General features: G+C 37.7%; 4 protein-coding genes and 1 long non-coding RNA gene across 10 annotated transcripts; 2 read left to right on the top strand and 3 right to left on the bottom strand.

Annotated features, from left to right (window-relative positions):
• Positions 1 to 10146: 10146 nt before the first annotated feature.
• LOC113295824 (F-box/kelch-repeat protein At3g06240-like) lies at positions 10147 to 14361 on the bottom strand. 2 transcript variants are annotated; one of them, XM_026544156.1, is made up of 3 exons: positions 12977 to 14361; positions 11573 to 11605; positions 10147 to 10631 (listed from the first exon to the last, which is right to left on the bottom strand). In XM_026544156.1, the coding sequence occupies exon 1, from the start codon at positions 14188 to 14190 to the stop codon at positions 13030 to 13032; it is 1161 nt and encodes a 386-aa protein (XP_026399941.1). In that variant the 5' UTR covers positions 14191 to 14361; the 3' UTR covers positions 10147 to 10631; positions 11573 to 11605; positions 12977 to 13029. The 2 variants fall into 2 exon arrangements, with proteins under 2 accessions (XP_026399941.1, XP_026399940.1); XM_026544155.1 differs by lacking the exon at positions 11573 to 11605.
• Positions 14362 to 17337: 2976 nt separating this feature from the next.
• LOC113295828 lies at positions 17338 to 20292 on the bottom strand. Of its 3 annotated transcripts, none has more exons than XM_026544160.1 (2): positions 19093 to 20292; positions 17338 to 17739 (listed from the first exon to the last, which is right to left on the bottom strand). In XM_026544160.1, exons 1-2 carry the CDS (start codon positions 19527 to 19529, stop codon positions 17688 to 17690), a joined length of 489 nt encoding a protein of 162 aa, XP_026399945.1. In that variant the 5' UTR covers positions 19530 to 20292; the 3' UTR covers positions 17338 to 17687. The 3 variants fall into 3 exon arrangements, with proteins under 3 accessions (XP_026399945.1, XP_026399947.1, XP_026399946.1); XM_026544162.1 differs by lacking the exon at positions 17338 to 17739 and adding an exon at positions 17759 to 17902; XM_026544161.1 differs by lacking the exon at positions 17338 to 17739 and adding an exon at positions 17760 to 17907.
• Positions 20293 to 20487: 195 nt separating this feature from the next.
• LOC113295829 lies at positions 20488 to 27138 on the bottom strand. Of its 3 annotated transcripts, XR_003332936.1 has the most exons (6): positions 26593 to 27138; positions 23856 to 25068; positions 23709 to 23752; positions 21979 to 22251; positions 21321 to 21453; positions 20488 to 20885 (listed from the first exon to the last, which is right to left on the bottom strand). It is a non-coding gene; the product is annotated as an uncharacterized LOC113295829 (long non-coding RNA). The 3 variants fall into 3 exon arrangements; XR_003332935.1 differs by having other exon boundaries at positions 21321 to 22251; XR_003332937.1 differs by lacking the exon at positions 23709 to 23752 and having other exon boundaries at positions 21321 to 22251.
• A 1194-nt stretch (positions 27139 to 28332) lies between these two features.
• On the top strand, positions 28333 to 28784 carry LOC113295830 (protein transport protein Sec61 subunit beta-like). Its single transcript, XM_026544163.1, has one exon. The coding sequence runs from the start codon at positions 28338 to 28340 to the stop codon at positions 28584 to 28586; it is 249 nt and encodes an 82-aa protein (XP_026399948.1). The 5' UTR covers positions 28333 to 28337; the 3' UTR covers positions 28587 to 28784.
• A 12562-nt stretch (positions 28785 to 41346) lies between these two features.
• Positions 41347 to 42024, top strand: LOC113294158 (F-box/kelch-repeat protein At3g06240-like). The gene has a single exon (XM_026542576.1). It carries the CDS (start codon positions 41347 to 41349, stop codon positions 42022 to 42024), a length of 678 nt encoding a protein of 225 aa, XP_026398361.1.
• The last annotated feature ends 30065 nt before the right edge of the window (positions 42025 to 72089 follow it).

Below are 72089 nucleotides of genomic sequence, written 5' to 3' on the forward strand. Positions count from 1 at the left end.
CAAGGGCATTAGTTAAATATTTCTATCAATATCTCTGCATTGTTTGATTTTTAAAAGGCTCTGTTTTTAAAATTGGATCTCAAGGAAAATGTTATTTATTAATACCCCGACAATTCCAATTTTTAAAAGGCTCTGGTTTTAAAATTGGATCTAAGGAAAATTAATTATTAATACCCGACCACATGCTAACCTTATAAGCTGTGTTGATAAGCCCGCTATACAAAGAGCTTCCATACCAAAGACAAAGCAAGGAAAAAAGAACATCTCTTGATAGCTTAGAAAAGCGCGGATCTAAGGAAAGAATTACCCAGTAGTACGACCGTATTATTATTATTTTATTTTTATTTTTTGTTTAGTTTAAGAAGCGGAAATGCTATTTTAATTCCCTCTTTTTCACCTACCTATTCATCTCACTCCAATTTCAACCACACATCCAAATTTAGATTCACATTCAGATATTAGTAAGGTTCATCATTTCCCATATATGGGGTTTAGATAGTAGGGAGGTGAAGATGGAGATAGAAAAGAGGGAACCAAATAGCATTTCCTTCTTATACATATTCAGGTATTATGCATATGGCGTGGTTAGTTTCTTTTCCTTAGAAATATATTTTTGGTAATTGTGTATATGTTTTTTGTTAGACGTTTCTCCTTGATTTGATGGGGTAGCAGCTACAACAAATCCACCTATATATCGTAGAAGAGAGTGTATTAATATGATCACTAGTTCATCTATTTTCCTGACGGGGTCGATCATTGACGTGACCTAATACTGCATTTGATTTGACGATCATACCTAATAGCATAACATAAAACCCCAGAACCCCAATAGAATGATCATACCACATACTGTCCTGTGGCAAAGGAGGTTGTGAAACTGTTCACAAAACTTTTCCTCGGTCAAATCAAAAATAAAAAACCTTCCTCCTCTTTCCTCCACCCAATGCAGCGCTCCATTCAGAAAGACACTATGTTCAGTGAAGTCTTCTTTGTAAAATTTCAACCCAACATATCTCCAACCTTTGCAACTGCCAAGAGTGTACACTATAACCTCTATAAATCAAGTTGCATCTTAAACGTATGCAATACAACAAGTTTCCTTCTCTTTTTTATCCCTCCAAAAATACAGAACTCCATTCACAAAGACACCATGTATATCATGATCTTCAGCAAGTCAACATCCAACCTCCTAACACTTCTCCGCCCACTGCCACTGCCAAGAGTATCACTGCAACCGAAAAAACATTGATGTCTTTACATAATCCTTTTTGTTAACTTATATTGCAGTATATACGTTAGGGAATAGTAAACAATTAATTTTTCACATTGATTTCATTACTTTATATCGGGTCCACTGTAGTCAATCTAAAATATATCAAGATTGTCTATTTCCAATTTTACCCTTTAGGCTTTATATAACTAATGATTTTGTAATTTATTATAGTGGGATCAAGAGTTTTTGGTCAACCACATTTATACCTAATCGTTAATAAATCACCCATGCATATTTCTTCCCACAACCATATTTAATCATATCTAGTTAGAGTCTAATTTTACGGTCTTAATTTCTTTACTAAATTTTGGACCGATTTTTTTTCTTTTAACATTCTTTTCTAGTTATACGTTAGGTTGCTTAAAAAAAATTATATATTAGGCTTTGTAATTTTTGTTTTCGTAAGCAAAGCTCGAAGACATTGATAAATTATTTTTTTTTGGTTCTTCAACCGACATGCTTGCTGCTCCTTGGAACTTAATTGGAAAACATTATCTGGTGAGAAATTCGTTTTGAAACTGAATTAATTGTTAAGAATTATCCTATCATAAGGGAAACAGGTAATTGTCTAGAAAATGATAAAAACGGAAAGAATAAAAATAAAATAAGTAGTACTATTTTTTCGGAAAGAATAAAAATTATTCTATGATGTTACTTAGTCGTCCTCCTCTGTTAGCCTTCCATATCTCAAATAGTGAACACGATTAGATATGTGGTAATTAATCACCGCCGGAAAATGGTATTGGTGGACTCCACCAATAAGAAAACTATAATTACCGAGAATTTTTGTTTTATCGATAACATAAAACTCTAATTACCGAGAATTTAACAATTCCAACAAGATATTCTCAAACTAAGTTAAAAAGTAGGGCATTAATTGCTCCTTATCTTGTATACAGTAATATAAGATTATAAGACCCACTATTAATTTGTATACCAGGACACGTGTTAAGGTAGGATAAAGTAATATTGGTTATTAAATTTCTTATTGGATAACTAAAAAATCTTGGAAATCAAAGTTTAGTGTTTCTAGAAAGGGTAACTTACACTTATACCCCTCAAAATTTAATCATCATTAAAAGATAAACAAGGTGGAAAGTTGGAAACTGCTTCGACTGTTTATCCATTTATCGTTTTATCTTCTACTCGGGTCTTGCCGTTCTTTCTCACTACTAGTCCTAATTCTGTGTATGTACAAAATTAAACAATTGTGTTGTGCATCTTGTCCACGTTACTAAATAATTGTCGTTGAATAAAACGTAGATACTCAAAAGAGAAACTAGCTAGCTTGTATGCAATAGCCATTTATCAAATTCCGTAGATATAGATAATCGACTGCAAAAATGTAGAGCACAGGCTATACATTGAGAAGAATGCTTCCAGTCAGATCATTAAATTAAGTGGTGAAGAATCACGGGGCACCCAAATGTTTTCACAATAATTCAAAATGATCTCTTTCTTCAGTTAATTCATTATGAGAATCGTTCTTGTTCTAGACCACCGTTGGAACATTAAGTGTCTTTATTAAATGGAGAATGAGACAAATGTGTATCAATATTGAGTTTTATATAAAATAATAGTACAATTTTGAGGGCTGCACAGAACCGAACCGGAACCGAAAATCGAAATCGAAGATTTTAAACCGAACCGAACCGAACCGAAACCATATTGCTATGGTTTATTAATGGTTGTCAGTTTCAGATAACCAAAAGTATTGGTTTCGGTTTAGGTTTTATCTCAAAACCGAACCAAAAACCAATTGGTTAACCGATTGATAGTGACCATAGCAGAATGAATCTTTTCACAATGATGAATTATAGTTAATGAATGGTTAGAACTCTTAGGAGGATTATTCGAGTTAAAGCTTTTTGCTGTCATTTTAGTTGCTCGTCATTTATGCCTCTGATATGTTTCCAGTAAACTTTTCTGCCGCTTGTAGTATTGGGTGTACTGTTTGTGTAAACTATAAAGCACTGGCACATTATTGTTTATAAATCATTCGGTTAACCAAAAACCGTATGGTTTTTAACAAAACCGAAACCAATGAAACCGAATATGCTATATGGTTTCATTGGTTTTCATTATTGGAAAACCGAGTACCTTGGTTTCGGTTTAGGTTTTGCCAAAAACCGATAAAAACCGAACCATGTGCAGCCCTATCCGTATACATATTACGGTTTACAAATTTTGTTCCCAATGTAAAGAATTACCGTTTTCAATGCAATAAAACAACCAAATATTGTTTCCAATACAAGAAATTGTTGTTTTAGTGAACCTTAACATGTATACGGGTATACAAGTTAACATGTGCCCTGGTGTACAAATTAATAGGACCCAAAAAAAAAAGAGTTAATTTAGGGATCCACGAAAATGCAGAGTTGTTTTAGTCAAATGATTTGTTTTAGGAGCTTTTTTAGGAGATATAATTAACATTTTTCCACAACCGTTTTTTTTCCAAATTAAATTGATATTGTTTGTGTAAAACGTTAATTTTGTAATTCAAGTCCCATTATAAATAATTATGGTCTCCTTATATATAGAATCTTAGTAATGGATTTTTGATATACAAAAAAAAAAAAAACTTAAATTTTTGAGTAACCCAGCTTTAGTTACTCTCTTTTCTATAAACCGATCATTAAGATAGTTTATATATGTAGCCCAAAAAATATAATTTATTGTCAGGATTAATAGTTTTAGTTTAGATTATAATCACATTTCAGGATGGACTAATTTAACCTTAACTAATTACGTATCATTAATAAATATGTTTTAATAAGATTCCGTTCATTATGGTCCATTAGTGATGGGCGCTTTTTGTGGGGGAATTTACCACTTTTACGGTCAATTAACCTCATGCCATTATTTCGGGTATTTTCCGGCTATTATGGTTAGTTTTTTCTTCTTCTCTATCTTCTCATTTGTTGGCAATAATAATGCGAATTTACTGATATCGAAGCCATTAATCCGGGTACCATTATTTTCGTCCAGTTAGAATTTATTCTCCTCTTGTTTCCCAATTCCCATCTTTACGGCCGATCATCCTGTTTGTGCTCTTCTTCCTCTCCAAATATGACCAAGGTGAAAAACCCTAATTTGCACGAACAAAAAAATAAAAAACAGTGGCTGTCAATCATTTTCAGGTCATCTGTTTCGAAATTTACTTTTGAATTATGTGGCTTTTGATTGGTAATCATGGATCAGGGTTAGTTTAATTAACCTATTTCATTCTCGTTTGCAATATTAGCTGAAGTACTAGTAGTGAAAATATTAGTTTCCGTCGCAACTAATAAATTCCTTTGTGGATCTTCCGTTTAGATGTATGTACAACCTGCCTCTTATTTGATTGCATATAAATATGCCTGTAATCAAGTTAGCCTAATCCACCGTCAGAGACACACGACTGGAAGTCATCCAGTTGATGTAAATTAAAAGTTAAAATCTTTCTGGCTCAAAAGCCAATGTAAAAGCACCCTTATAGACACTTCATATTCTGTAAAAAACCATATCCAACGGGTGATAAAATAGAATATGGATTAATCAAAAAAAAAATAAGAAAAAAAAAAGAAAGAGAGAATATGGCTCGCCATTAGCAAGCACTGATTGTGCCACTTCTGTTGTGGCCGAATCAGATTTTGAACCGCCTGTGTACCTTCGACCGTCCCCCATTGGATATGCGCTTTTTGTTTTTGTTTTTGGAACATTGGGCATGCATTTACACTTTCCAGAGAAGCTTTAAAGCTAAAATCGGCACAACCGAGTACATTTTTCACAATAAGTCAAACAGGTTGTGACGACTTACAAAGAAATGTTAATTCGGGGACCGAGTTGCAGATTGCAGTTGTATTATTGCCGATTCGAATCCGACCCTGATGCAGAGTGCCTTTTTATCTCATAGAAAGGAAAAAAAAAAGAAAAAGAAAAAAAGAGAGCACTAAATTAGCTATCCGGTTCCGGTAACTTTGGGACATGGAATTCTCGGGACCCTTTATTTTAAATTTTTTCATTTTAAGGACAAAGAAGAACCGACTAGTAGGAACTAGGAACCATATTCGGTAACTTTGGGACTAGGGGTGTCAACGGGTCCGGGTCCTCCCGGGTATCACTAGACCCGAACCCGGACCCTACTTATAATGGTCGGGTCCGGTTCCTAATGGTTCCGGGTCCGGTTCCTAAACTTGTGGACCCAGAACCGGACCCGTTTAAATACCCGGGTACCCGTCGGTTCCGGGTACCCATTGAGTCTTAATAAAACTATTTAAAAAACCTCAAAAACTTAATATATTTCTCTTTTTGGCTTGGGTTTAAGTAATTTTTATAAAAATTTATTATTATTTCTTATTAATGTACTAAATAAAGGTTAAATGTAAGAGAAAAAAATTAAATGAGTAAAATATCAAAGCTAAAACTAGCAAAAATACTTGTAATTTTGCTAAAAACATGAATAAAAGAATGAATAAACGGGTACCCGATACCCGCGGGTACCCAACGGGTATTACCCGTTTGGACCCGTTTAAATTCGGGTCCAATCGGGTAATTACCCGCCGGGTCCTAAGTAGCTAATGGGTCCAACTTTAGGAACCGGAACCGGACCCAAATATACCGGGTCCGGTTCCGGGTCCGGGTAATGGGTACCTATTGACAGCCCTATTTGGGACCCATGGCCCCATTCAATGGTAGAAATCATCGCGTTTGGACAACAAAAATTAAACAAGTTTGCCATTTTTGTACCCATTATGAAGATGGAAAATTGATCTGGCTAAGTGATAAATTTGTCACTTAACCAGGCCAGGTCAAGTTTCTACCGAGCAGTCGAGTATAAACCGCTCGATCAAGACTACACTGTTCGGTGTTCTGTACACCGTTGGCGGCTTTTATAAGACCGGTCGGTCTAGTCTACACTGCTACGTAAAATCTGATCCAACGGCCATAAATATTCCCTCCCTATAAATACCTTTTATTTTTAACTCACACCTTCTTCTTATTTTCTTAGATTTTTCAATGGCTCAAAACATGTCTATGGATCAATTCGTAGAAGAGCAACATGCGCCCGAAAATCAAAGAATTGAACTTCGAGCTAGTGTGCAAAATGAAATGAGAAGAGCAAATAATTTGAGAGTTGCAAAGCAGCGCAAATTTAGCACGTTAGAAGGTGAACGCATCTGCAGGAATTATGTTCTCTTCACTAATCATACAATCGTTGATGGCGCATTACAGGCGATTACGTTTTGGGGACGCGTTTTACTGAAATTTGAAGAAGAAACAACAAACCTCAACAATCGTGATTCGATGGTGTTGAGTGTTCGGTTCTCCATAATTTCTAAAAATGTTTACAAGTATATTGGTATGATAAGGGAAAGAGGCTCGAAACATTAGAAGTGGTGAAACCCTGCTGGAGATTGATCAAAGATGTCGTGAAAAGTGGCTCGTGAGTCCGTGACAACGGAAAGCAGTTCCAATATGCAAGTTGTTATGAAATCTTAAAAGTGTTGCCCAAATTTAATCTAATGTATCAATATTAAGTTCTCAATTTTAACTTAAATAGAAAACTTTAAATGAAGATTATTATTTATCAAACAAAAGTGTAATTACATTAACGGTTTAAACAAACCACGATTGATATTAACGATTAACATTATGTATCAAACTAACATTTATCTATCAAACTAACGATTGCCTAAATGCATCCATATTTACGTAACCACCACCAGGAGTAAGTACATGACCTTGGGGCATGAAACCAACAGAAGACTGGAAATCCTCCACGTTTGTTGTTGATGTTGTTCGTGCTGCTGTTGGTAGCTGAGTCTCTTCCACCATAGTTGGGGTATCATGATGACTTGTACGACCTCCACGACTTCCACGACTTCTTGCACTGCTATCACCGGTCATTGAGAACTTGACCGAAATGGAGTCTCAGGCAATTCATAACTCATATTCTCCCTCTGTATCTGCATCTGCCTCAAGTGAAAATTCTGGAATTGATTGATAAAAAGCGAAAAATTGTTCAACTGGTTCTGATACTTTTCTTGTGATGCCACCATACCATAGTATGAATAGATTTGTTGCAGAACTTCACTAGTAAGTGGGACTGTAACAATATCTCCACTTGGTGATAAAGTTTGGACTTCCCAAGATATTGGAGGCGTATTTGACGACCCCATTTGACTGCTAGGATACGTATATGCTTCGCCCGTCGGTAGTGGAGGTTGGGATCACCTGTAAGTGGCAAATTTCTAATTGCTGGAAAGTCAACACTACCTAAGTTTTGTGGATGAACAACAATATTTAGCTTGCATACATTTTGAAACAAGCTGGAGTAATCATAGTCATCTTCTGGAATTTGGATCAAATCTTCAGCTTCTTCCCAAGGTTGTCCATTATTTATCAACTTTATCTAATCAACATGTGAAATCATTGAAGTTGAAAGCGGGTTGATTTCTTTTACATTTTTTCCTTGTAGCTGAAACATATGTCTTTCTCCATAGTACCAAATACCCTGACCACTAATGGGACTGTAAAACACAAGTCGCCTAAGAGTTAACTGTAGCATGGCTTGTGCCGTTGTTTCATGGAACTCATCAATTTCTGTATACGGCATTGGCATAATGTTGATACTAGTTCTGCACAGTTGTTGCATCCTCTGAACGACAGCGATATTTTGACAATAATTAATTTGACCAATCCAATTATCAGCTTTGTACTTGTACACGATTGGAAAAATTAATCGTCTTTCATGAAGATCTGGTTCTCCGACCTTAAAGTAAGTATACCACCAATACTGAAAAATAATATTAACGAAAATTTATGTGTTAGTACATTCACCACCAGTTTGAAAACTCGATAATAAATCTAATAAATATAAAGGGATCGTGGTTCTTACCTCCAGTACGACACAAAATCCATTAAAGCTATCTGTCTTCTTACATGAGGAATCATCGAGACTTATGTATACATCATCTAAAATTGCAAAACCCCAATCATAGTTTGGCGCTTTAGTTAAATCTTCTAAAGACTCCAAAAAACCAATGAATGTCACTGAGTTACCATTGGGGAAAAAAACTTGGCCTATCCATAATACAAAAATACGTTCAAGCTTAGGATAATATTCAGCTCTGTGTATCCCCTTGGCATGGTAACGGCTCAAAAAAGCCTTCAACCCATGCACTCTTAATCCAAATGAGTGTAATTGTCTAGATTCTGGCTTTCCTTCAGTATCATTTGAGTACAAGGCAAGTAGTTGTTTCCATCTTCCTTCTGATATCCACTTTAATTGGTTAAATTGTACTATTTCACTCTCACTTTTTATTCCAGTCAATATATACAAATCTAACGGTGTGAACCCTAAAAATAACATGGTCATAAAACTAAAGTTTGTATGTGGAACTAAAATTTGTATCAAACTAAAAAATTGAATCTCTAAAAATTAAAATTTGTTTCTGAACTAAAAATTAAACTATTGAATGGAAAAATAGAACTTACCACACTCAAAATCCTTGGAAAAGAACGTATTTGTAGTGTTCCACCAACGTTCACAAATAACTCGCACAACTTGAGTCCTGTAGTTTTTTCCTTTCATGAAATATAAACGCTGCCAAGGATATCTTCTCAAGGATTCTTGAACAACTTCGGGGAGTAACCCAAACACTTCAGTTAGCTCAGACCACCCACCTCTTAGTTTAGGTAAGAGAAATCGCTCGGGATTGTTACATAAATGTGTAGATAATACACCAGGTCCAACTAGTTGCCTAACATTAGCGAACTCTTGTTGTTTATCCTGGACCCATACGAAATCACTATCTGTAACAGATTTTCCTTTTTCTTTCCTGTTTCTTTTGGAACTACTCATTTTTAAGTAAAAAATCGCTCTGGAGTCTGGTCTGCTCTCTAGACAAGGGAAGAAAATTCTTTTGTGAATGAAAACTGAAGGGAATGGTGGTATTTATAGACGGTAGAGCACCGACCGAAGACGGTCGAGTTTAAATTGATAACAATGTAGACTAGACCGGCCTATCGAAATGAGATCGTTAGCGGTTTAGTCTCGACCGCTAGGTAAAGACTCGATCACTTATCTTTTTTCCCATAGTGGGGCGGCCAGTTTGCTAGGCCAGCTGGCATGGAAAATGGGTGGGTTAGCCACCCCTATAAGAACCGGCCTAAGAACCACTTCCCCATAATCAAAAGTAAACGCAGAAGTTATAAACAAAATCATTTTAATAGTGCATTTGGATACCTATCTAAAAGTCAAAAGACTAAAAGTTGGTTTGGGCATAATATTTAAGAACGACTTTTTAGAAGCAAAAAAATCCACCTTTTGTAAAGCAAAATATATTTGCTTTTGACTTGTACTTCTAACTTTTGTTTTTGGAAAAGCAAAAATACTTCTGTTTCTGATATCCAAGCACGCTATTTGCTTCACAAAAAAATAAGCTTTTGACTTCTCGAAATCATTCTGAAATTATATACCCTTTTAATTATTATTTTTTCGCTTCCGAAAATCAAAAAATAACTTCTGATGGGATGTTTGGATATACTAAGTCAAAAAGTAAGAAGTCAGCTTGGTTATGCTACTTCAAAACGACTTCTAGATGACAGTGCAAAGATGAGATGTAGGAGTGAAGTTCCAGGAATTATCAAAATCTTGTTTCGTAGGAACTCATGTGTTTCAGCATGCTTTACGACTAAAAACTAGAAAAGAAAAAAGAAAAGAAAATGCAGAAAGTTCTTATGGGCCAGATACTTTAAAATAATTTGATCACAACTTCCAGTCGTATCTATCACATACTTTGAATATGAACAAGCACACAGAGTATTGATTTAGTGACAAGGCACACAGATTATGTGCTTCCAAATACAGTTCAAAGAGAAGCTAGGGGTAATAGAAAAACTTTAAAGGGAAAATTCAAAAGTTTTCAACAACACAGATTGGAATTGGACCTTTTCTTGATATTCTGCAGAACATACTCAATAGAAAGTGGAACAGAAATTGCGATTGAATAAGTTAAGACATAGGACAAACGCTATTAGCGACGACTAATAACTCACGCTACGACATGGTAACCTAAACATCCTTTCAAAATGATACAAATTGAAATCTGACTGACCCAGAGTTAACAGTTCGGAAACTGAACCAACTGAGGATTGGGAAACTCTTTTGAAGTACTGTGTGGTAAGGTGTGTTTATCAGACATGATAACCAGTTAAAATAATCCTGTTCCTTCAATCTCGCAATGACAACTAGCAGATACATTCTAAGAAAGCAGCGATACTGGCGTCCTCAACCTACAGCTCCTGCCTCTTCTTCCACAGCTACTTTGATGAATCAAGTCCTTTACAGAATGAGTCAGTATGACCAGGAATGCTGTTGAGAAGAATTTAGCATTACCCTGTTAGTGTGGAAATCACTGATACCAAATAGAGCAAAAAATTATAATTTGATCATGAAGAAAGATAATGTATTATCAACAATCAGTAGCCTCATCAACTAAAACCGAAACACTAATCCAGAGGTACAGCGCCTAGATACTGCATTGCATTGAGTTATCCAATCAATGGCCGCAGTCTGCAGATGCTCATTCCAGCAATTTCTCAATAGGCAAAAGAGACATGAATCTTGAGAATCAAGTATACGACCTTTTGACTCGAGGCCTTCATGTGGAGTGAAGTAACAAGATCAGGTTCCTTATGGGGAAAGATTGCAATGGCTCTCTCAGTTCACAAAGTAAAGAAACATACATGGTGCTCGGTCATAATTGTAAAATAGGAGTATAACGCGACTCTCCCGGTGTATGTTTTTTATCAGAGTTGAACGAACACATTCTATCGAAATGATGCCAATTGTAATCTAGCTGATCAAGAGCTATTAAGAATGACATAAATTGATATAAGTATATAACTGGGAATGTAGGCATCAAATGAGTGGAAAATTACAACTATAGGAAAACTTTTCCATCCATAAGCAAATGGAAAAATCCTTCTTGCCAACAAAATCATTGTCCTGCATCCTGGTTGTAGCTGTGATAAGGTAGCTTGAAACATAAATCATGATCACTATCACACAGAACTTTGCCTACTTGACTCTATTGTTCCTAAGAAACTTATTGACGAATAATGACAAACTTTAGTGTCATTCCCTATTCAAACTGCCAATTCTATGATTTGAAAGTGAGTGTGCCCTAACATGACATGTGGAGGTTCAAATATAGGATCCCAAATTATTCAACTCCAATGTATTCAAACAGAACAGATTACCAAAGTATGCATCAAATCATGCAATTGCAATATCAAGTAACAACAACTTACACATTCACAAAGCAACTGAGCATGCATCAAATCCTGCAATTGAAACATACATAAATCGATATACTGACATGAATGTTACTTCAAAAGCTCAGATATGGTAAACAGAAAGAATGGACGCTAAGATATGGTAAACAGAAACACCAATTCGAGATGATGTAAATTGGTATCTAACTGACCCAGAGTTAACAAAATATAGGAAATTGATACAACCGAGGATGTAGCCATGAAATGTGTGGATAACTACTATTACAAGAAAATTCACCCATCCGTAGGAAGGTGGAAAAATCTTCGCTGCCAACAGAATCATTGTTCTGAATCCTGGTAGTACTGTATAAGGTAACTAGGCAGTATTGACCTTTCCAATACAGATGGAAAAGTAGCATTATTTGAAGACAAATAATTAGCTTGATTGTAGTTAGCAACAGCGTTGAGACGTAGATCATTATCCGTATCCCACGAAACTCTGCCTCCTTGACTATGTTGTTCTTATGAAATTTACTGATGAATGATGGCAAACTTTAGAGATGTATGCTATTCGGACTTCCAATTCTATAATCATTAAAGTGATTGTACCTTAACATACCATGAGGAGGTGCAATCCCCAATGATCTAGCTATTATGCTAGGAAGTAAGAACAAAATACACTACCTCATACACAGTTTCCACAATTTTGCTACCACACAATTATTACCTCCAATGTACAAGAAAAAAACAAGTTACTAAAGCATGCATCACATTATCCACTTGCAATTAGATCAAGCAGGCAACAAATTGGACATCGACAAAGCAATATAGCTCAACTAAGGAAAACAAACTTGCCATAAAGTTGAGATTGGTAACATGAAAACAAAACTGACAGTAAGTTTTACAAGATAGTGATACTCAAATGTTGTTGCCAACAGAATCATTGTCCTGCATCCTGGTTGTTACTGTGTTAAGGTAGGTTGAAACATAAATCATGATCACTATCACACAGGACTCTGCCTACTTGACTCTATTATTCCTACGAAACTTATTGATGAATAATGATAAACTTTAGTGTCTTTCCCTATTCAAACTACTAATTCTATGATATGAAAGTGATTGTACCTTAACATGACATGTGGAGGTTCAAATTAGGATCCCAAACAGAACAGACAACCAAAGTATGCATCACATCCTCCAATTGCAATTAGATCAAGTAACAACAATTTACACATTCACAAAGCAATACAGCTTAATTAAAAAAACTGAAAACCAAAAAAAAAAATTGCCATGAAGAGTAAGCTTTATATCATACTCATTAAGATATTGTGAAAAGGTTAATGCAATCTAAAGTTGAAACCCACATAAATCACGGGTAAGATTACCAGTTAGCTTTATATCAGACTAAGAATATTACTTCAGAAGCTCAGAGAAGATTACCAGTTAATAAGTGTATCCAGGGATCTCATCTTGTTAGCTTCTTTCTCGACAAATCACGGGTCTCTCTCCTCAATTTCAGCTGACTCCATTGTTCTTATATCTCCTTCTCCTAATTCTTTCAAAGAAACTAAGGTGTTCTTGTGAGAGAATATTTGACTAATTGCTGCACCAAAGTCCACAAGCTTTTTCGAGGTTGAAGCTGCTGCATCATAAATGTTGAGAGAGGTGTAATCGTAACATAAAACACCACAACTCTTGGTAACGGCTAATGGTTCTTTTCCAGGAAGAGTACACGCTTTACTCCAACCCAATGGCTCATGTTCCACCTGCCTTTTCAAATCATGAATATCATTCTTCTCTTTCAGTAGCCATATGTCACAAAGTAGTATGTCTCCGTTGAAGTAATAGATGGAATAATATAAAACCCCACCTAACTCCCCTATAAAATAAGTAACGCCCCTACCATCTGGTGGCACAGAAGGTGGTGAAAGATGTTCACCAAACTTTTCCTCAGTCAAATCGTAAACCAAAACCCTTCCTTTTTCATCATTTTCCTTCCAATGAAGAGCTGCGTTTGCAAAAACACCAGGTTCAGCATAGCATATGGAAAATGCCAATTCCAACTTCCCAACAGTTCTCCACCCTTCCCCACTGCCAAGAGTGTATACCGCAGCCTCTATAAAACTAGGTTCTCTCTTCGATTGGTACAACAAAACAACCTTATACTGATTAGTTAAAGGAAGATAACCAAATCCAGTCCAACAATGAATATACTTATCACCAGATTCACCACATCCCCTCTCAAATTTTGGAAGAACAACATATTTTCTTGTCACAGGATTACAAATTAGAGAAATATGATCAGCTTTATAAAGACAGACTAACCCATTAATCGATCCAATAATGATATATTCAGATGTAAATGGAAGTGTGAAATTGAACCTTCTGAGACTATGATTAAGTGTTTCATCATGACTCTCATTATACTCAAAACACTGATGTTCTTGATGCTTAGATTTGACAAGAAAATGGGTCTTACCAGATTTAGCTGATTGATTAAGATAAGATAAATACATTTGATAGAAGGATGGATGATGAGAGACAAGATCCCTCCATGATCTACAAACTAATTTGGAATCTATGATTGATTCTGTTGGTAGACGAGTGATGATTTCTAGTAGAATTTCTGCTGGGAAATTGTTGAGATTCTTCATCAAAGAAGACGGATTTACACAGAGAAGAAATTCTTAGGGTTTAAAATTTGGGAATTTTGGTTGCTGGGATAGAGTAAAGTAATGGGTTTGCGGATTTTATAAGGATGAAACTCTGTGAATAAACTCTGTGAAAACCCCAATTAGAATTGAGAGAGGCGATGGAGGAGGAGGTGAAGCCTACCCAATCTGCGAGGGCAGCAACATGAATGGTTTTTTATATCGGCACCCAGCGATGTAAAAATGGAAGTGTTCAATGAATTTTACTAGCCAGATAATGGCTAACACATTTCTTCCAGCACTCAACCCATACCAAATTTAATTTTGTCTACAATTTTTTCCACAAAAAATCCTTCTAATTTTTATTCTACTTCTTTAAATTTCTCAATATAAATGTGAACAAAAATAAATCAGAGGTGTTGTTTTACCTGACATTTGTAGGGGCGACTCAAAAAAATTTATGGGCGACTTTCTATACTCATTCCATAGATGTGGCTATGGGATGTCCTAATCCTTAGTATTTTATCTACATGTCCTTTTATAATTTGTGGTACTATTAGTTTTATCAACCGATTATGATTGTATTTTTCATTCCTCAATAACATCGATTTTTATCGGTAGATGTCGTTGATACTTATCTACTGATTATATTTCGTATTTTGAGTTTTTATACTCAAATTTAAACATGATCGGTAGATATCTAATTTTTCAAACTACTGATTGTGAAAGTAGAGAAATTAGATGTTCCATTACTTTTGAAAAAATTAGAATCGGGGATACTATCATAACCGGGAGATAACTTTTTCTTATTTTTTTGCTGCGCAAAGTTGGAGGTTATAATAATCACAACAACAACAAAAAAAAAATGCGCAAATCAGAATAATCGGGAGATAATGAGCATCACGAAACCACCGATTGTAAAAGTAAAGAAATTCGAAGTTTCGTTTGTTTTGAAAAAATTGATTTTGGGGCTACTATCACAATCGGTAGAAAATGAACATTACTAAATGCCGATTGTGAAAATAAAGAAATTCAAAATTTCATTAGTTTTGAAAAATTAGAATTTAGAGCGACTATCACAATCGGTAGAAAATGAACATCAAGAGACTATACCGATTGTACCATCGGTAGATAATGAACATCACTAAATTACCGATTGTGAAAAAAATTAGAAATTGAGACTGCTATCATAATCGGTAGATAATGAACATCAAGAGACTACCGATTGTATAATCGGTAGATAACGAACATTACATGACTACCAATTATGCTAGTAGAGAAATTCAAAATTTTATTAGTTTTGAAAAAAAAAAAGAATTGGGGCGACTATCAAAATCGGTAGATGATGAACAATTGGTAGATAATGAATATCACAAGACTACCGATTGTGCTTCTCTATTTGAACAAAGGGTATAATTGATAGATAAAGTACTTTATTACCTACCAGTTGTGAGTCGTTAATGGCATTGAATGCATTAAATCGCCTCTCTAATCGTTATTAGACTTCCAATATGATATTGTACATAATTTTTCCACTTTTTTCTCCATACTCGTCCATTCTTTTTTATTTTAGGTAAACCTAGTTTTTTTTTTCCCATTTTTCTTTCTTTTTCTTTTTTTTCTTCTTCTTCTCTAAAATCTAAAATCTTAATAACCCAAATAATTTTCCTCAGTATAAAAAATTTCTACCTATTGTAAACTTAATTAACCAATTATTAAGGGTAGATTCGTCATTATGAAAAAGAGAGATAAGGGTGGTTACATTTTAGGTTACGATGACCCTATTTTGTTTTATTGGTCGCCCCTAATTCCTTTCAAGTTGCCATAAAAATGCCAGCTTGCTTTAGATATCATGGGAACAAAAAAAAATAATCAAAAATCGAAAACCATTTAGTAGATAAACCGAATTTACCTCTACCAACGGCACAATCAAGCTCGGATGAGGAAAATATTCTCAATTTACTTTCTGGTCCAGAATTAGCCAGAGCTGCAAAGTCATTTGTCTACAAAAATTGAGTGAGATACCTCTATCAAAAACCAATAGGTGGTGGGGGTGAAGTGAAGAAAGCTCGCTAAAACCTACCTAATGGTGTAAGAATATCATCGAGAAATTTACTTGGTTTACATTATACTATATATTGAAGCGAGGAAACAAAAAAATAAATTGTTATAGGGGGATTGTTGTGTCATACTACACACACGTTTTATTTCGAAAAATTCGAAATAGGTATGTAAATATTTTGATTTATAATTTACATGTAATCTATACGAAAATGTAAATGATATTAAGAATGTTAATGTTTGTACAGCAGTAACACACCTTAGATTTGTTCTAAGGATACCATGTAGTTTAGAAAACGATATTCCATTTGACCAAGAAGGTTGGTTGGTAGAAGATAGATATAAGGATGACTTCCGCCGTGTTTTAATTAAGAGGTGACGAAATTCCCAAAACTGCGAAAAGTCCCAAAGCTCATTTTGTTTTCCAGTGTTATGGAGGATTTGCTCCATTTCGTTATGCAAACATCTACATATTTGGCAACTCCGTATCAAAAAATAAAAAAATCGAATGACATCAACAAAAAAATCGCGTCAAATGGAAATTCGTACGCCTAAAATTTAGGCGCTTGCATCAAAATTGAAGAGTTATTATCAAAGATTCAAAATCTTGTTTTGTTGGGTATACCGTATGACTGAAAGAAAAATATGCAGAACATTGCAAAGATTACTAGGCCTTACGGGACTAAATTACTGATACAACGGAGTATTTGTAAGAACTTCTCATATACTCCCTCTGTCCTAATATTAATTGACCTATTTCAAGTTTGCACAATTTTTAAGACAAATAATGAAAAACAATACTTTTAAGTATTTTTTACAATTATGCCCTTACGGATAATAATTAATGAAATTTTAAAATGATTTATCTCTCAAACTACACTACGGTCACTCGCAAACTTCGTACTATTGAAAATCAACACTTATGTAACGAATATAAACATGTGTATCAAATTATGCATATTTCTTATATTTTTTTATAATCAATTAAAAGAACGATTTTAGAAATATATCTTTGTTTTTCTTATAATCAATCAAAAGAATAATTATAGAAATATATTTTTGTTTTTTCTTATAATTGTTATAGGGCCTACGGCTAACCGATGTGCGGTCCATTAGATGACTAGGGTTTTTCTTTGTTATGTATATAAAGAACATTATGGCTACGTAATATCTCTACCTCTTTTATCAATAAGGTTCATCTTTTCAGAATGTTGCAAATTGGAATCTATCTGACCTAGAGTTCAACAGTGATACAACTGATGAGAATCGGCAAATTCTTTTGAAGTACTGTATTGTGTGGTAAGGTGTACTTATCAGACATGACAACCAGTTAAATAAAATCCTCTTCCTGCAAGCTGGCAATCACAACCAGCAGATACATTCCAGAAAGCAGCAATACAGGCTTCCTCAACCTACAGCTCCTGCCGCTTCTTCCACAGCTACTTCCATGAATCAAGCTCTTTCCAGAAAGAGTGGGTATGACTAGGAATGCTGTTGAAAATAATTTAGCATTACCCTGTTAGTATGGAACTCCCAGATTACAACTACGGCAAGAAATTCTAATTTGATCAGGAAGAAAGAGATTGTATCATCAATAGTCAGTAGCCTCATCAACTGCACCGAACCACAAATCCAGAGGTATAGCGCCTAGATACTGCACTGCAGTGAATTATCAAATTAATGGCTGCAGTCTGCAAATGCTCGTTCCAGCAATTTCTCAACAGGCAAAAGAGACATGAATCTTGCAAAATCAAGTATATGACCTTTTGACTCAAGGCCTTCATGTGCAGTTAAGTAACAAGATCGGGTTATGGGGAAAGATTGCAATGGCTCTCTCTGTTCATCAAGTAAAGAAACATGGTGTTCGGTCATAATTGGAAAATAGGAGTAGAACGACTCTCCCAGTGTTTTTTTTTATTTTATTTTTTTATCAGAGTTACACTGCTAACTAATTGTATGATGATGCAAATAAAATCACTGGATGTAACAACTTAACCTACAAGTTCATAATGAATTTTATTTTATTTTATATCAAATATAAACAAACACATCCTATCATGTAGATGATTTTAAGCTATTAAACAGTACAGAAATTGATACAACCGAGGATGTAGGCATGAAACGTGTGGAAAATTACCACTATAAGAAAATCCATCCATCCGTAAGCAGATGGAAAAATCCTTGTTGGCAACAGAATCATTGTCCTGCATCCTGGTTGTAGTTGTGTTAAGGTATTTTGAAACATAAATCATGATCACTATAACACAGAACTCTGCCCTTGGTTGACTCTATTGTTCCTGCGAAACTTATTGATGAACAGTGACAAACTTTAACAGATTCAACTCCCTATTCAAAACTACCAAATCTATGATATGAAGGTGATTGCACATTAACAGGACATGTGGGGGTTCAAATTTGAATCCCAAATTACTCATTGATTATGCTAAGAAGTAAGATCACACTCAACTTCCTCATATTGCTGGGGAAACCCGAAATCCTCACTTTCCGTGGTCTTGCTTCCATATACTTACTCAACTCCAAAGTATACGAACAGAACAGAATACCAAAGTATGCATCAGTATCACATCCTCCAATTGCAATTAGATCAAGTAGCAACAGAATTACACGTTCACTAAACAATACAGCTTAGCTAAAAACAAAACAAAATAAAAAATAAAATGCCATACCGTTGGGACTGGTTGGTCGCATAAAAACAGACTAAGAGTAAAGCTTTGTACAATACTCACTAAGATAATGTGAAAATGTTTATGCAATCTCAAGTTGAAACCCACACAAATCTATATACTGACATGAATATTTCCTAAGAAGCTCAGAGATGATTACCAGTTAATAAGTGTATCCAGGGATCTCATATTGCTAGCTGCTTTGTCCGTCTCCTCAGTTTCAGCGGACTCCATTAGTCTTATATCGGCTTCTCCTAATTCTTTCACAGAAACTAAGGTGTTCTTGTGAGAGAATATCTGACTAATTGCATCACCAAAACCCATAAGCTTCTTTGAGGTTGAAGTTGTTGCATCATAAATGTTGAGAGAGCTATAAGCGTAACATAAGAGACCACCACTCTTGGTAAAGGCTAATGGTTCTTTTCCAGGAAGAGTTAACGCTTTACTCCAACCCAATGACTCATGTTCCACCTGCTCTTTACCAATATCCTTCTTTACTTTCAGTAGCCACACGTCAGAACGTTTGCCTCCACTGAAGTAAAAGATGGAATAATACAAAACCCCGTCCAACGATAGAATAATTAAGACGTATACCATTTGGTTGCACAGGAGGTCGTGCAAGAAGTTTGCGAAACTTTTCCTCGGTCAAATCCAAAACCAAAACCCTTCGGTTTTCATCATTTTTCTTCCAATAAAGAGCTCCATTTGCATAAATACCAGATTCAGCATAACATAATCGAAACGGAGACTCCAACCTCCCAACATTTCTCCACCCATTGCCACTGCCAAGAGTGTATACCGCAACCTCTATAAAATCAATTTCTCTATCTGATGCATACAGTACAACTACTTTATACTCATTAGTTAAAGGAAGATAACCAAATCCAGTCGAACAATGAACATACTTATCATCAGATTCACCAGACCCTCTCTTAAATTGTGGAAGAAGGACATATTTTCTTGTCAGGGGATTACAAATCAAAGTATGATCAGCTTTATAAAGACAGACTAACCCATTAACGATATACTCAGATGTGAATGGAAAGGTTAAATTGAACCTTCTACTACTGTGAACAAGTGTTGTTTCATCATTATACTCAAAATAACGAAGTTGTTGATGATTGGATTTAACAAGAAAAGGGGTCTTACCAGAATCAGCTGATTAATTAAGATGAGATAAATACATTCGATAGAATGACGGATGATGAGAAACCAGATTCATCCATGATCTGCAAACTAATTTGCAATCTAAAATTGAATCAGCTGGTAAACGAGTGATGATGTCTAGTAGAATTTCTGCTGGGAGATTGTTGAGATTCTCCATTAAAGAAGAAGGATTTACACAGACAAAGTGAAGAAAAGTCAAGAAAAGTGATACAGTCCCCCCAATGTAAAGGATGTGTTTGTTTATAAGGAAAAGGAATATAGAAATCTGAAATCAACTGAGTCACTCAGACTGAATGTGATGGGCCGACTCAACCCAGCAACAGTTATTTGAAATCAACAGTCACTCAGACTGAGGATGGGCACAAACTTATTTTTCTATAAAAGAAAATACAAACAAAACAGATTTTTTTTTGCCAGAAATATTCAGGTTTTGCTGACCAGAAATCCACTTTTAGCTTTTTCCAAATTTAATACATCAAAATAAAAATCCACCAAATTGTTCCAGAACACTGGGTGTGGGTGGTAAGGTGTGTTTATCAGACATGATAACCAGTGAAAGGTCCTGCAACTTTTGTAGTCACACCCAGGCCCCAGCTGGAACATTCTAGAAAGTGGCGATATTGGCATTCTCAATCTCAACCTTCACCTCCTGCCTCTTCTTCGACAACTACGTCAAAGAGTAAACTTTAACAGAACTTCCTGCGGCTCGAACCAGCTTTGCTTGCACCTTTACCTGTTAACGTCTTGCAGTTGATGCCAACTTAAACCCCATCGCTACAATCCTACCTAAAACATCATATACGGACTGTTAATCTCATAATTCCCAAGCTGAGTAAACAGGAGCAAATTAAAAAGATGCTACAGCCTATGATATGCTATCAAATACCGAATGGCGCAGAAGACAATTGTCAGGTTGTACAAAGATAAGCGCAAGAGAATCTAACCTATAAAATCTCCTATTACCAGCCAAATATATGTATTTACAGGTTTTTTACTCTTCTGACATGTGGTTTGGTCTCTTGTGACAGTAAAATATATGTGATTGACAAGTTTTTCAGATTTGTTACCAACACTGGTTCTATGATTTATGACAAGTGATTCTCAATAGACTGCAAGTGATATTTACTGTAAAAACCCTATTTCATACTATATTAAAATAAAAAACCTAAAACATCAGAGAAACCCCAAAATGAATGACATGACATAAAGAAGATTGGTTACCTAGTTCATGATTGAGTCGCCTGCATATATTGAATAATGATGAAACTCAAACAACACTCAACAGCTTACGCTTGAATAAAGGAAGGATAACTGTTGCACCACAGATCATTTTGATATACTCGAATGAGTGAACCTGGGGCGAGTCAAACACACATCATCTATGTTGTGCTACCATTGCACCACAGATTTGTTTCATATACTCAAATGTAAGAAATTTAAATCCACTATGTTGAATCATGATAATCACATTAAAATATAGCATATAGTTAGAGATGAATCATGAAGACAAAGCAGAACCCACCGAATCAGCACTAGACCTTAACTTCTGTAATAAACATTCAGGGACAGCAGTGGGATTCAAACAGATATACTACTGGTTTACGGATTCTAAACTGAAGTATTGAGCAGTAACAATGAGATTTACCAGAATGAGATGAGGAATTTAACAGTTACAGGAGGAACATGAACCCAGCAAGAGAGATAAGGGGGTTTCATGTGTTATGCACGGTGTATACCAATAGTTGCACACAGAAGGGCGAAAAGCAACAAGACGAATAGGCAAAATTTTCATTCAATATTCTAAAACAAAACTAACACTGCCACAACCCAGTAACTTTTCAACCATCCAAGATGAAAGAACAATAGTCAAGCAAGGTACCTTGTTCATCGGCAATCAAACCTAAAATTCTGGGAATAAGGTCCTCCATCGCATGGACATAAAAATTTATTTCAGAATCAATCTGACAAGAAACAATGGCACAGAAAATCAAAAGACGACAAGGTAAGCAATTCTTCAAAATTATACATGTTCTTCCCTTGCTTTGCAACACCTAACTTATTCCGCATCGTCAGCCACCTCCTAGTCCTCACCTCCACCACCAAGCCAACCTCCACCATCACCACCAAAGTTTGACAAGAAGCGGAAACGCACCTGATGTCACTATAATGACTTAGTTTCTGACAAAGGCAAAGAAAGCAAGACTCGAATCACAAAAAAAAAACCGAAAAATATATCACACCCGATGAACAAACATATTGCGAGAACAGGAGAACAATAAAAGAATTTAACAGGTCATACCCTGCAAGCAACTTATAGGAAATGAAGCAAGATAATCTTCACAACAACAAAAATATCATTAAGACAAAGGTATCTAGAATACAAGAATATGCTGATTTTAAGATAACAAAGATAGTGGAAAATCCTTGTTGAATATATGCTCTACTCATCTCTACTGTTTGTTCAAAATCCAAGGATTTCAAATAGCAGTACAAGATTAACTACATCAGTACGTGAGTGCAGAAATTCCTTTTGGTTCATTCAGAGCTAAATGGAGTATAAATATATAGCCTAGAGTCATATAGCAATAAAGTAGAAAAAAATACTTGTTGTAAAATTATGAAAAGCCAGACAACTGTTCTCATAAATTATAAGACACTTGTATATAACGCATATTCTTCATAAATGTATACAACCACCAGTCTATGAGCCTCCTATAACAGTCTATAAACCACCACCACCAACAACACCAGCTTAAGAGCCTCTTACACCAGTCTACAACCCACCACCATCACCATCACCTGCACCAGCATATGAAACTCCTACACTAGTATACAAGCCACCACCGTGTCTACACAACTCAACCACCAAAACTTATGTATCCCATGCCTCCTTGCTACTTCAAGTCACCACCACCACCACCACCATAAGTCTACTCATCCCCATAGGCCATAATTTCTATAACCAACAAGCAACCACTAAAGAAATCCAAATTGCTACCAGTAACTGATTCAAGAAAACGGTAGAACCTAATTTCAGTAACCTAAAAGTGCTAAAACTAGTTTAAGCCACAGGTTGCAAATTGAAACCTAATTCTATAAAATCGGCTGAAAGTAAGTTGAGATCAGGTTCATCATCAACTACAGTACTAAACAGCAATTTACAACAAGAGATATAAAGAGAAAATCAATTCTACTTCATCGAATTCGAACTTGAAGAACAATTGAATCAGCATCAGATGATTAATTGATCTTTAAATACACCAGCAGAGTAAAATCTCAATTGAAATGAGTCAAATGACAATTTCTAGGGTTTTCTACACTAATTGAAACACTCAGATTCTGGGACAATATACACCAAATCCAAACATAAGTACATATAACTAAAGAAAACATACAATAAGAACCTAATCAGAATATTATAAGTTCTATCCTAAACTTGTAGCAACATAAGACCTATTTTACTTTAACAAACAGATTCACAATTCCACTATTTACTGCATCTGAATCACGACGTGACCACATAAATCCATTTTGCCTCTCGGTGAAATCACGATAGACATGTGACCCCAAATCTCAAAACAAAAATAGAAAATAGATTCAAATACATACCTCCTCCACCACCACTGCCACCATCATCATCATTACTTCTTGAGCTTCAATAATTCCCACTTTATATTTTAGGTTTGTGCAAATGTAAAAAAAATGAAACTATGTCTATAAATAAAAAGAACTTTTCAATCGCATTAACCAACTCACCAAGAGTAGTGCTGGTCCCATCTATTCATTTTGATCTTCCGCCTCCACACTCCTCTTCACCGGATGAACGTCTTAATGAAGAACAGAGAAGTGCTACTCACTAAGATATAACGTCTTAGTGAAGTTCACCCCTACCGGGTTATATCTTTCCGTGTTCATGTCCAAATCCTTTGTGAGTACAACCGCTCCATTCTTCATTAAGACGTTTACCCGCAACTCATACCTCAGCCTATCAGAAGGCGAAGGGTCTTTCCCCTTTTCGACTGACTTTTTTCTTAGACGGTCAGTCATCTGAATCAAATCTTGCCCTGCTCTACCTATGAATTTCATGTTCGCTCTTTTTTCTGGAATGGGCATCTCTTGAGTACAACTCTGACAGTTCTTTGCTTCCTCCAGCTTCTGGCTTTTCCTTCTCTCTTATTTCTCGGTTTACATATCTTTCCTCTCAAATGTCCCTCCTTGCTCGTACCTATCAGGTGGGGCCTTCCTAGAACTGGATCCTTTCTTAACGTCAACAAACCACTTCATACCAGATCTTCCAGAGTGATCATCGTCACTACTACGGCTTGAATCACTGTCACTGTTCCTTCTGCTAGAGGCATCTGTGATCCTGCTGCCACTATCACTGCTCTCACTGACATCAGTTAGTGTATCTTCTCTTTTGTAATCTAATGCTTCTGCACCAATCTTTAGCATGCTTCCTCCCACTATCAGTATCCGAGTTTTCCTCTTCTGGATCATGTCTTCTTCTTCTGAGACTTCTCCTCAATGTTTCACTACCATGTTTCCATCTTCTCCTTGCGCTTATCATAAACGGTTTCAGAATTTTCAGCATCAAACCTTATCCAATGTTTCTTCCTGAAACCTTTTCCATGTTTTGAACTATTATCTGTATCAGAAGAATTACCTTATACCCTCTCTTCCTGTTATCTTCCTTTCCACGGTGTCTAAACTTCTCAGCCTTCTTAGAAACATCTTTCTAACGTTTGCTAGGCTCAGTTTTCTCAATCATGTCTTCATTTGGAATTTGGAATCTCTCCTTCACTTAATTCAGAATCAGATTCCAGGCTTCCCAGCACAATTTCCAGTTTCCTTTCTTCCTGAAGTAAAGAAGTTTCATCAACTTTATTTATCCCAAGATTAGTCACTAAAGTCTCCATGTGTCTCTCCTTTCTAGCAGCAATTTGATGGGTCTGACTGAGTACCTGAAACCCTGAATCAAACACATGCAAGAAGTTCATATATATCAGTAATAACATACAAAGAAACAGTTCAGCACCCTTATTTATCACAATTCTCTCCCTAAAGATCAAATATAATAATAATCATCAACGGACAAAGAAACCACCAAAAGAAAGAGCACTTAATGTCAAAAACAGAAGAAAATAAACCCCGAAACTAAACTAATGAGCAACCATTGGTATCAATTGCAACACGAAAAACCACTAGACCAAAAGCCTCAAAATCATCTAGCATCCCCATTAAGGCTATTCCACTAAATAACTCAACCTGGTATGAGGTACCCAAAGGTCAATGTATTTTCTGTGTAAGCTCCTTATGACCAAATTTCCATGAATTCAAGATAACACAACCTAAAAGTGACTTACTTGACATTAAAAGGATATGTAAGTATCCAACTAATACTAAAACAGCATAAAGAACAACGGATTGCTAGCCACGTGATCCAATTACGTTTTCAAGTCCTAAATCTAATTACATCGAAACTACACAGCCCAAACTAACTTGTCAGCACTGTAGTCCCTACAATTGGAAACTTGAATTGACTGAGAAGATAAAAAGATACAATAAACTTGGCAGAATAAACACTAAAAATATTTATTTCATAGTAGCTATGGTCTTGGCTTAACAGGAACAATATGCAACAGAAAATATCACTAATTTACAACCTCATTTCCTACGAATGGAGACATTAGGAAAATGACTTCAGAGACCAAATAAAAATGATATATCAGCTCAAATCAGCTCAAGTATGTACTCAGAAAATCAAAAAGAGCATGTCTCCTTCACTTACGCTGCACACAAGGGTCAGTGCAGGAGTTAAAATAGGGCCACAGCCACACTGACTTTGAAGTTCAATAAGGGCACCTCGTCTAACCACACTAACCATAGATGATAACTTTCAGATTGAACTACAAAATATGACTTTGAAATGCATGCAGGGAAGGACAACACTAACTAACCCCAGAAAGTCAACTGCTAAGTTAATTGTTGAAACACAATCCTAAGTTGTCGATAATTGTACAACCAAACAACTTGAACACTTACTAGTGTGAACTTCAATTGAAAGGATAACGCCCATAAAAGGGACATACCTCATTAAGAGACAGAAGGTTTAGTGCATCTATTGGAACTATCCCTAAATCAAAGTGATTCGCACTTCATTAATCTCAACAATTGGACTAAAGAACTTCGACAAATTTCAGTTCAAAATTCATCTACTAAATAATTTAGAGCTATTTCAAACACACAACAAATCAATTCACCAACAAGCAACATAAAACAAACGGTGGTACTCATATCCAATTTCCACCAGCACAGAGCTAACAAGGGACGAAATCCTGCACCCCGCAAATTAATCTCACTACTATGTGACATTAATTTTCAAGAATAAATCTAATTCATCATCAAATATGTAAATGGAATTAGATTTATCAAGCCAATAAATCCTTATAATAACAATCAAAAATAGAAGGAAATTAGAGGGGAAGATGAATACTTGGTTGTTGTTTCCTCCCTCCAAAGGATGTTTGATCAAGCTTCTGGGAAATGCCATCATCATCAGTATGTATAACCTTGTCCAATCAATTCATCTTCTACAACAGCCAATTTGAGATGAATCTGGTGTTCTCAATCAATTTCTGAATCCCCTTCAAATGCTTTTGTTTCTACTTTCCCAATCTTTGGTCTTACAAAGAAATTGTTTGTTTGTATATAACCATTTGTTCCTGAAATTTTTGCTGTCTGAAACCCAATTCCGTTATACATTTTCTTCTAATTTTTCATTCAATTTCTTCTTCTAGAGATTTTTTTTTTTTTTTGAAACCCTAACAGGATGATACAAATGATGTTTATGATAAGGAAAAATGAGTTTAGGGTTTAGAATACGGGACGAGCGAGAGAGCGAGAGAATTTTATTTTACTGTGAAACCCCAATTAGAATTGAGAGACGACGGAGGAGGAGGAGATGGAGGGACATCCAGCGGCAGCCCCCTCATATTGCCATGTGCTGTCCGTGTAATTTTGTCGCATCACATCGCCTTACGGCCTGAACCGTGTCCCCTCGCATCTACTCAGCTGGACAAAAAAGCCTCACGAACGTATTCCCTTTCCTCGGTCCCCACTCAGCCAACCAATAAACACCCGCCAACAAATACAGATCTTATCAACCAATAGGAGCTCGTTATATTGTCGACGTAAACAAGGTAGTGGACCCTACAGTCAACAAATTATTTTAGTCAATAAAATATCACTTATATTAAATTGAAAAGAAATCTCCATAAATACAATATTCTCTTCTTCGTTCTCTTCAACGTAGAAAAAAATCTCAAAATCTCTGTATCGTCATCTCCGAGCTCCTCCTCCTATTTCGAATTGGTGAGTTTCAGAATTAAAACTTAGAATTTTATACATTGAATTTGATTATCAGTTTTTGATTTGATTGGTATGTACGAATCGATTCTGTTCAGATCTATTTTGCAATTGAATACGATTTTTGTTTTGAGAATTCTGATTTTGGAATTACTAGTTGCATGTATGAATTATACCAGATCTCGCATTGTTAAGATTTTTTCTTACGAAAATTATGAATTTGAATCGTTTGATTGGTTCTGTTATTATATCATGTTTGTATTGATTTCTGATTTGGTTTCCGAGAGGAAGCAATTTAGGGATTATGTCTGTTTGGTGTTTATTTGATAGGTTTTGGTTTTGATTTGCTTGATTGTGTAATTTTGGACTAATTTTGTTGAGGGGAAAATCAGTTTTTCAGAATCATGTTCGTATTGAAACCAAATCCTGTGTGATTGTAGGTATTCTGGAATTCCAACTAGATTTTCCGATTTATTAGAATTACATGCATAATTAAATAATGGCATAGTTTAAGCCATTGGGAAAGATTTCATACAGTTTAAAATTACATTACAATTTGTAGTTTTTGACTTAGCTACAGTTTCATAAAAACCGTAGACAGAGTCAATTCTTGAGGCGCAGATAATCTCTTCTATTTAGAATTACTTGTTGAACTAGCCATTATAATTTATGTGTTTGAGGGAGATAATCCACATCTGGGTTTTGGGTTCTTTGTTTTAATATGTCGTCGATCTCCCCAGCTTGGATTATATTTTCTGCTGTTTAGTTTTTTCGTATTATATGTTCTGTTTTTATATTTCTCTGCTACTTAGTCGTAAACAGTTTAAGATGCTCATCATATTAAAAGCTTGTTAATTGTTTTAAACAGACAAAATGGTTTTGAATGGATCTGCTCCACCAAGGGGAAGCGCAGCAGCTGCTGCAGGTCTTCGCAGGAGGAGGGCAACAAGTAGTGGCGGGGCAACAGGAGGATCAGGCAATTCAGTGCTCCAGTTTTACACCGATGATGCACCTGGACTGAAGATTTCCCCAAATGTCGTTCTTGTTATGAGCATTGGGTTCATTGGATTTGTTGCTGTCCTACACGTTGTTGGGAAGTTGTACTTGGTCCCAAGGTCCTAAACTTAGAGCCAGATAGTTTAGTGATTAACATACAAAAGGCATGTTACTTGAATAATAAACCTTGTAGAGGTCTCTGATGAGTGTACTTCGACTTAGTTTTAATATATGAAAAGTTTCTTACGGATCTTAAATGTGCTTTTGGTTTTAGTTAATCATAGTTGCCAATACCTGTTTATACAGTACATTCATGTTCAAGTAGTAAGGGAAAATTCTCAATTGTCTTTGTGTTAAGAAATACATGAATGGTCAGATTCTGATTACTTAGCACAACCTGGTTCTGGGATGGAATCAATAGCCTCTCTCTTTGTCTTTGGTGCATTGATCCTAGAACGTCTCCCTTGGCAAAAGATTTTATCACATTATAATGGCATCATCCTAAGGGCTACTAACTTGCTTATTTGACAATTCATTCAACTTTACCATTAGCTCTTGAGTTTACTACTATACCCATAGATGAACCACTTCTCTCTCTCCATTTTCTCTCCTAATACAAAAAGGGGTCCACTTCTCTTTGCTCTTTCTCTAATAACAAATGAATGAGACCAAAGGATAGATTAAGAAAAAACATGTAAAATTGGCTCTAATGATTAGTTTTCTTAGTTTTTGTGAAAACCAAACAAGCCTATTTTTTAAAAACGGAGGTTCTGTAATTTCTTAATGTTTTTGTTATCAGATTGCTTTTCAGTTAACTTTAGCCAATTTTATTCTGTTTTCAATCCTCAACCCATAGTTCTTTCTTCTTATTCTTTTCTCGTAGCTTTCTCATCTTCTTTTAATCTCTGATGAAAATTGTTTCTCTAATGTGTTGCGAATTTACTTTTTGCAGAGGCAATTTCACTATCATGAATGACATTCAGTTTTGGACTCTTGTCCAATGTTATCTTCTTCTATCAACGATGTTGTTGCATCCTCATGTAGTCTTCACAACTTCTACATCAGCATTATTGCAATCTACCAATATGGTAAAACAGAACAATATGTCCAAGTATTATGATTTTGATCATGTTTATGATTACTTAGAGATTCTCAAGATTACCAGTACTGAGTTAATAAGTCAGATTCAGATCGGAGAAATTCAAAATTTGAATTGTCTACGCCAACAGTTTCCGCCTGTTTTCAAGGGTTATTGGAGGACATGTAGTTACTTGCCTTTCAAGTCAAAACAGTCCCGTTATTCGCTCAACTTCATATGTTTATCTCCTCATTCCGAGCATACCCTTTATTCCTTATCATAGTTATAACAATATAACTATATTTGGCTATTATAGATATTCTGAGAGTCAATATATTAATCAAGGCATAAATAACCTAAAGGTTATCATTATCAGTTTGAATCTCATTGATTTTTCTTCAAACCCTAATCCCATGGCTTCTTCCTCAACAAACCAAGTCACAACAATTACTTCTCAAATGAAACTCACTATAATTCGAGATATCAATGCCAAACACCTTAGGCGTGTAGTTGGTTCCACAAAAGCTATTTCTACGGCCACAAAGGACTGGAAAAACACTCTCATTGGCAAACTTTACTCTGAAGATCCTGTAGAGACAAACACAGTTAGAAAGGAGGTGTCTCAAATCTTATGGAAGCAGTACAAGGTGAGACAAGTGAGAGCTATGGATAAGAACATATTTCTTTTCAAGTTCAATTCTATGGAAGTTGTTGAAGCTATTTTGAGAAAGGGACCTTGGAATGTTCAAAAATGTCATCTTAACTTGAAAATATATGATCCCACTATTGATATTAAAGATCAAGTATTCACTCACCAAGATTGGAATGTTCAATTCATGAACCTTTCACTTGAGCATCGTTCAGTTCAAGTTATTGATGAAGCCTTGGAGGAACTTGGTCAAAAAATCTGGACTGAACCACCTAACTGCAGGCCAGTGGGTAGTAGTATGATCACAGCTAGGGTTAAAATTGATCTCAAGAAGCCACTTTTTAGAGGTGCTTGGTGGAATACAACAGCAGGAGGAGTTACGTGAATCAGGTATCACTGGGAGAGACAGCCTCATAAGATTTGCCAGGAATGTTTTACTGTTGACCATAATGATGATGAGTATAAATATGTGGCAGAAGATCTGAAAATTCGTAGATACACAAATGAGGAGTACATTTCTCATATCCATGAACTAGCTACAGCGTATGGGGTTGAGATTTCAAATGATTTAGATCTTATGATTCAGCAAATCTGTGAGGCAAGTCAGCGACAAATAAATGAAGGAAAAGAGGAACAAGAAGAAGTCAGGAAGGCTAAGAGAACCAGAACTACTGATGAGGAGACTGAACAAGACTCGAATTCCAATATGGAATCTCAGAATCAAGGTAACCTTGTGAATATTGTGAATCATAATACTGAGACATCAATTGAGGTTGTTGAAGACATGGAACATGACCTGGCTGAAGAGAGAGAACAACTTGCAAGAGAGTACATTCATGATGGTGCACATGATGCTTCTGTTTTGGTAATACTTCAATCTCTAAACTATTCTCATTCCGCTGTTTTTTCTTATCCTAAAACTTTTATTACTCATTATTCTTTGAACAATAACGTGAAAGTTCTTAGCTGGAATTGTCAAGGATTTCTTGGTAAAGACACTAGGGATCATATTGGTCATCTTAATACCTTGCATGCTCCTGGTATTATTTTTATTTGTGAAACTAAAATAAATGATAACAGGATAGTTAATCTAATTAATTTCTTATGCATGCCAAATAAACTTTTTATCCCTTCCATAGGAGCCGCAGGGGGTCTTATTCTTCTATGGAAAGATGGTTTTACTGTGGATATAGTTGGCTCAACTAGTAATATGATTCATGCTGTAGTTACCAATGACCCTAGCAAAGGGGAATGGTTTCTTTCGTATGTTTATGGCACTCCCTACAAAACTGATCAAACTGAGCAATGGTCTTATATTCATGACCTTAGTAAATCAGTTACTATTCCTTGGGCTGTTTTAGGTGATCTCAACATCATTATGAAACCTGCGGATAGAAATTCTAGTTCTTCTCAAGTCACTTCTAGTGAAATACTTAACCTCATTAAAGACTCAGATCTGTCTGATTTGGGTTTTTGTGGCAACCCTTTCACCTGGACCAGTAATAATTAACATGGAACATGAAAGATTAAATCTAGACTAGATAGAGCTTTGACCAACAGTGAATGGTCCTTAGTTTATCCCAATTCTAGTCTTAGTCACCTTGCCCAAAATGGTTCTGACCATTTACCCATTTTACTTGAACTATCCAAACTTCATATAACTTCAGGTAAATCTTGGAAATTCTTTGAACATTGGCTCCAACATGATAGTTGTAAACTTGTAGTGAGGAAATCAAAGCTGCTTGGTTATCTAATTATTCTGGCTCACGTGCTTATATTCTGACTAACAAATTGTCTAACACTAGACATATTCTGTCTATTTGGAGTAAAAGCACTTTTGGAAACATAAATAACATGATTTCACATCTTCAATCTGAGTTATCAAATCTGCAAGCCAAAAGCATTTCTGGTTCAAACACTGCTGCAGTTATAAATCTAGAGAAAGATATCAGAGTTCTTAATGATATTATTGCAAGTTCAAACAGGAAAAAGGCAAGGGATCATTTTTGCAAAGACATGGATATGAACTCCAAGTATTTTCATATTAGAGATAATAGGAGAAGATGTCGTAACAGAATTGATGCTCTTTTAGATCCAGATGGATCATGGTGTACGGATAGAGATAGTCAAGCTAATCTTCTCAAGAATCACTTCCAAATGCTTATGACTACTTCCTCTCCACCTGAAGGATGGAACTTTCTTCAACACATACCACAGTGCATCAACACAGAAGATAACGTAGAGTTGGAAGCAATTCCAACTGATGAAGAAATTCATCAAGCTTTATTCTCCATGGAACCTTGGACATCACTAGGACCTGACGGGTTCCCGCCTGGTTTTTATCAATCACAATGGCAAACAGTTAAGGAAGATGTTTGTTTGATGATAAAGTCCTTTTTCCATTCAGGCTTTCTTCTAAAACAGCTTAATAGAACTAGATTTTCTTTGATTCCAAAGACACAAACACCTCAAAATCCTGAAGATTTTAGACCTATTTCCTTATGCAATACAGTCATAAAATTATCTCAAAGATCATTGCTTTGAGGATGAAGAAACACATATCTAATATAATTTCTCCGATGCAGTCTGCTTACGTACCAGGTAGATTGATTTCAGAGAATATCTGTTTGGTACAAGATAGTTCTAGATATGAAGAGGAAAGAAGGAAAGACTGGTCATCTTGCACTAAAAATGGATATGAGTAAGGCTTTCGACAGACTTGAATGGGGCTTCTTGTTAAACATTCTAAGTAAATTTGGCTTCTCAGATAAATTTTGTCATCTCATCTCGCAATGTATTTCAACAACAAAGATAGAAGTTATGCTCAATGGTTCTCCCACAATGGATTTCAAACCTTCTAGGGGTATCCGTCAAGGTGATCCTTTATCACCTTACTTGTTCATCTTAGCTATGAAATCCTTCTCAAGATACCTAGATTATTGTGAGAAGACTGGTCAACTCACAGGTATGAAGATATCTCGCTCAGCTCCTAAAATCAATCATCTCCTATTCGCAGATGATTGTTTGCTATTTTGCAAAGCAAATCATTCTCAAGTTCATAAGTTATTACAAGTAATTGAAGAATTCAGTTCCTTCTCAGGTCAGCTGATCAATTTTAGCAAATCTGATATTTATTTTATCTCCAATATGGAACCAAGCATGTGCCAAACCATCAGTGGATTAATGCAGGTAAGACATCTCAATATTAAAGAAGAGAAGTATCTTGGTCTTCCCTTTTTTATTGGCAGAAGCAAACGGATACCTTTCTCAACTCTTGTGGATAAAATGGATTTCAAGTTTTCTAAATGGAGTGGAAGTAATATGTCAGAAGCGGCTTGTTCAGTTACGATTAAAAATGTCTCAAATGCTATTCTTATACACCACATGACGAGCTTCAAACTCCTTGATGTTACGATAAAAAAAATGAGTTCTGTTCAGCAAGCTTTCTGGAGAAATAGGAAATCTTCCAAAGGGAATCATGTAATCAAATGGAAAAAAACTCAAAAAGCTAAAGAGGAAGGGGGTCTGGGTTTTCAAGATATGAATTTTTTTAAGAGAGCACTTTTGGCAAAGACGGCTTGGAAACTATCTTCTGATTCAAAGTCTATGATGGTTAAATCCTTACAGGCGAAATACTTTCTTGATGATGACCTATTTTATTTGAAGAAGAAGTTTAACTCTACTTGGTCATGGAGGAGTATGAGCTCAGAGATCGACATTGTCTTAAAACATAGCTGTTGGAGTCTAGGAGATGGTAAAACTATTCTTATTTGGAAGCACAAATGGATACCTGATATGGAAGCTCCACCCATTCCTTTACATGGTTTCTCTACTCATCAGAATTTTGAATACGTTCATCAGCTCTTTTCTCATGATTCTAGTACTTGGAACATTAATGTTCTAAGTCAGTTGTTTGAGCCGCTTACAGTCAGCCATATACTTCGCATATCGATCCACTCCAACCAAGAAGATAGGTTTGTTTGGATGCTTGAGAAAAATGGGAATTTCTCTGTAAAATCTTGCTACCGTCAGATGTATGGAGAACAAAATAATGAAGTCCCTGAGGTCCCAAGAATGAAGAAGATCTATTCTACTCTATGGAAGCTACCTGTCCTTCTTAGAATAAGACAATTCTTTTGGAAGGCAATCTCTAATTCATTGTCTACAAGGGATGTCTTAAGATAAGTAATGCCTGGTATTTCATAGGAATACTCTTTCTGCGAACAGGTTCAAGAAACTCCTTCTCATGTTCTGATAGACTGTAATGTAGCTAGAATAGTTTGGTTTAATATTCTAGGGTGGACTTCAAATGGATCTGTCACTTTATCGGATTGGGTTTGCAGTTGGTTTGATGATCTACAATCAAGGAAAATTACTGAGAAGGATATCTGCAGCAGAGCTATCATCTGTTGGTCTCTCTGATCAGATAGATGCGATAAGGTTTTTAAGAACATTAACCCTCTGCCTGATAGAACAATCAAGAGGTGTAGAAGCTACATCGAGGAGCATTCAACACTGAAATTTCCTTTATTGCATTCTAACAACAAAACCAGTCATTCTAATATTCATTGGAAACCTCCTCCCCTGATACACTTTGTCTTAACTGTGATGGTTCTTATAAAGAATTTAATGGAGGGGTTGGACTAATTATTCGTAATAATGCAGGTACACAGCAAGGATCACGGTGCATCTATCTACAAGACTTAAGGGATGCGGAGCATGCTGAATGTGTAGGATTGTGGGAAGCAGTTAACTGGGCAAAGAGTTTGAATCTAGAGAACGTACACTTTCAGCTGGATGCAAAAATAGTTGTAGATGCGGTTAACAACATCAACAACTCTATTGACTGGAGATAATTAAACATGATCAAGGACATTGGAAATTATTTTACTTCTTTTAATTCTTGGAAATGCTCATACATTCCCAAAGAATTTAATAAGGTAGCAGACATTCTCTCAAAATTATCCGGAGAGAGTCGTTTAACTAGTATTTGGTTCAGTACATCTCCTAGGGAGATTTCAGCTCAACTATTAGCTGACGTAACTCATGTTCCAAACTGATTTCTTATAAATCAATAAATTTACTTATCGTTTCAAAAAAAAAAAGGTTATTTTAGAAATTTTATGATGGGTGGCAAACAAGAAAAACGTGGTGACAAATAGGTGGAACCTTGAGTAAGAACTAGGCTTGGACTTAGAGTATGGACTTATGAAGGAACCACAGGTTTGACTAGAAGGACTGCTTGGAGAAGGTGCAACTTCGGAATGGAGGAAAAGCTTAATTAGACGGCTAGAAATGGATGGTTGTCGTGTTAAAGAAACCAGTCCATTTTGAAGGGCAGTACATTTTCCTCAATTTAAAGGGATCTATCAAGAATTGTCAGATTTACATTGATATAATTAAATTGGAACAAAGAATCCAAAAAGCACTATGATGAACCCGTACCAAAACATCACACAGTTCTATTATATCGATTACATTGCTTATTGAAACCTCACGCCAAAGCATCTGAGAATGATGCAAGGGCTATTTTACTACTTATTCCTTCCTCTAATTTACTAGCCTTGTACATTATTCGTATATGGATCTAAATCTAGAGAAATTAGAAAAAGCCCACAGTTGCAGAGCAGGCTTCCAATATGTGAAAACTACAGTCACATCCATTTTTCAGATTTTTCCGTTGTCAAACCCACCAACAAAAAACTTCAGGCACCCACACATTTCCGCGGTGAAAATTTTTCCCACACCTAGAATTTCTAAAATTGTTTCTTGCTTATTTTTCCTTGTTTTGTTTTCATGACTTCTTTTATTCTTCGTCCTCTCTCTTTTAATCTAGGAGGTTTTTGTTCGATCAATCGTTAAACCGATTTCGTTCAGTAATCATTATGTAGAGAGATTCACAGGTGAAATCAGAGGTGGAGATCGAGAAGATGATGACCGAGTAAATGGGTGATATTGAATGAAGCCGTGGAGAATAGAAGAAATCTGTTTCTGAAGATTAATATTAGAAATCAGGGTTTCATAAGACCTGAGTTTGTAATTGAAATCAGAGTTTCATAAGATTTGGGTTTTTATGGAACTGATGTAGGTTAAAAAGATGATTCAGAGTATGAGATGGTTTGAATTTAGTTTGTCATCAACTAAATTCAGGGATTTTTGTACTCGGATTCAAAATAAGTTATGTATGGAATTCAGATTACAAGAAGGTGAAAATGTTGTTGGTTGTAGAGAAATTTCATATAATTATGGCTTGAAAAACACACAAAGAATTATGCAATACGAAACTAATTCATTATGCGTTTTTCAAATCAGGGTTTCATAAGATTTGGGTTTTTGAAAAACGTCTGCATAATTCGTTATGCATGCGTCTGTTTTTTCTGTTGGATTTATGCATATACAACATTTTAGTGGCTCCATAAACCAAAATAATAGATGCACGAACAAAAATATAGTTGCATAATGTGTTATGCATCTTTGGTGGTGTATGCATATTGTGTTATGCATCTTTTTTGGAGGCTGCATAATGAATATGTAGTAAGTTTTCGAATTTTTCCCATAAAATGATGATCACCTCCGACTTTTTCATGAAAAACAAAAATTTGATATTGTTGTTTGTACTCGTTGTGTAGCTCTCTTAAAAATATTTCCAACGATATAAAATTTGTAAAATTCAAAGGCGCGGTGTTTTTAGATACGTTATATCCAAGTTGGGTTGCCAATTATACCCCTGAAAATTGAGGATGCATAACCAGTTATGCAGACGTTTTTCAAAATTTCATATAATTATGGGTGTCACGGAAACTAAAATTAATTGTGGATCAGACAATGATAATATTATTTCTTTTGGGACTGCGCCTAATTTTCTCTTCCAATATTGAGAACGCTAAAGTATACAAAACTACCAATCTGAAATTGCGACCGTGAAAGTGTTTGATAGAATTAAGGCTATTAAGCAGACCTACACAATTTTTACGAGGGTTTGTTAATGAAAAAAAGAAATGAAAAAAATTTGATACAAAAAATCCTCACAGCATAGCTTCTCAGTAAGTTGGCTACGCATACGTAATGAAGTCTAGTTCAATATTCTTTTTTATATATACTTTCAAGAACTCTATTAGAAAGTTTTTTCATTTTTACCGAACTCGACAAAAGAGTCCCACGATAAAGAAAGTTTTTGAGTGTCAGGCATATATGCCAGTGTAGTTGCATAATTCTTGCTAACCACACTCATAAAGATTTAACGACTAACAAACATAAACATTCATGATCTAAAATAAAAACAAGATGTAAAGATCATAAAAATAAACAAGAAAACAACTATGTAACGTGGTTCTTTCTTGTAGACCTACATCCACAATGAAGAAATTGTCTCATCTACGAGGGTCTTATCCTTTGGTGAATTATAAATATCTATCAAACTTCTAACTATCTCTTGCTCTACTTATCTTTCTAGCTCTCTTTGGAGTAGAATCTATCAAGATTACATGTCCATTTCCCTCTGCATGTGGTATTTACAGGAAAAATATTTTTATAGATATATGACGTGGTACTGCTAAGATGATGACGATATAGTACATCTCCTCATCACTTGGGATGGCTCTTCATTATTTTCCTCGAAAGTGTATCGTGCTACTCCTTCTTATTCGCGTAGCATTGTATTGATCCACCTTCGTGTGGTATTATTCATCGCCCTTCATGTGAGTTTTTGACACGATGTATGCCTTCTATCTAGGACTGCACATGGGTCGGGTTGGGTCGGGTTTGGCCTCACCCACCACCCGACCCACTGCTGGTGGGTAATTGAACTTTTCACCCGCAACCGACCCACCATAATAATGGGTCGCTTTTCACCCGACCCACAATAAGGCAGGTTGGGTCGGGTCGGGTGGTGGGTTACCCGTCATAACTTGCAAATTACTTGTATCATGATTCATGAAGAATTACAGAATTCAAGTGTAGAAAATTAAAGTTACTTAAAAATGAAGGAGACAAATATTTTCCATAAACTTCTTTGTTAACACCTAATTTACTACTAGGGGTGGATAAACCATTTCCGATGAGGCATGCTGATCAGCTGATGAAGCAGCCATTAATCAATTTAGGGAAGAAGAGTCTCCGTGACTCTGTTTCTGAGAAGGAGAGAAGAAGAGGCCGAAGTGATAGGTGTGGGCTGCGAGTGCGATGCTTAGTTAGGGTTAGGTATTTTATTTTTTCAATCCAATAGCTGAGATTCATTCTAGGATAGAAAATCTAAGGGCTAGCATGCTAGGGAATATTGGGCGGGTTGGTGGGTCGGTTCGGGTGAAGGAAGTTCCTACCCGCAACCGACCCAACATACGGTGGGTTTTCACGTGCCTCACCCGTAGTCGACCCATACCTAGATGGGTCGGTTCGGGTACGGATATTTTTCGACGGGTGTGGGTCGGGTCGGCGGGTCGAGTCGGTTATGTGCAGCCCTACTTCTATCGCAACGTATATGCTCCTCATTAAATGCACTGTTCTCTTTTTAGACTTGACCGTTAGTGTGATTTGAGTGCACCTTTCACGCATCCTTCATGGGGCGCGAAGCAGTAGATATCTTGGTTCTGGTGTAATCACCTTTTGGGTCATTATTTAGTGTATCTTCCACGCCTTATTATCACGTGATCACCTCTTATGATGCTTACTCGTGGCGATCAGATATTTTATCCTCACAGTTTTCTCTTTTTGTTTTCATCTTAACGAGGGTACGATGGAAAAAAAAACATGCGCTTGTCTTTACACCTTCGCCACGTCCCGAAATTTCCTCACATAACCATCTTTAATGCATTATTACCTGCTGGACTTGAGGCGCCGGCTAATATATTCGAAGGGTTTTCCTTCTATTTATAATATTCCTTGAAGAGTGTGTCATATTAATTTCGTCACTTCTTCTGCAAAACTCTTAGAACTTTTGTTTTCTTTCTCTTTTTGCTTTTTTTTTGTACTTCTTTAATTTCATCTTTAAAAAGATCATGTCTGGAAAAATACCTTCATCATCTCGTCCATACAAGCGGTAAGCATCTTCCATTCTTTTAAGGTTGTCTCATGTACTAATGTGTATCACCGTCGATGTTGGTTTTATTACAGTTTTAGGGTTTGCTTTTACTGATCTATGGGTTTATTTCTCCATTGTTTCTTATCTTTGTCTTATCAGTTCTTGTTTCTGATATTTGATTTTTTTCCCCGATGAACCTTTTAAGTTTTGTGGATAAAATATATGTTTTTAAACCTTCAAGCGTTAGTAAGCCTTCTGGGATGGACGACGTTGTTTATCTTGAGAATGTGAAAGCTAAGTATTATTTACATAGATTCAAGGTTTCTTATGCCTATATTGAGAAACATGCCGAAATTATGAATTGAGAGATCGCTGAGCAACCCTATGGTCCGAATGAGATTGTAGTCACTGAGGGCCATCTAGAGGCGCGACTTCTTTCACTCTTGTACTTCCCGCTAAACTCCTTTTAATACGAGGTTCTTACCTAACTTAAACCCCAGAGGGACGTGTTTCAGCCTAATGGTAATTTTTGGCGTCTTCTTAGTGAGGGTGATTGTCGTAGCAAGGGTAAAGTCTCCCATCATAAGAAGAACGAGTTTGTTCCTGCCCAGTCTGATTTGTACATTCCCGAGAACTTCGTGGAGAATTACTGGTGTCATCAGCTCAGTATAAGTTTCATGGTTTTGGTGTGGGTATTTCAAGGACTTGTCGTGAATTGAGGGGTCCTTGGTCCTTTCTGATTTAGATCCTCCTAATTCCAGTAATCTCACTCTTCGCAATACCAATGACCGGAAGTAATTTCTAGTTCCTCTCCGAATCGTGGGTCCTTGGATTTATGGTTGGGACGAGATTTGTGGTGTCTTGTCTAAGCTTCTCGAAGTGCATGGTCATCTTCCTCATTATAGGCCGTGGGAGATTAAGTGAGTTACTGCACCTTCTTGTAAACGTCGGGTGCAGACTGTTCGAGATGTTGAGGATGATAAGGTAGAAAATATGGTTTTATTTATAAGGTATATATACCTTTCCCCTGCTTTATAGCTAGCATCTGACATCGTCTTTTTGCAACGAGAAAAGGATGTGAACGGATCAGACTCTTCAATACTCCTGCTGGTGTTGTTTTTCATGCTCAGGATATTGATCTTTCTTGTCTCTCAGATGATAATGATGTTAGGCTAAGTCCTATGAGCTAGATTGAGCCGCTAGATTAGCAGTTAAGTGTTGCAATTAAAAAAAATGTGGCCTAAACGTTAACACTAGCATGTTCTCGCAAGGAAAGTAGCAGTGAGATTGAAACGATGAATGGTTCAGCACCACAAAAATCACCTTTTCGTTGAACGGTTCAGCGCTCACAATAATCAACAAAAACATACGTATCACAAGAATCACAAAATATGATCTGACGGCTGAAATTGGTTTCGCTGAACCAAACAGCGCTAGGTGGTGGTCCGAGCTGGCGTGGAATGCTAATCTAGCTGCTAGATTAGCACTTCCATAAGACTTAGAAGGTTACCCTAATTGACGTGGATTGCTAATTTGAGCTATTGGTGATTTTGATGAATCCTTGTTTGAGGATGTGGATGATGTGCCCATGCACGAATCTTTTCGCTCTAAAGATAAGTGCTCCTAGATCGGAGACGACTGTGCCTAGGCGAGTCATGTCGCCGAAAAGAAGCAGTATGCCAGTATCACCCAGTGTTCCTCTACCTTGCCACGTGTAAACTCTCATCCCTTGAGGAGCGAGCTGCGAACTTCTACCTTAAGTTAAACGCGAGCCAACTAGGTCAACTTTCTTATAAAACCCTATTTTCTTCTTCCTCCTCTTCCTCTCCCACACCGTGAAGTTGAAGAAGAAAGAAGAACCTTAAGTTAAACGCGAGCCAACTAGGTCAACTTTCTTATAAAACCCTATTTTCTTCTTCCTCCTCTTCCTCTCCCACAGCGTGAAGTTGAAGAAGAAAGAAGAAACAATGTCAAACCTCCGGAAGAGATTCTCCTAGAAATCTTCTCAAGGCTACCTAAGAGGTATATTTTCCGATTCAGTTGTGTTAGTAAGTCTATGTGTACCTTATTTGATACCGCTAGTTTTCAAAATATGCATCATGAGCTTAGTCATATAAAAAACGGTGCTAGACTTTTGTTTGGCATGGCTAAAAGCAAGAAAAAGTTTACCATTGATTATAAGTCAGTATCATCTTTGTTGCCATTGTCAACATCATCAGCAACAACAATGTGTGATTTTCATGAGTTTAAGTTTTGGATGCATTACCCTTTTACAGCTGAAAGTGTTAGAGTTCGGTTTTTAACGTCTTCATATGATGGCTTTGTTTGGATACGTTTTACTTGTATTACAAGTAGTTGCGAAGAATTTTATTTTTGGAATCTATCAACAAAATGGTACAAGAAAATACCATTGCCACGAGAAGTGAATGATGGTGACATTAAAGGCTATGGATTCGGTTATGATTACATGACTGGCGATTACAAATTGATAAGAATTGTGACCAACTGGGCTTCAAATTGTTCTGATGTTGATGTCTATGCATCAGAATCAAATTCGTGGAGATGCAGTGATAGTGTACCATACCGTCTTTGTTATGATCAAGCTTGTGAAGGAGTACTCTTTGATGGAGGTCTTTACTGGGTTGCGCGCACCTTTGAACAAATCTGCAATGTGCATGTACTTGTCCGTTTTGGCATTGTGGATGAGAAATTCAAGAAAGTAGCATTGCCAGAAGGTCTTATGCCACATCCAGAAGAACCTTTAGAAGGAAATAATAAGCTCCGAATAGATTGGGAGTATTGGGATCGTGCCTACTTTTAGGTTTTCAAGTTTCTGATGTCCGGATTGATATATGGATGATGCATGATCTCGGGGTGAGAGAATCTTGGACTAAAAGTTTCTCCATTACGCAGGAGAGTATAACTAGTAGCACGCGAGTAGAGTTCTTATGGATTTTCAAGAACAATGAAATCTTATTGATTGTCGATCAAGGGTTCGTTTTATATGATCCGAAAAACAAAAGACATAGAGAACTGATGTTGGATTCTCGTATAACTGGAAGGTTAAAAAATAAATTAAAACACAGTGATATGGTTACTTATTCAGTTTCTCATAACTAAGGTCTTATGCAAAGCGCGCGGAGAACAGTATAGGTAAAGTATCAATCTTTATGTCTTTTGCTAGCTTTGGTCAAGACTGTTAAATTTGGATTGTATCAGATGATTACTACTATTAATTAACTGGAAAATCCTCATAGAGGCATCTTTTTAAGCTTTAGGATTCTATATCTTATCGCGGTTTGCATCTCCAAGAGACTAATGACTAATACAACTTATCCCATCGATCTTGTTATTGAAAAGCTTAATGACTAATACAACTTGGCCATTTCAAATAATTCCTAACTGTCCCCAGCTTGTGCTGTATGTTGTGATGTTTAGTATTCGTCTTTCTTTGCTACTCGGTCATAATTTTTTTAAGATGTTCATTATATTGAGCTTTGGAAGGCTGGCTTCCTTTTTACTTGTCTTGCATGCGATTATTTCAAACAGACAGAATGGTGTTAAATGGAGATGCTCCACCAAGAGGAAGCGCAGCAGGTCTTTCGAGGAGAACGGCAATAAGGGGTGGTGACGCAACAGGAGGATCAGGCAATTCAGTGCTCCAGTTTTACACCGATGATGCACCTGGACTGAAGATTTCTCCAAAAGTTGTGCTTGTAATGAGCATTGGGTTCATTGCATTTGTTACTATATGAAAAGTTCCTTACTATGTTTTTTTTTTTTTTTGGTTTCTGGAAGTTCATTTATCAGTACATGATTATACTTTAATGTTGAAAAAGGAAACAAGAAAAAATTCCTAATCTTCTTCTTTGTGTTCATGAAATACTGAATGGTCATATGCTGGTTAATTACGTAGCACGATATTTGGGGTCTTAAACTTCACTTGAAAAATACTCCCGCATGGTTTTTATTCCCTTTGCTGAGATTATGCAGTTCTCTCGAAGATGCAATAAAACGACTCAAAACACTCTCTGTTAGGGAGGATAGTAACTACCCAAAGAGAATCTGTTCTTGTGGTCATACTTTGTGAATTCTGGATTAATTGTCTCAGAAATTGAATAATTGATGTCATTACGTTTGACGTTTAATACACGAAATATGAAAAACATGATTAGATTCTCTTAAGGTTGGTGCGGAGTTGCTGAAGAGTAGAGGTTTGAGCTGCCATTTGATGGTGAAAGTGAAGAAAGGTTTTTGAATGATAGCGTGGTTATAGATTATAGGTCTGTTGAAACTCTGATACTTCAAGATGTTAGTTCGGTTTTTGACGTCTTCATATGATGGCTTGATTTGGATACGCCCTGCTCTATATAGGATTAGGCGGATTAGGCTGATGACGGCCTAGAGTAAGAACTGGGCTTGGACTTAGAGTATGGGCTTATGAAGGAACCATAGATTGGACTAGAAGGAATGCTCGGAGAAAGTGCAACTTGGGAATGGAGGAAGAGCTTAATTAGGAATGATTTTTTAGGGACCATGGTTTTTTTGAGGAGATCATGGTTTTATTAGGCCACCTTCCCTATAATTATAAGGGGTGTCCTAAAGCATTGAAATGACTACCCACCCTTTACCTAATTTAATTTAAAACCAATCTAATAACCACCTATATATATATATATATAACCACCACCTCCTCTCACCACCACCGCCGATTACCGCCACCGCCACCTCCGATTATTACCACCACCAACCACCGATTACCACCACCACGTCCTCCCACCACCACCGCCGATTACCACCACCACCACCTCCGATTACCACCACCACCAACCACCACCACCTCTATATATATAACTTAATTTAAAACATTAAAAAAGATATTCTCACAAACCCATTACTTGTCATTCGTTTTTGGTTGAATAAACGAGAAGTAATCATCAAAATGAGTTGAAAATGGAAGTTGCAGAGAGGTTTAATGGAGGTTTTTTTTTTCAGAGAAAAGTTCGGTTACGTCACAAAAAGTTCGGTTATCACGAATTAATTTTTTCTTAACCGAACTCTGAGTTCGGTTGATTCGCAAAAAATACTTTTAACCGAATTCCTTGTATTAGAACAATACAAGTCCATAAGTTCGGTTCCTTCGCAAAATAAGGATATCACCGAAATTTAGTTTCCGAAAATAATGAGAAGTCCGAAAGTTCGGTTCATTCTCAAAAATGTTAAGTTTTCTTTGTAACCGAACTCTACCTAATTCGCCAAGAAATAAATTTCGTAGTAACCGAACGTTTGCCTAATTTCATATATGCATATATAAGCCCAGTTCGGTTGATTCGCAAAACATGTTGAAGTTTGCGAACCAACCGAACTTCTAATACTAGGTTACTTTTAACCTGCAGTTCGATTGGAAACTTGGTTGCGTTGAAGTTTGCGAACTAACCGAACATACCTCTGTAAATCTTATTACTAAAGTTCGGCTACCTGCGTGTTTGAAGAAAGAAACAGAACTCTGTGTTAGGTTATATGTTCTTGACATTTATTAACCGAACTCCATGTTCGGTTACCTGTTCTTCACACTTGGTAACCGAACTACCTGAACCTAGCAGGAATTTTTTATAAAAATTTACAGTTTTATGAATATTTGGACCAATTCAACCACCATTATCTAAGTTTGAAGCATACTTGGGTACCCAAATACTCTTCCTCCGTTTGTGGTTGGTAAAATCCATCATTTTCATCTTGAGATTGAGTTTGTGGAAGAATACATTCACCATCTAAGAAATAACTCATATCTAGATCATTGTGAAGATTAAAAAATACTCTAGAAGAGGATGGAGATGAAGAATCAGATGAGCTATCATCACTTGAATACTCAAGCTTAGTGAATTGGAAAAAAAATATTTTCCATGTTTTTCTTCTTCATCTTCTCTAATTTTACTCTCTCAATAATTCTACTTCTTTAGCTTAATCATTTCACTAATGATTTTACTAATCATTACCCAAAATTAATCAGGTGGGTAGTTTAGGTATTAATATAAATATCTAGATAAGGGGTGACCTAGATTTACTTCTAAATGTCTTACTAAAAATAGAACATGGTCCCCCAAAAAAACCATGGTCCCCAAAAAATCATTCTAATTAGACGGTTAGAAAGGGATGGTTGTCGTGTTAAAGAAACCAGTTCATTTCGAGGGGCAGTTCGTTTTCCCCAAATTAAAGGGGTCTACCAAGAATTATCAGAGGAACAAAGTATCCAAAACACATTATGCTCCTGTACCAAAATATCACAAGCTGCAGTTTGATTATATCAATAATATTGCTTATTCAACAGGCTTATTATAGGGGCGGCATGTTTTATCAGAGGGACGGCACTGTGATGGTAATGTCTCTTTAGTTGGTTATGGGATGTCCTAAAGGGGATGTAAATTGACTAGGTTACCCTCCCCATTTTTTAACATAAATCAAAACTAAATTGAAAATTTGTTTTCTTTCTTCTTCTCTTCTCCTCCTCCCATCAACCATAACCTCCATTAAAACTCAAAATTTCATCGTCTTCGATTAATCGACGATTCGAAAATTAATCAAGTGTAGTGTAATGACTTATATGAAGTATGTTTTGAAAAATCCAATTAGGGTTTAGTTTATCTTGTTCGATTTAAGTTTAATTTCTATCAAAAATTAGGGTTTTAGATGAAAATTAAAATTAAAGCACTAGTGGAAAACAAGTTTTTTAAGTCTGATTGGGCTTTATAAAAACGACTTCCAAGGGTAAACTTTATCAGTTGGGCTTCCTGTGGAAGACGTTTCTATAGAAAAATCACGAAAAAGTGAATCGAGTTTATGAGGAAGTCGTAATATTAGAGGGTAATTTTGTACATAGAAAAAGCTTCTAGAAGGAATATAGTTAAGACTGCGTGCGAGAATAATTTCTGTAATTTCTATATTTCTCTCGTTTCTATCGACCTTACTTATCTCCCCCTTCCCCTCTCTCTTCCTTATCTCTTTACAGAGAAAAAATTGATCGTCCTCTTCTCTCTGAGTTCTCTAACCTTTCTCTTTTCTTGCAATACTGCTTACCAACAATCACCACAATCCATTCCCATGTTTTCTTCTCTAGATTACTCACTCACACGCTTTCACCAAGGTTTTATGTAATCTCCTATTATAATTTACCAAGTCTTAGATCTGTTTTTTAGTTCAATCTTTGATCAAAATCATAACACGTTCTTAGCCTTTTACGATTGGATCAAATACCAGTAAAAACCCTGAATCGAATTGAAGAAAACCCTTAGAGAATTCTGAGATTTTCATCTCTAATGAACATATTTGGGGTTTTCTCTCATTTTCCGTTAGGGTTTTTGTTATTAAGGGTGAACATCTAAATGATTTCAGCTCTAGGATTATTCAAGATTTAAAATTTCTTGCTGTTGAATTGAATTTTGGGGGTTTTCTTTTATTCAGTTGGGGTTTCGTTAAATCTCGAATTTTGGGGTTTTTTTTTTATTCAGTTGGGGTTTCGTTAAATCTCGAATTCTTAACTGAGATTCAACTCTAATGATTATTGAAGGGTTGATTATTCTAGTTATCTGACTAAGATTTGTTTTATTTTGAAAAATTTTCCGTGTTGTTTCAATTTCTCTATTTCCTCATAGTGACTTAAAGTTTTTTTTCTTCTGGATCCGATAGTCATGAAACTTTGTCATGAAGATTCTATCTAGAAACTTGTTAATTTTAATATCGTGCCAAATTTGGAAATAACTCTGGCTTTGTTTTGTCAATTGGTGTCACATATCTACTTGCTGATTTAATTTGTCTTGCGTTTCTTTCTAGTTAGTTGCTGGATTGTGGGTTTAATCACCATGGGAGCTTGGTGTCATTTCTTGACCCTGTTCCAGGTAAGAAAATATGGTAATTTTTTGTATTAAATTCACCTCCAACTTAGGGTACTCCTCCTAATATACATATGTGCTGCAATTCTTCCCCTGATTTTGCTTGTCAAATTCACTTTCACTGATACTGAATATTGAACGATGTTGTTTATGCTCATTTGCAGTGTCACGTAGCCTAGATGTATATAGTAATGAAAATGCAACAGTAAAAGTTTGTCCAATAGCGAAGGAGTGGAGGTGTTAGAAAACAGATCTTTCAATCGACAACCTAACTACTTTAATATATGTTGATGATGTTTATTCGACTATGGCCTTGATTATGTTTGATTTTCTTTGGTTACGCCTTGTTTGTGTGTGCCAGCAGTTGTGCTTTGCTTGGCTCTTTTGAAGTTTGGATTGCTTAATACACTAAGCTTGAATCTCAGGAAGTTAGGATTACACTCATTCATGGATAGAAGAGGAGGGATGAAAGGATTTACCGTATTTGGTGAAAATGAATCTCACCTTATAAAAGTAATTGCTATCTTTTTAATATTTACAATTTTTTGGAGATATGTATGTTACTGACTATTCTTTTTAATAAACTTTGAATGTTGTGGTTGTTCTAGTGGTGATGTTGCAGCAATTGAATATGCTCAATTAGATCTTGAATTCGGTTCATATATCATATAAGGTATGCAGACATTTTTATTCCCTACGGTTTGAAATTTTAAAATTAGGGATGCTACTTCTTTTGACCCATTAAGGTGTCTGATCATTTTTTGTTGTTTTATTTCAGTTTGTAAGGATATCTAATAGCTAACAATGGCTTCATTTTCTTATCTAAAGGTAGTTTTAGTTTCAGTTTATATTAAAATGAGAAACTTTCAAAGTACCATTTCTTATTATGTTTACTTACCTTAGAAACCTGATTATTATCTCTCTAGTTTTATTGTTAACTCGTCTTGGTGCTTCCGTAGTTGAAGTCATAAGGAAGGTACCTGCAGAAAGTTTTTGAACCTCGAAAGAACATTAAAGCTGAGTCTCCTTTATCCATGTATTTTCTTATAGTTGATCTAATCATTTATCTACAAAATTTTAAAGGCTGTAAACCTGAACTAATGGTATTTCATGTTGTTGCAGTGAGAGATATAGGTACATTGTTGCTTGAGTGTCCTAGTCTTAAAAGTGTACATGCTTTTGGTGGTGGGAGAAATTCAGAGCCAGGTACCTAATATCTCCTTGCCGGGTTGTAAAATGCTTCTGATTTTTTCTTTGATGTGTTCCATCCTTAATAGTAGCTGGATTCAATGGTTATTCTCACATGCACTTGGATCGTATATTTATATTATCTTGTATAGGACTACTCAAGATGCATTACCTCTGGACAAATAGATTTATTATGGATGGATCCGAAAAATAATGGCATGTTACTAATTAGAAGCAACTTGTTCACATTCAATTGAATACAACAAGTCAGTTTGGATTAGTGAAACACCTTAGTCTTGGAGTTCTTTCATGCACATAATGTTTGTTTGAATTATCTCTATCAACTTGTGTTTAACTGAATAAGGACTTATGACTATGTTTTACTTCTTGTCTGTATTATTTTTGAATGCTTCAGATTCAAACAATAACTATCATTGTTTATTCGCAGGAAGTTACAGGGAAAAATTAAGCTGCTGGTGATGATGATTGTCCATTGCAAATAAAATTGGTTGTACTTATTTTAAACTTGATCATGTTAAAGTTCATAGTCTAATGTTAAATGTAGATTGTTGGTAAGGTCTGCAATCCTGTTTGTTTAATTTCTGATTGAAAACTTAGTTCTCTCTACTAAATACGCCATCTCTCTGGATTATGGGTATTGTTAGTGGCGATGATGGTGAATCCACTTTGGAATAACTCTAATATGCAATTGTTGTTTGAGTCATGTCGATAATCTTGAAGGATTAACAACTTTGATATATTTTGATGCATATAGATGTATTGGGTAGCTAGGTTAATTCCTAAGGATGACAATCAAAGGAAGTAAACATTAATGATTTCGTATATTTGGCTTTGCTCATTGTGGGTTGTTTGACTTCAGTTGGAACTTTATTCTGACATTTATACTTTTAGTCTTATAGTATTGACGTGGAGTTCATGTTTAGATGCAAGGATTCATCCAGAAAGATTGTCATCTGTATCTGGACATGCCTGCAGATTCATGAGCATTTATGTTGGCTTAAACTCTTGTTGAGTATTAATATGATCGTTTAATCGTTATTGTTATCCCTATCTTGACATATAAAATTTGGGTAAAACTCATGACATATGATAGCATTAGAAATCTAGACTTTAGTTGTATTAAGTTACTGATTCAAAGAATTGAGAGACGACGCCTTTCCTTGCCTCAACAAATTCCTAAGTGCCAAACTAATTTGTGATTCCATGCTTACAATATTAGAACTTTACTTGTTTGTGTAGTCCATTTGTTGTCCCCGTATAATAATGTTAAATGCTTCTTTTTGTGAGTAATGCTCTTTGTTTTCTCTTCATTTCCTTTTGTTCTTTCATTAAGGCGTTGTGCTCAATCTAATATCTGTAATTTGACAACCAACTGAAAGATGATAGCTTGTCTGCTGCACAATTGTTGTATGCCCTTTTATCCAGACAATGATTTTGATGTCCTGCGAAACAATTAGTCATGATGGCCTCTCCTCTGTGTTGGCTCTCACAGTTCCTTGATTTATCCTGCTTACAGTTGAACTTGCAACTGTAACCAGTTGATTTTTCTCATTGAACTTGCAACCTATTTTCGGTACCTTCTTACAGTTGATGGTAGCTTTCATTTCTCATGTGTCTTTAGTAAACGAAGGCATAGATGGTGAACTCTAAACGAAGGCATAGATGGTGAACTCTTGCCTTCAATTTGAAGCCTTCTGGTAGTTAAGATTGTAATAGAAATACAAATATTAGCATTTGAAGTTGTCATATTTTAAACTTATGTATTTTTTTATCACATCTCAATACAAATTCATTTTTAAAGTCATTATCAATTTAATTTTTTGATTCATACAGTTTTGAAATAAATATTAATTTTATTGTGATTCAGATTTTATTTATAGACTCAGCTGAATCAGCGTTTGATTCAGCTGATTCAGTTCCATTTTTTTTTATAAAATACGTTCAATAGAAAGGTCTGCTTCTATTAGTAGATAATAATTGACTGTTCAAAGTAGTCGTTTTCGAAAAGATTATAGGACTCCCAGGCGCAGTTGTTTTGGGAAATAAGACTACAGATTTAGGGCTCCCAGCCACAGTCCTTTTTAGTGATTGTAAGGCTTTTTCTGGCAGACTTTCTTTTTTTGATTTTCCACTAGTGAAGTTTCTGGGTTTATATGAGTTACGGTTGATTTTAACTCTATTACGAACCGTAACTGGAGATTTTGATGTTGTCACGGTTGGTAATATTTCAACTACCAACCGTATGTTCTTGTATCTGAGAATTTTATTAAGTTAAGGTTGGTATCGAGCATTTGGTTACCAACCGTAACTGAGTTACGGTTGGTATCGAACATTTAGTTACCAACCGTAACTGGTTTTGCAATTGGGTTTTCCCCAAATTTAACCAGTTACGGTTGGTAGTTCATCTTTTACGAACCGTAACTATGAATTACGGTTGGTTACAAGCAAAATACCAACCGTAATTAGCTCTGAAAATGTAAGAAATTGATTTTTTTTAGGTATCTGAGCAACAAAAAGCTAGTTGGGACTAATTTAGAAGTATACCTGGTCATTTTCAGGCATTGGGTTTTCACTTTGTTGGTTAATTTCTTCAATTGATTGAGATTGACCTTCACTTTGGGTTAAAACTTCTCTACCATCTCCAAACTTTTTTTTTAAACTCTAAAATCTGATTTTGTTTTGATTTTGAGTTAATATAAGTGAAATTAATCATTAACATTAAACTTGATTATCATCACTAAACTAGGTTATCAATCATGAGGGTTAATTTTTCATTTCCGTTTTTTTTTTGATAAAGGACACCTTGAATGATCATGTAATGACCTTTTTGTCCTATTGGAATGCCGTCCCTATAATAAGGTTGTTATTCAAACCTCACGCCTAAGCATCCGGAAATGATGCAACGGCAATCTTACTGCATATTCCTTCATTTAATTTACCAGCCTTGTGCATTATTGGTCTATGGAACTAAATCTAGAGACATTCATTCCAAAGCTCAAGTTTCATTCTAATAGTTTCATAATAGAGAAAGACCAGAGCAGGCTTTCAGTATTGAGCAGGCTACAAAATATGTAACTACTGATCTGAAATTGCCACTCTAAAGAATGTTCCATGGAATTAAGGCCTTAAGTGTTTTGATAGAATTACGGATATTAAGCAGACTTAAACAATTTTTATGTGGGTTTGTTAAATGAAAAAAATTGGTACTAAGTGATAGGCACATTTATGTGTCTTATATAATCTCAATTGTATATATTATTAGTGCTCGAATTTATATTTATTATGGCTTTTTATGTCCCTGTAGGTGTTTTTAGAAGAATAAGGATTTGCAGCGAAATTGGCTGAAAATGCGGCGTTTGGACCTCTGTTGATAGAGTGCCGGAAGCGCCCCAGAAGTGTACCGGAAGTACCCCAGAAATGCCCCGGAGGAACCCCGAAAAAAGTGCGGAAAATGCCCCAGAGGACACTTGCTATACGGACCCTTGATTTTGGATAAGGGGTAACCTAATTACTAAGGGGTGACCCATTTCCAGGCAGCTGCTAAAGGGACACCAGGACTGGTTAGGGGGTAACCCATCTTCAACATTTGAAACGTAAAATTTGGCGGGAAACTAGTTCTCATGCCTGGAAGATTTTCGATATAATTGTTTGGGTAGTTTTAAGGAGATTAAAGGGCTGGAAATGTTTGGGATTATTCTATGGACTTATAGGAAGCTAACAGGGGTGAGTTGAAGGGCCAGAAGTGGCTGGAAAATCCGGGAGAGCTAAACAGGGTATACGTGAATATTCTGGGAGATATTCTCGAGAATTTGTTCACAACAGGGACCGGGAATATCTCTGGTGATTGGTTCGGATATATGGAAGTTATTTGAGAATATATTCACTGCGACGTTGGATTCTATGTTTAGAATATATACAAGGAAATCTCAGTGATTCCTGTGAGAGTAAAGAGAAAATATTCTTGCATTCAACCGAGAGGATTCAGAGTTATGACGGGATATTTTCATCCCTTGTTGGCTATATAAAGAGGTTACGAGACTCATAGAAGGGTTGGAGAGTTTTGGGGGAGAGTTTGGAGTCGAGAGTTGGGAGTCGAAAGGAGGGCCAGAGGAGAAGAAATCAGAGTTTTCAGAACTCTGTTGCTGCTGCTGCTGCTGCCCGTGAAGAACAAGGAATCGGCCACGGTTTCTTCATCCATTTGCAACTGTTTCTTCAACTGCTCTGCAACGTTTATCTTCATCGCAACAGTTTCTTCATCATATTTTGCAACAGAGAAGTAAACCACAGCATTTAATTTTCCGTCACCATTTGTTTCTCTGTAACAGTCCAACATCGTCTTCGCAACAGGAACTGCTGTTGTGATTTCTCTGTTGCATTGTTTACTCAATTGTAATCAACTTTGGAGCAATAATAAAACATTTTGAGATTATGATTAATATGAGGAGCTAAACCCAATATTGGGACGACGGAGGGAGTCTATTTTCGTCATTGTGGTAAATTTAATTTATTCTTTTTATGACTTTTGCACTGATTAAAAATTGAAAAATGATTTTAATTAATTAGTTATCATTTTATTTGATGCGGCATGCTTGCTTAAATGTTTGATGTCCCATGCTTACGATTTATAACTAATATTCTGAGAATCTATTTTGGCAAAATAAGAGTCCATATATTTATGTTTTGAGCAGTAATTGTTAAGGATAAATAAAATATACCACATGCATGAAGAATTGGCCAAGTCCTTAGTCCCAATACCTCTCGAACATCTTGTGACAAATTTGTACATATATTTTCGTTTTAAAATCTATTCAAGTCCGAGCAACGAACTTTTACTTACCTCTTGAAAAATACTATAACAAAATGGCGCCGCCGACGCGGACTTGTATATAGATTGATTTATTTTTTTAGGTTTATTTTTTTTTTTTTATTTGTTCCTTTTACGTTTCTTTTTGTCTTTATTTTGCAGGTTAAGTGACTAAGGACTTGGAGAGGAAAAATCTTAAAGCGAAAAGCGAAAAGAGAAGAAAAAAAGGACAATTTTAGGATTTAATTTTTAATTTTTTTTTAGAGTGTGTGAGGAAAACTGTAATTTTTTTTATTTATTTATTTATTTTGGACTTTGGACTTTACTTGGACTTTATTTTTTTTAACCCTACGGAAGGGTATTATTATTAAAAAAAAAAATTATATAAACTGTGTGCAGGGAAGGACGACGATTACTATATCGTCTCGGCCCCTCGGGTTCGCACACGGCATAGGGTCGTGGCCCGAGTCGACGACAACGGTTCATCGCCCGTCTGGTACGGGAGGTAAGTCCAATCGAAACACCCGCGAATCTCCTGCAAGCGGGTTACTGTCTGCCTTAAGGTGATAATTGTTTGAGGACGAACCGGACTGTCTTTATTTTCCTAGTAAAGGGCAAGGCCTGGCCAAACAAGATAAGGGTTCGGATTTCATCACCGTTCCTTCTTGCCCGCCTTAGGAAAACGAAAACCGAACGCGAACCTAAGCTTTAAAATTTGGAATAGAACGAGACCGATAGGGTAACGAGCTTAATAGGAAACTCGTTCGAAAAATATTGGTTGCTCTTTAAGCACACTCCAAAGTTCATGATGGTTTCTGTGAGTTGAATGCGTGACTGCGCCGCCTTGTGATAGCGGTGAGGCCTTGGGTATCAAAGCTCCACTGAGCTTCCCTCGCCTCAATTCAACTTACTTTGACTCGGATTGATTCCAGAGGGGTTTGCTCAAATTGCAACGAATTCCCTTTCGAAAGATAGAAGCTGGTCTAGAAACAATCTAAGTGGAGCCATCATGCTTTTTGTTTGCTAGAAATCTTTAGGTTTGCTTTGGTGGAGTCGAGTCGGCCTTGTTTGTGATTGTATAGAATCCCTCTGTAGTTTATATTTCTTCGGTGATGAATCCTTTTGAGGAGACGCCACCTGCGATGACGTTGCGAGAATATATGTCTAGAAATTCTCGTTATCAAGAGACGTCTTCGGAAATGACTCTTGGTGAATATATGCGTGGGCAGCGATATATGGATACTCCAACTTTTATTGAGGAATCACCTCTAACGATCTATGAGAAATATTATAAACATAGACCATGTAGTTTGGAACAAAGATTGAGAATTCTTGAATTTCAAAAATTGTATCATGATGATGAGGATAGTGATGATGAAGAATCTGAAATATGTGGGAATAGTGATCAGGAATTTGTTACCCCAGTTGAGCCTTATAATGATTATATTATTTCTGGTTCAGATCCTAATAATTTTAAAAATTATTCACCTATTCAAAAGGACGAGGATTTGACTAGAGATACCCCCGTTTCAGACGATGTAGTATGTCCTGTTTACGAAACCGATGATGGTTTAGAGGAACCAGTTTATCTTGAGATCGAGTCAAACGATTTAGAAACAATAGTCTTAGATGAACTCGTAGAGATTAGCGAGGATGAACCTGACTTAGAAAAATCAATTGCCGACCTAGAAATTAGGGAGGTTATGACCAGTCTATCTAGAGACGCCGAAAACTCTAAGTTTGGGGGTGAGTATCATTCTCCATGTGCTTTAACTCTTAGTAAGGTCCCTCACTTGGGACTTGAATCAATGCCTCAACCATCTTACAAGATTATCTTCATAATCGTTTTCCAGAACCTAATGATATCCAACAAGAGTCTCAAATGTTAGAAACCCATCCTCTGGTTGATGTGGTTAACCCATGCAATAATACCAAGATTGATTTTGTTTTCCCACCAAATAGTTTTCTTCCAATTGTGGGAACGTATAGATTTCAAATGTGTCACTTATTAAGTTTGAGACTAAGCCTAAGTACTTTAGGTTAATGGAATCGACACATTTTCCTAAGAATGACCACTACTCTCACTGTGGTCAACTATGTAAGTCATATCTGATTGACTTAGAGGATCCGCAATTATTTAGGTTATTACTTCGTGATTCTAAGTTCGTATTTGAGTTTTTACAGACTCTAAGACCTAGTGATTCGGATCCCATCTATGAAGAAACGCAGCCAATGAAAATATTCTATCAAGATCCTTTCATAGAACCTGAACCTGAACCACAATGGGACATAGGTATCTTCATCAGGAAACTAGATAAGGATGCAGTACATGTTCACTTTCTTGGGTTATTGTAGTTTCCTTTGGTCAGCTCTATTTAGTTTTGAAGACCCACAGTTATTTCGACTGTTACTTTATGGTTCGAGTTGACTAATCCTTTCCTAAGTCTGGCTGAAGACTTTAAACTTAGCACTTCTTGGGAGGTAACCCAATATCACGCAACACGGTAATATCCTTCCTTAACTCTTTTACTTCAAATAGTAACCGTTTCTCCTTGTTCATGTTTTTAATTTTATCTTTAGAACATTGAGGACAATGTTAGATTAAGTTTGGGGGTATTGGGAGAAACTTTTTAGTTGCGTAATAAATAAACTCCAGAGCCTAGAAATTTATGCGTATTTAGGATAGCACTAACCAATCTAAGTGGATGGAAACATTTTTTTTTTAGGAGTTGAGGAACCAATCTGACTAGATGGAAACATCTATAGAGTCTATTCATAAAAGCACAGAGCTCAGTGTGTTAAATAACATGATAGTTTCGCCATATCTTGTCGAGTCCTTTTCACTTTCTATTTTTATTTTTCTTTTATTTCAAGTGATTTGGTGGGGCACACGATTCAAGTTGTTACCTTTGCTAGGGTGAAATAGAGTGACTGAGTTACCTTTTCAAAAAAAAAAATTAAATAAAAAAAAAAATAAATAAATAAATAGACCGGACCAGTTAGACCAATCAGAATAAGTATTAACACTTGGATAGCAATATGCGTGTGTTCTCCCTGTTTCCGTCGCCTAAGCAAGCGTGGAATGCAGGACCCGTGGGAACTATCGTGTAATCTGCTGACAAGAAGCATGCGCTTGGATCCAAAAGATCTATTCATGCCGTTATGAAAAAAAAAAAAAAAAAAATGGTCAACTGCTGGTTCCCTTGTATTTGCCAGTTTGTTGATCTAGATTTAAGTTATTGACCACTGGTTCCCTTGTATATGCCAGCGTGTTAATATTAGTCAGACCGGTATCTCAGTCATTTAGGTTAGGTTCATCTTGGCAGAGGCCTTCAGACAGATATGGGAAACACCGTTCGCTTTTCAACCATCTACATTTTTCTTTCCATCTTCTTAATCTTTTCATGTGATTAGTCTGACTCCGAGTATGATGTCCATCGTGAAACTATCTTAGTAGAGCTCTGTCACTTATATGAATTTTAGTATGCTTGAGTGCAAACTCGTGTACAACAATTGGAATTTCGCATCAGGGTTCTTCCTCTTAGAATCAATAATTGTATGCCAACCAAGGAGGTTCCTTAGTGCTTTCCAAGGTTCTGCGTAGATAGCTAGGGTATGGAGTATTGGTTTTTGTGGGTACACCTCTGAGAAACCCACCCGAGATTAACTCGGTCACTTTTCAAGAATAAATTTTGCTCGAGGACTAGCAAATAATAAGTTTGGGGGAATTTGATAGGCACATTTATGTGTCTTATATAATCTCAATTGTATATATTATTAGTGCTCGAATTTATATTTATTATGGCTTTTTATGTCCCTGTAGGTGTTTTTAGAAGAATAAGGATTTGCAGCGAAATTGGCTGAAAATGCGGCGTTTGGACCTCTGTTGATAGAGTGCCGGAAGCGCCCCAGAAGTGTACCGGAAGTACCCCAGAAATGCCCCGGAGGAACCCCGAAAAAAGTGCGGAAAATGCCCCAGAGGACACTTGCTATACGGACCCTTGATTTTGGATAAGGGGTAACCTAATTACTAAGGGGTGACCCATTTCCAGGCAGCTGCTAAAGGGACACCAGGACTGGTTAGGGGGTAACCCATCTTCAACATTTGAAACGTAAAATTTGGCGGGAAACTAGTTCTCATGCCTGGAAGATTTTCGATATAATTGTTTGGGTAGTTTTAAGGAGATTAAAGGGCTGGAAATGTTTGGGATTATTCTATGGACTTATAGGAAGCTAACAGGGGTGAGTTGAAGGGCCAGAAGTGGCTGGAAAATCCGGGAGAGCTAAACAGGGTATACGTGAATATTCTGGGAGATATTCTCGAGAATTTGTTCACAACAGGGACCGGGAATATCTCTGGTGATTGGTTCGGATATATGGAAGTTATTTGAGAATATATTCACTGCGACGTTGGATTCTATGTTTAGAATATATACAAGGAAATCTCGGTGATTCCTGTGAGAGTAAAGAGAAAATATTCTTGCATTCAACCGAGAGGATTCAGAGTTATGACGGGATATTTTCATCCCTTGTTGGCTATATAAAGAGGTTACGAGACTCATAGAAGGGTTGGAGAGTTTTGGGGGAGAGTTTGGAGTCGAGAGTTGGGAGTCGAAAGGAGGGCCAGAGGAGCAGAAATCAGAGTTTTCAGAACTCTGTTGCTGCTGCTGCTGCTGCCCGTGAAGAACAAGGAATCGGCCACGGTTTCTTCATCCATTTGCAACTGTTTCTTCAACTGCTCTGCAACGTTTATCTTCATCGCAACAGTTTCTTCATCATATTTTGCAACAGAGAAGTAAACCACAGCATTTAATTTTCCGTCACCATTTGTTTCTCTGTAACAGTCCAACATCGTCTTCGCAACAGGAACTGCTGTTGCGATTTCTCTGTTGCATTGTTTACTCAATTGTAATCAACTTTGGAGCAATAATAAAACATTTTGAGATTATGATTAATATGAGGAGCTAAACCCAATATTGGGACGACGGAGGGAGTCTATTTTCGTCATTGTGGTAAATTTAATTTATTCTTTTTATGACTTTTGCACTGATTAAAAATTGAAAAATGATTTTAATTAATTAGTTATCATTTTATTTGATGCGGCATGCTTGCTTAAATGTTTGATGTCCCATGCTTACGATTTATAACTAATATTCTGAGAATCTATTTTGGCAAAATAAGAGTCCATATATTTATGTTTTGAGCAGTAATTGTTAAGGATAAATAAAATATACCACATGCATGAAGAATTGGCCAAGTCCTTAGTCCCAATACCTCTCGAACATCTTGTGACAAATTTGTACATATATTTTCATTTTAAAATCTATTCAAGTCCGAGCAACGAACTTTTACTTACCTCTTGAAAAATACTATAACACTAAGAAGCCTCACAACACAGTAAATTGGCTACACATACATTAAAAGTCTCGATGCTTTAAAAGAACTGATTTTTTTTAGAAGGTTATTATTGGGGCGTCACACTCCAATAGAGGGACTTCACTTGGATTCTTAGTGTCCAAAAAAGTGGTTATGGGATATCCTAACACATACAAAATGTCTATATTACCGTTGAACTAAAATAAAAACTTAAAAACCGTAGAAGAAATCACGGCCAGGTTTGGATTAATTCCAACCATAAAAGTGGTTATGAAGAAATCACGGCTAGGTTTGGATTAATTCCAACCGTAGAAATTTTATTTGCATGTAGTTTTACGTCCAGGTTTGGATAGTTCCAACCGTAGAAGCTCATTCTACGTCCAGGTTGGAATATACTACGTCCAGGTTTGGATAATTCCAATCGTAGAATCTCATTCTACGTCCAAGTTCCTTTTAATTCCAACCGTAAAATATGATTTTACGTCCAGTTTCCTTTTAATTCCAACCGTAGAAGTGATTTTACGTCAAGGTTTGGATTATTTCTAACCACAGAAGTTTATTCTACGGCCAGTGTGATTGAATAAATTTTTTTTCTTCTCTCTAATTTTTTTTCCCAGAAAAATTTTGTCCCAGAATTCACCAAGTATACAACAAAATTCATTAATTTATTTATTATCTAATTAAATTAAATTAAAATTAACTAAATAAGGGTTGTTTAGTCATTAAAAAATTATTTGAGATAAGGGGTTTTTGATATTACTTATGGGTGAACCATTTTTGTCCTATTAGGTGACGCCCTCTTTAATGGAATGTGACGCCCCAATAATATCCTTCTTTTTTTATATACTTCGATTTTTTACCGAACCTGACAAAAAAAACTCCCAAGTCCCACTAGAATATTTTTTTTCGAGTTGCATGTATGTCAATGACCTGCCTCTGAAGCCTTCTTATCTACATAGGGACATTGATGGCCTTCTACCTGTTTATGGTAACCTCTCTGTAAGAAAGAAGAGTGTGAAACAAAATGAGAAACAAACCATAAAAATTGTGGTTCTTTGTTGCGGCATAGTATAAATTAGGCACGCTTCACAGACAAAGGAGACTTGGATCTAAGTAAATCTCAGTTGATTCATGGGAACTGAAACCTGCCAGCACTGTGACGCATTTTAATCGGAAGCTACAATGTTTTATTTATTTTGTAATCTATGTGTATTGATAGTTTTGTCACTAAAATTGAAAAAGGGGGATATTGTTAGAGCATTGCTCGTTCAAACTCGCAAGCGTTGATATCTTAAGTTTGTTTGTCAAGTTTAGTTGATAAAAACTATATACTTCATTTCTAGTCTACTTATAGCTAACACTCGGACTAGGATAGAATGTGTAGTTGAGCTTTAGACTTGACGACGCTCACAAGATTGAAGAAGAAGATCTAGTGGAGAACTTGGAGGAACTTCATCAACAAAAGGTATGTGGAGACTAGAACTTAAAATTATATAAAATATAATGCGGAAAATAAATAACACAGAAATTAAAAAATTTGTTAACGAGGAAACCACAAATGCATAACAACTCCGGGACGCAGGCCAGATTGAACACCACATCGTATTAAGATACTACAGACTCTAGCCTAGTACAAATTAACTTCGTACTGGAATGTAGTTGAGCTCTAACCAATCTCACACTGATTAAGGTATAGTTGCATTACGCCTCTTGAACCACGCGATTATACACACTTGATTACCTTAGCTAATTTGACCCACAATTAAGAGTTGCTACGACCCAAAGTGGAAGACTTTATAAACAAACGTGTCTCCCAAGATAAGTCTACTCTGATAGATAAATCTGTCTCCCACAGAAATGCCTATGAAGTTTTGTTCCATCTTATGATAAATCAAGGTGCACATGAACTAACTAATAATCCTGTCTTATACTCCCGAAGAGCAGCCTAGAAGATTAGTCACCTCACAATAACCCAACTGATTAACTAAACAAGTTATTTTGGAATCACAAAGTCTGATACGAAGGACTTTGTGACTACTTTTTATATCTTACCTATCGGAGATAAACTCGAGTAAATCTTAGAGAAGATAAAACTCAATAAGATAGAACAAGTAAGATCACAGTACACAACCACGAAGAAAATAGTTGGATCTGGATTATGAATCCCAATGAAGTCTTTAAGTCGTTAACCTAATGGTTTTTGAAAAACCTAGGCTAAAGGAGAATCGAATCTAGTCGGCAACTAGGAACACACAGAAGTGTGGGATTAGTTTTCCCAAGTGCTAGAGTTATCCCTTATATACTATTTCAAATTAGGGTTGCTTACAATCAAAGCTAAAATATCTTAGTAACAAAGCCACCGCTAGGTGAAAACCTAATTCAATATTCAAGCGAAGTCTGCTTAATTAGAAATAAAAAAATTAATCTCCACCATTGGATGGTCTTAGCTTGTTACACACAAATAAAATATACCTATATTTATATAAGGATGAACCCTACCCAAACGTGTATACCATGTTGGATCAATCAATAGTTAACCGAAGTTAGCCACATGAAATATTAGAGCACTACTCGGTCGAACTCGCAAGCGTTGTTATCTCAAGCTTATTTGTCAAATTTAGTTGCCAAAACTATTTTTCTTGATTTCTAATCTACTTATAGCTAAGTCTCGGACTAGGATATTAAAGAGTAGTTGAGCTCTAGACTCCAAGGAGTTCATCATATGAATACGAAGAACTACTCAAGGAACTGGTGGAACTTCATCGACAAAAGGTATGTGGAGACTTGAACTTATCTATCACTCAAAAGTTTACTATATCGCCAATTTTGATACAAAAGTCGTATAGCTATATAGACTTCGATTATACACATTTGCTATTTCGATCCGAGTTTATCTCGTTTATCTATTTCTCGAAATTTGTGTTCGTAATCTTTCGCTTTAGCCAAGTTCATCTTTAGTCATGACGAAAGTCATGTTGATATTCAATATCTTGAAAATTGCTTTGATGAAAAATAGTTTGTGAATAACAACTATATAACATCCTCTAAGAAAGTTTCAATGATTGAAATGAGAGTTTAGATCATGTAACCATCACTCGATATAAGCATAATGTGTTCGCACATTAATGAATAAGTCCATAAATCGGGTACCTAATGTGTACAATTGGTTGATGGAGACTAGGTAAGTATACGTACCCGTACGCATACTGGCAGAAGTTCACGTCTGTGAATTTCTGTTGAGTTTGGAAAACCAAAACAAAATCAATCTGGTTACAAAAGTATGCGTACCCGTACGCATACTGGCGGAAAGTTCACGTCTGCTTAGTTTGGAAACTTAAACAAACTCAAATCCGGTTACTTAATTATATGCAGACGCGTACGCATACTTAAGTGGGTTACTTTCTAAGATCGGTCATTCATGAACTCAAGCATTTATAAAACATTTACTTTCTCAGATCCGCATTATATTTTATATAATTAAAATATCACAGGTTGTGTGTAGTTCAATCAATTGATAAATCCGACCTTGTTTGTTGGATAAAAATTTATTGGCACTTGAACATTCATCTTTGGCACCATCCAGGTGAACTTATTATCAATTAGTTCATGGATTCCATCATATTGATTTGTTGATTGATTTGAGAAAGAGATATAACTCTTTGATATCTTTCCTTAATTAAGTTTTATTGTCTAGTTGATTTTATTGGAATTATATTAGAATTTGGTCCATAAAGATTGCCGAAGAAAATATTGGGTGTGGTTGTTAGACCCCCGCTTTTTCAATTTTTGTAACCTTGTAAAGATAAAGAAGAGGAATAGAACAAGGCTCTTGAGTAACATAAACAAAAATATCTTCCAATTCGTAGGATGCAAACTTCTTCTACTTCATCTATTTGTATGTGAGATATATGTAAAATTTATATATCGTTATCAACATTCATTATATTCTTTATACGTTCAGTATCTGCCAAAATTACTATGTCCTTGGAGAGTAATCGAAGAAAGTAGACGAAAGTTGTGATCGGGAAATAATATCAAAATACCATTTACATTATTTTTATTTTTTTTTTGGCATAAAACGGTGAAAATATTATTGAAAATGAAAAAGATGTACAAGGAAAGCAGGCACAAAAGCCGCATACACGAGGAATATTTAGACTGTTATGACCACATAAAAACTAAGATATCGTTTCATAACAACTATGACCACGCGTTGAGATTGTTGATATTCCATCTGGACCATCTCACCTTGAATCCATCTTTTCCTTAAGAAATAATCTTAAAAACATACGCGTTAGCTAGTGACCTTGGACGGCTAAGATCTGCATCTTAAATGGAAGGGTGGCCGTTGATTGTCGCAACCCTTCGTTTTGGCATCCAACGGCATGGATAAAGGATGGCATGGCTTTGGCACAGAGGTGCGTCTGGCATGGTTAGCATGCCTTGGCGCGGAGATGTGGCTGGCATGCCATTGGCACATGTGGAGCGCCGGCATGGTTGGTATGCTTTGGACGCGGAGATGTGGCGCGGTATGCCGTTGGAACATGCGGCATGGTTGCAATTCCTTGGCTTGAAGATGCGGCTGACACGGCATGCCATTGGAAAATGTGGCACGGTTGGCATGCCTTGGCGCGGAAAGGTTGCACGACATGCCATTGGCACATGTGGTGTGGCTAGCATGCCTTGACATGGAGATGCGGCTGACACGGCATGCCATTGGCACATGTGGCACGGTTGGCATGCCTTGGTGCGGAAAGGTTGCACGGCATGCCATTGGAACATGTGGTGCGGCTGGCATGGTTTAGGCGTGGCCAAACTAGGATTTTGGCATTTAGGCGTGGCCAAAAACTAAGGTTTTGGCATAGTTTGGGCGCGGCCAAAATTGGGACTTGGCGTTGGGCCAAAGGTTACCACGCGTTAGATGGCGACCTTGAACGGCTAAGATTTGCATCTTAGATGGAACGGTGGCCGTTGATTGTTTCAACCCTTCGTTTTGGCAGCTGTGAAGGAAAGGCCGGTCATGGCATGATTTAGGCGTGGCCAAGTTAGGATTTTGGCATAGTTTAGGCGCGGCCAAAAACTAGGGTTTTGGCATAGTTTGGGCGCGGCCAAAATTAGGGCTTGACGTTGGGAAAAAGTTTTCCACGCGTTAGCTGGCGACCTTGAACGACTAAGATTTGCATCTTAGATGGAAGGGTGGTCGTTGATTGTTGCAACCCTTCGTTTTGGCAGCCAGCGACATGTAATAGGGCCGATATGGCTTTGGCATGGAGACTTAGCTGGCATGGTTTGCCATTGGAACGGTGGCACGGCTGGCATGGTTGGAATGCCTTAGCGCGGAGACGTGGCTGGAATGGTTTTCCATTGGCACGGTGACGCCGCTGGCATGGTTGGCATGCCTTGGCACGGAGACGTGGCTGGCATGGTTTGCCATTGGCACGGTGGCGCGGCTAGCATGGTTGGCATGCCTTGGCGCGGAGACGTGGATGACATGGTTTGCCATTGACACGCTGGCGCGGCTGGCATGGTTGGCATGCCTTGGCGCGGAGACGTGTCTGGCATGGTGGCGCGGCTGGCATGGTTGGCATGCCTTAGTGCGGATACGTAGCTTGCATGGTTGGCATGCCTTGGCACGGAGACGTGGCTGGCATGGTTTTCCATTGGCACGGAGGCGCGGCTGGCATGGTTGGCAAGCCTTGGAGCGGAGACGACGCTGTCATTGTTCGCCATTGGCACGGTGGCGCCGCTGGCATGGTTGGCATGCCTTGGCGCGGAGACGTGGCTGGCATGGTTTGCCATTGGCACGGTGGCGCGGCTAGCATGGTTGGCATGCCTTGGCGCGGAGACGTGGATGACATGTTTTGCCATTGACACGCTGGCGCGGCTGGCATGGTTGGCATGCCTTGGCGCGGAGACGTGTCTGGCATGGTGGCGCGGCTGGCATGGTTGGCATGCCTTAGTGCGGATACGTAGCTTGCATGGTTGGCATGCCTTGGCACGGAGACGTGGCTGGCATGGTTTTCCATTGGCACGGAGGCGCGGCTGGCATGGTTGGCAAGCTTTGGAGCGGAGACGACGCTGTCATTTTTCGCCATTGGCACGGTGGTGCGGCTGGCATGGTTGGCATGCCTTGGCGCGGAGACGTGGCTGACATGGTTTCCCATTGGAACGGTAGCGCGGCTGGCACGGTTGGCATGCCTTGGCGCGGTGACGTGGCTAGCATGGTTTACCATTGGCACGGAGGGGCGGCTGACATGGTTGGCATGCCTTGGCACGGTTACGTGGCTGACATGGTTTGCCATTGGCACGGTGGTGCGGCTGACAAGGTTGGCTGCCTTAGAGCGGAGACATGGCTGGCATGGTTGGCATGGCTTGGCGCGAAGACGTGGATGGCATGGTTTTCCATTGGCACGGAGGCGCAGCTGGCATGGTTAGCATGCCTTGTCGCGGAGACGTGGCTGACTTGGTTTTCCATTGGCACGTGTGGTGTGAGAATTAAGGTTTGGTATGAAGATGATGTCCGTCAATACTAAGGGTTCTGTCATGGAACATGACACATGTATATAAAAAAAGGGTACCCTGGTAATTCTTACATAGGCATGTTGAATGATTCAATAAATGCGCTAGTGGCCGTAGTGACGTCATGTCAGATATAGGGTTTTACGATTTTAACCCTAAGCTAAAAACCACCATCAACATTAAGTCCCCTGCTTAGCTCGGAACATGAGCATTGTTGCGAGGTAAGCATAAGATGTTGACAGGCCAGGATAAAATCGAAATGGCAAGTCATGAAAAGATGGTCAGGAAGACCCGGCTAACCTTTTTCGAGAGGTAAGGAGAATTCGTGATTCTTGTGTTGCGGACTTGTGTAAATTCTACTCGTGGTGCTGTTGGCTAGACCGTGAAGTGGTGAGATATAGACTGTCGACTTGGATTGGTCCCACGTCATCTATGCTGGGCTAGGGAACGCGGAGGTACTGGCTTAGCGAGTTGTTGGCGTTGCTCGTCTCGGAATAGGAGCCGTAAGCGTAGTATTGACTTGGAATGGAGCCGCCAGCGTAGTATTGGCTTGGAATGGAGCCGCCAGCGTAGTATTGGCTTGGAATAGAGCCGCCATCGTAGTATTGGCTTGGAATAGGGGCGTTAGTGTAGACTTGTCATGGGCGTTGGCTTGGGCTCGGGCTTGGGCGATGGATCGTTGTGGCATGGGCGTTGACGCGGATTTTGCATGGTGAGGATTGCTCGGCATGGCGCGGGTTGTTGGCACAGTGAGGCAAGGCATGGCGCGGACTGTTTGCACGATGGTGGCTTGTCTTCGCGGGACCGATGCCTCTTTTCCTTACTTAACTCAAATAGGAAGTCCTTTCCTTATGCAAACTCCAAAGTGCCACGCCTATCAAAGGGTCGGCCTCTCCCTTTTATTTCACACCTTTGTTCTTACATCCTGGCCGCGCGGTAGCAATAAAGTGAGCAAGTGTATCCCAGGTATGTCTTCCAACATTTCCTCTTCAATTTGTTTTTCTTGTTTTCTTGTGTTGGTGCAAACCCTATCCATAGGTGTACCTTTCATGAACTTGTATAAATATTGTTCTTATGTGTTGGTGTGAACCCTAGCCGTAGATATACTTTCCATGAATTTGTAGAAATATTTTGGCATGAATACCGTAGTAATGTTGTCCACCTTAATTATTACGCAAAGTAGGCATGCATGGGCAGTTAAGTGCCACCCATTCTTTCCCCACGAAAACCTAGTTTCTAGGGTTTCCCCCCTTTCCTTGGTGTGGACGTGCGTATAGTTTCCGCGGTGGAGCATGCTTTCTTGGTCGGGTGCGGACTTTCCGTTGCAAGGTACGACTTCGCAAGGAATGTGCTTTCCTTGGCTTTGTAGAGTTTGGTAGTCTCCATTTCTTCGGTTATGCATGTTATGACTTTGCAACCAAAACAAGTTGGTTCGCGTCTAAAATGGATTCTCCATTGCTGACAAAATAGCTTTCATGCACCTTATAGTAACTTCCCTATGTTTTATTTCCAGTGTAGTTACCTCGATAGAGAAAGCGTAAGAAACTTTCGTTAGGATGTCACATGAGAAAAGTCTTGTTGTACCAAAAGACGTTGGGAAATCCAAACCAAACAATGATGATGAATTCTTCACGATGTCTTCAGCTACGGCTAGGAGAAATCATCCCAAGTATGTGCCGATTCTTCTGACCAGTTCAGAAGATGAAAGCAGGACCCGGTCGGTTCGACCAGAGGGTGTAATACGGTTCTGTATCCACATAGGAGAGTACTCTGCTTCCCCTATTGACTTTAAAATCAGTGTGAGTCCATTGCGTTCTTTCGACAAATGGATGCGATTCATGATAAGCCAAGACTGCGTAAGAGCTAGCTTGACCGGGGCGCAAATCATTGATGCTGTCGCGGCCTCTGCAACGCTTCATGTTAGGAAAGATATCCCGGATATGGTTTCTTTCATATCCAGGTGGTGTCCAGGTACTCACACGGCCGTATGTAGATGGGGCGAAATGACTATCTCCTTAGAAAGTGTGGCCATTTTGCTGAATCTTGCCATAACAAGAAACCTCGATATCAAGTTATCAGAAGATGAAGAAGAGACAGGAACCTCTCTGGTTTCCAAGTCGAAAGGGTTCGTTCGAAAATAAAATGAGACGAGGTGTTTCTACAGCTGGTGGGTATCTCAATGGTTTCCCGATGAGTTGGAGCCGGATCAAAAGAATAATACACTTCATGTCGCGTCATTCTTGGCTCTTTGGTTATCCAGAGATATTTTCGATGATGGCTCTAGTAGGAAGGACATAAGACCGTAACTTATCAAGATTGCCATAAAATTAGCGAAAGGCGTCGCTCTCCCTATTGGCGGCTTGTTTCTTGGTTCTCTATACACACACTTGGATCATCTGGTTACAGACACGCATGCTTCAAATGGATACATGAAAGTGGACTCGTATGTCCATGCCGCTTTCCTCCAGGCATGGTTATGGGAGCATTTCGAGAGATACACTCCTAAACCGTTGTCTTCACTTCCTGAGGCTTGCGGCGGTTCGAGGATACTTCGCTGGTCGAATAGGCGCCCAAGAGCCGGTTCAAACCTGGTTTATTTTCTCAAAAATTCGTTCGCGGTCAACTTTCGCCCGTGGGCCCCGGTGTGCGCATCCATACTTCAGTTTAACACTTTTTCTTCCGCTCCGAACATGTCTTTGCTCTCTGAAGAAAGGAATATGTGTGTTGGAGAGGTTGTATTCATGCGAAGTTGCGTGCCTGGCTGTATACCCTCTTTCTTTCGAGGATCGTTTCAGGTAGTCTCCTACAATATTGATCGAGCAGCTCGACATATGGGCTTTGACCAAGGAGTCCCTCTTTCTCGTCAGTCGGTTGCTTCAGAGAATCCGTTGCACGCCGTTCTCGACGCCAGTACCCTTGCGCTGGGTAAGAGTCTCCCCTTCTTTCCCTTGGAAATAAACTCGTCGACTACTTCCAAGTATAATGCGTTCTGGCAGGATGAGTTCCTTGCTATCCAAGGTTTTGTGAATAATACAATGGAGAATACCCGCGGTAAACCCTCCCCTAAGGTTTTGGAAAATCACCCGCTATTGAGGGATCCTTCTTCAACTAAGCGAAAGTCCCCTAGTCGGGATGCGGACATTCCCCAATCGAAAGAACGAAGGTCAAAATATCGTGCAGGTGGATTTCGGTCAGGTTCGGCAGATCCGGCGGCTCTCGTGACTTTCATCTCTTCCAATATCCGGTTATGTGTCATATTCTCCCCGGCCTAGCTGGATTGTGTAAATATTCATTTCATTTCTGAATTTCCATCTTGGCGCTTTGTTCAGGGTCTCAGCAGTTTTAAAGCCTTTACCGAACTTACGCGTCGTCAGAAAGCGACACCTCTTGAGGATGAGGGTGGCAATGCTGAACTTGCACGTCGTCAGAAGGCGGCACTTCTTGAGGCAAGGGGTGGGAATGCTGAACCTTCCTACGGTGAAGAGGAGTTCGAAAAGGAGGAAAGCTCTGAATCTGAATCTCATGATGACGAGAATAGCTCTTCCGACAACAGTGTTGAGTCTTCTTCTGAAAGCGGATCAGTGAGTCTTCTGCGCATCTTTATTTCTTCCTCTTTCCTTTTTTTTTTTGAAAGTGTCTATTTCGTGACATTACAGGAAGGATCCGCTTCTGGAGATGGCCCTGAAGTGGAGGCTCGTGGAGATACAGTTCTACCTGTAACCGCGGAAGCTACATCTGGCAATTTGGAAACGGAGGTTGATCAAGCTGAAAGTGTTGTTTCGACTCAAATAAAGAGAGAATTTCGTGTCTGCAGGCACAATTGTTGTTGGGAATCCCTTGCTGGTCACTGGTTCAGTTGCTGGCGCCACTTTTGCTCCTCCATACTTGGTTCCTTATCCGGATCATGTGTTGATCGTGGGCTTCAGCGTGCCATCCAAATATGAAACGCTATATTCCAAGATATGGGAAAGGTACGGACACATTGCCACAACCAAAAAGGTCACTAGTCAGTTTGCGCTAGCCAAACGTGTGGAGGAAGCTTTATCTTCGATTGATGATATGTACAAAGTGACTGGACGCACCGTTTCTGAAGACGTGATTACAAGTTGGAAGTTTCATCGTGATATGTGCGTGGACCATGAGTTCAACGTCTCCTGGTTTGTCGAAGGCTTTGCTGAGATTGAAAATTTGAAAGCCATAGCGGCCGAAGGCCCTTTTGTGGATGATATCACATGGCAGGAGGCGGAAATCGAAAGGTTGTCCAGAAAGCTGAATCTGAAAAGGACGGCTCTCGAAAGCGCGAGGGAGGATATCTACAAGAAGAGCAAGCCGATACTGGATAGTTTTCCTTAAATGCACTCCTGTCTTCTGAACTTCTTTATTTAGGTTTTCTTTTTGAAAGGCAGATGAAATACCTGGTTTATGGTTTGGGTTTGAATTGATAGATAACTGTTATCTATGAGGGTTTTGGATTATTCTTTTTGAATGAATTGTTTTAGAATAATGGTGTCTTGGTTACGATTGCAAGTGACGCAAACATCCTAGGAAAACCATAGAACCGTGAGCGTTTCATGTCGGTAGAGACCATGAGATGATACAAAACATGGCTATCGGTTTTATCATTCCCGTGAAAACTTGAAGTAGTAAACCATGTATTTTGTCTAGGCAAGACTTACTCGGGTTTTTCGTATCTCTTGAGGAAAAATGAATCTTCCGTGTGTAAGTCCAAGTTTTGTGTGAAGCACCGCCGTGATTGTGGAAAGTCCCCAGCCATCTCTGAGTCACCTGAAAACCGATTCGTCGATCCCTGGGTGAATCGTTTGCTTCTACCATCTTGGAAGTCCCCAGTCACATCTTGTCGTGTCATGACTGGTAACTGAGTCGCCGATCTCTGAGCGGATCGTTTGCTTCTACCACCTTGATGTCTGGGTTGAAGTATGAGATTGGGAGTCGGAAATCGATATTGTAACCGAGAGAATAATCTTCCTCTGTGGTCGCCAATTGTTTGAGGGTGAAAATAGTTTCTTCTGGTTTCGGTAATTTCGTGTGTTGTGGGTGAGAAACGAGTCTAAGCCCTAAACAATGTACTGCAAGGGAGTACTTTAGATTCGAGAGATCAATCTGTACAAATCCGGCCTAAACCAAGAAATGTCCGTTCCAGACTTGCTTCGGTCACAAGTGAAGGAGAAGGGTTGGTTTTGGGGAGGGAAGCGAAGAGAGTGTTGAGACCAGAATAGTTGATTCTGGAAAAGTAGTTGTTTTGACTTGTATCAGAAAGCGTAAGCTAACAGATGGGAAAGCTAACAGGTGATTTCTGAGTGTTGTATGCTCCTGACCAAAACTTGTTGTTCGGTGGTAATAGGTAAGACCTATTTATACAAGTCGAAGTGAAACGTACTCTGATCTCATAAGAAATGGAAACGGATGAGTAAATGGGATGAGGTGGTAACTAGTAACCTCTGTAATTGATGTTCCATAATGAAGGAAAGCGTTTCACCATTACTCCCTGTATTTACTAACCGCCTCATTCTTATGACACTGTTTTGTAGCGGGCGTAGTGTACACCGCACGTGTAAACCGCCAAACCAATACCCTAATGAGCATCCCCCAGTTTGTGACATGTGTTGATGTCTCGAGTGTTTTCGTGGAAAACATGTAACATGTTGTTGCTGTTTGGCAAGTAGAGCTTGGGAGACTTTCCGTCTCGGTGGTGACCCTCGACGGTTGAGATTTGCATCTTGAGAGGAAAGACAGTCATTGACTATTGAAACCCTTCGTTTGGTAGCCAGCGGCATGAAAGCATAGCCGGCATGGATTTGAAATGGTTAGGCGTGGCCAAGATTGGATTTTTGCATAGTTTAGGCGCGGCCTAGAACTAAGGTTTTGGCATAGTTTGGGCACGGCCAAAATTAGGGCTTGGCGTTGGGCCAAAGGTCGCCACGCTTTAGCTGGTGACCTTGGACGGCTAAGATATGCATCTTAAATGGAAGGGTGGCCGTTGATTGTTGCAAGCCTTCATTTTGGCAGCCAACGACATGGAGAAAGGTTGGCATGGCTTTGGCACAGCGGTGCGGCTGGCATGGTTGGCGTGTCTTGTCTCGGAGATGTGGCTGGCATGCCATTGGCACATGTGGAGATCCGACATGGTTGGTATGCTTTGGGCGCGGAGATGTGGAGCGGCATGCCGTTGGCACATGCGGCATGGTTTGCATGCCTTGTCGCTGAAAGGTTGCACAACATGCCATTGGTACTTGTGGCATGGTTGGCATGCCTTGGCGTGGAGATGCGGCTGAGACGGCATGCCATTGGCACATGTGGCACGGTTGGCATGCCTTGGCGCGGAAAGGTTGCAACGCATGCCATTGGAACATGTGGTGCAGCTAGCATGCCTTGGCGTGGAGATGCGGCTGACACGGCATGCCATTGGCACATGTGGCACGGTTGGCATGCCTTGGCGCGGAAACGTTGCACGGCATGCCATTGGCACATGTGGTGCGGATGGCATGGTTTAGGCGTGGCCAAGCTAGGATTTTGGCATAGTTTAGGCGCGTCCAAAAACTAGGGTTTTGTCATAGTTTGGGCGCGACCAAAATTGGGGCTTGGCGTTGGGCCAAAGGTTACCACGCGTTAGCTGGCGACCTTGGAAGGCTATGATTTGCATCTTAGATGGAAAGGTGGACGTTGATTGTTACAACCCTTCGTTTTGGAAGACGTGAAGGAAAGGCCGTCATGGCATGATTTAGGCATGGTCAATCTAGGATTTTGGCATAGTTTAGGCGTGGCAAAAAACTAGGGTTTTGACATGGTTTGGGCGCGACCAAAATTAGGGATTGACGTTGGGCCAAAGGTTACCACGCGTTAGCTGGCGACCTTGAAAGGCTAAGATTTGCATCTTAGATGGAAGCGTGGCCGTTGATTGTTGCAACCCTTCGTTTTGGCAGCCAGCGACATGTAGTAGGGATGACATAGCTTTGACATAGAGAGGTAGCTGGCATGGTTTTCCATTGGCACGGTGGCGCGGCTGGCATGGTTTGCATGCCTTGGAGCGGAGACGTGGATGGCATGGTTTGCCACTGGCACGGTGGCGCGGCT

Source organism: Papaver somniferum, chromosome 7, assembly GCF_003573695.1.
Source record: "Papaver somniferum cultivar HN1 chromosome 7, ASM357369v1, whole genome shotgun sequence".
NCBI classification, from domain to species: Eukaryota; Viridiplantae; Streptophyta; class Magnoliopsida; order Ranunculales; family Papaveraceae; genus Papaver; species Papaver somniferum.

What these genes read in the sequence shown, in the direction of transcription:
- LOC113295830 (XM_026544163.1), top strand. Translation starts at nt 28,338, where the DNA reads ATGGTTTTGAATGGATCTGCTCCACCAAGGGGAAGCGCAGCAGCTGCT.
- LOC113295824 (XM_026544155.1), bottom strand. Translation starts at nt 14,190, where the DNA reads ATGAAGAATCTCAACAATTTCCCAGCAGAAATTCTACTAGAAATCATC.
- LOC113294158 (XM_026542576.1), top strand. Translation starts at nt 41,347, where the DNA reads ATGGCTAAAAGCAAGAAAAAGTTTACCATTGATTATAAGTCAGTATCA.
- LOC113295828 (XM_026544160.1), bottom strand. Translation starts at nt 19,529, where the DNA reads ATGGTATACGTCTTAATTATTCTATCGTTGGACGGGGTTTTGTATTAT. An exon ending in CTGGATACACTTATTAACTG is followed by an intron (nt 17,740 to 19,092) that starts GTAATCATCTCT and finishes TATTTTCAACAG; the next exon opens with CATTCCTAGTCATACCCACT.